Source organism: Mesoplodon bidens (assembly GCF_964165515.1).
Source record: "Mesoplodon bidens genome assembly, chromosome: 13".
Taxonomy (NCBI): Eukaryota; Metazoa; Chordata; class Mammalia; order Artiodactyla; family Ziphiidae; genus Mesoplodon; species Mesoplodon bidens.
The window spans coordinates 36714571-36786659 of NC_138169.1; the positions used below are offsets into that span (position 1 = coordinate 36714571).

A 72089-nucleotide genomic window follows, 5' to 3' on the forward strand; every position below is an offset into this window, starting at 1 on the left:
GTATTGAGTAGAGTCCCCTGTGCTATACAGTAAGTCCTTATTAGTTATCTATTTTATACATAGTAGTTGTATATGTCAATCCTGACTGGTGGGATATTCTTAAATTCATCTGAACCAAATTGGAATCTCAGAAAGAGAGAAAGAGAGAAAGCAATAACCAGAAAAACATTATTGAAAGCATAATTTCATTTTTGTTTGGAAACTGCAAAAATCACCAGCATGCTTTTGCCAGCAATACCTGTCATAATTTTCCTTAATGTACTTAACTATCATGAAAGAATATGTAAATGACAGTTCTCATTTTACATTTTAGTTTCTACCTTAGACCATCATGTCAATTGCCATAATTCCCAAATGGCTGCTTCATAAGATAAATTTAAAATTTTAAAGATGAGTCTTCTGTGCCAAACGTTTAATCATCTTCCAATCCCCCCTGTCTAAGTCATGAACAGTTAACCCTCTGAACGTATAAAAGCAAGGCTCTCCATACCCCTCTCTCCCTTCACCCTCTGTCTGTTGACATTGTCTGATAACCTCTTTTGTGCTAGGGATTAACCACATAGCCCAATGGGTCTCCAGTGGTGGAAAAAGGAATACTTTTTTCCTCATTGACTCCTTTATCTTCCCTCAGGGGGACATTCAGCTGTCGAGGTCTCTACTTTTCCTTTGTTTTCATCCCTCATAATTTAGCTAGTTCTCCCTCAGGCAATCATCTTCTCACACAACAGCATCCTCTTGGACCTGTTCCCCATTTCCATCCCCCTCAAACTTCACTCAGGAGAATAAGCACAGAGTTTCTGATGCCCTGCTGTCTGTCCAGAATCTGCGGAGCCTGCACTTGAGACAGAGAGCCCCCTGGAGACCATAGGTGCCCTCTAGGCCAGTACTGTCCAGAAGAACATTCTGTGATGAAGGATGTGTTCTTTAATATGTGTGTGGCTATTGAGCACTTCAAGTAGGTTCATGTGATGGAATAAATGAATTTTTAATTTTATTCCATTTTTAATTTAAGGAATAACTAAAGGAAAATTTAATTTTTTTGAAATTTAATTTCTATTAAACTTTATTTTAATTAAAGTTAAAATTTAAATTAAATTAAATAGCCACATGTGGCCTCCCTGCTATCGTATTGGACAATGCGGCTTAGACTGTGGTCTAAATCCTGAGGGGCAGAAGGAGCTTGTTGTCAGGACTACTTCACGGTCTCATTCTTTACACTGATGATCCCAGGACTGTAGGAGAGTTAGGGCATCTCCCAGGACAATGCCTTTCCTTTGCACCTCTGAATCTCATCCACCAAATATTAGCATGCCCGCCACTCAATTGAAAAATTGAGTCAATTCTCTTTGGAGATTTATGCTTCTTTATGTAAATCTTTATCTCTTCTGAACTATTTTAGTCAACTTAGTATTAAGGAAACTTTCAGACACTTTGATCTTCAGTTTATCTTAATAGCTTTTTCTTCCCCCCATTGAAATGTCTATTTGTCACAGCTACCTTCCCCTCTGTTGAAGGGCTTTCTAATTCTCTTGACTTTTTTGTGTGTTTTCTGAGGTCTAGATACAACTGGAAATAACATCAGCAGCATTTGGGAGACCAGGCAGCCACAGATGTGGACATGTGACCTTGCCAGCTAGTATATGCTCTTCTCTCGTGTTTCCAACTTAAGCTACCCACACCTGAAGGTGAGACCATTCCTAAAGGGTAAGGTTACTGATTTTTATTGACATTAAAAAATCCAAGTATGGGCTTCCCTGGTGGCGCAGTGGTTGAGAGTCCCCCTGCCGACGCAGGGGACGCGAGTTCGTGCCCCGGTCCGGGAAGATCCCACATGCCACGGAGTGGCTGGGCCCGTGAGCCATGGCTGCTGAGCCTGCGCGTCCGGAGCCTGTGCTCCGCAATGGGAGAGGCCACAACAGTGAGAGGCCCGCGTACTGTAAAAAAAAAAAAATCGAAGTATGCACCTTTTATTCTTAAAGGTAACCAGATATACTGGGAAATGTATATCTGTAGTTCAGACTACAATTAGAGAGTCTACATTCTTCTCAAACACGCGTTAATCAGTTGCCAAAAATGATAATATATTAAGCCGTAGGACAAGTTGCAACATATTTCAGTAAATCAAATATTATACCAACCACGTTATCTCAGTACAATGTTATTAAGTTAGAGATCAACAAGGCAAAGATAACAAAAGAGTCCATATGTTTGGAAATTTATAAATAGGCATCTCAATAACAGATCAAAGAAGAAATCATACTGGGAATTTTTTTTTTTTTTTTTGCTAGCTCCAAATCTATTTTAGTTTCTGTCACATTTCCTCAAGTCTAAGGGCTTGCTTTTAAGCTTGGGAGGGCATTTCTAGCGTGGCCTCAGTGTTGCAAGCACAGCATACATTTAAATATCCTCATGATGATTTCTAGAGCTTTCTTCCTGTGCAGCTGTCTAGATGCTTCAGCCACCAGAACAGCCACTGACCTCTCTTTCCTCAGTTCAGGACGACAGCTCCCTCTGTTTGGGCTCCTGTGCTTGTGCTCCTGCTGGAAAATGCCTCCAGGCAGAAAGCTATTCCTGGCTTAGCCGATTTCTTTCTCTTCTTTTAGGGAACACAGTCCTGTGTTACCTGTGGTAAAGTGTCTGAAAATAGTTGGTTTATATATTTGCATTATTATGTTATAGATTTATTTTTATATAAAAATTATGTATTTTATCCTGTTTTCTAGCAGTTTGTGTATCCAGTTACATCACTGCTGAGGCCTTTCACCTCTGCATGCTGCTCAGGGTCTAGGGCACCTTTCCTCTCACTCCCATCTTGTCCTCCTGTCTTCTTCTCTCCTCCCATCCTGGGCAAGCTAACTAGCCTCCTCAATGTGCTCAGTCTTTTACAAAAGGGAGAAAGAGCACCAAATTATTTCTAACTGTCCCTGCTATCTGTCCAAAAAGTTGCTGAGTAAAGATCTTTCAAAATTGCCTGTGTGTGTGTGTGTGTGTGTGTGTGTGTGTGTGTGTGTGTCTATTTGCAGAGGGCCATATAAAGGGAGAAAAATCTAAATTGAGATTTTAATAAAGTATTCTGGCTAAAAACTCTGTAATTACTGCATTAGTAATTTAATCTCTCTCTCTCAGCACAGAACATTGTTGACTATTATGCGCCTGTCATAATTAATTTTATGTGTCAACTTGACTGTGCCAGAGGATGCCCAGGTATTTGTTTAAACATTATTTTGGGTGTGTCTGTGAGGGACTTTTCTGAATTAGATTAACATTTGAATCAGTAGACAAGAAAGCAAATTGCCCTCCTCAATGTTGGGCACCACAAACAATTCATTGAAGGCCTGATAGAACAGAAAGGCTGAGTCAGGGCGAATTTATTCTCTCTCTGCTTGACTGTCTTCCTGTGGGACATCAGGCATCTCCTGCTTTTGCACTCGGACTTGGAACCATACAATCAACTCTCCTGGGTCTCCAGCGTGTTAACTGCAGGTCTTGGGACTCTCAGCCTCCATAATCATGTGAGCTAGTTCCTTATAAGAAATCTCTAAAACTTTCTATTCCTATAGGTTCTGATTCTCTGGAGAATTCAGACTGATGGTGTGTCTTATTAAGTGATTTCAATTCCATAAAGTCTTTTTGTCAAATTTACTGTATTCTTAATACTTTGCACAATCTTTTGGGGACTGCTCTGATTTCTTTACTTCACAGTAGATCTGCTGTTGGGTATTTGGGGGAAAGGAGAAGAAGGCAGTTATAAAGGGAGGAGAGCAAGGCTTATAGACTGTCATGTAGATGAGGACCAAGTTCTATCAGAATTGGGAATAGGACATATCACTTTTTCCACCAGTATATCCATCACTTCAGATGAAGAATACATTTTACCAATATCCAAAATCATAGTCAATGGAGAGAAAAGGCACATGGTTGGAATTCAAACTTCATTCTAGCTACTCAAGAATTTTTGATAAATCACATTTTCCTTACATGTGAGGTTTTAATACATTCTGTAAATGCATGAGATAACATTTTGTGATCTTCATTCATAAATGTGTTAGCTTTCTGAAACATCTCTTTAATTTCCTGAGATGTTACCTGTCTTCACCTCTGTTTATTGAAATCATCTGAGGCTGATCTTAAGTTGCACTTCCTCTTTGTAGCCAACTTGACTTTGAACTTCTATTTCCATTATAATGGTTGCTTTACTGAGAATCAATTTTCCCTATAGGCATTTCATATGAGAATTTCTGTCGGTATATTGAGAGAATGTGAGACTGGAATGCAGTAGGGAGAAAAGAAAGGAAATTAGGGAAGAGAATACTTCTTGATATATAGGAGGATTGGGGGAAGAACACACTGGGCTTGTATTATGGGTTGAATGGTGTCCCCCAAAGTTCATTTGCTGAAGTCCTAACCCCTAGCACCCCAGAATGTGACCTTATTTGGAAATAGGGTCATTGTCGATGTCATTAGTAAAGATGAGGTCAGACTGGAGTAGGGTGGATCCTCAATCCAATATGAATAGGGGGAAATTTGGACACAGATATGCACACAGAGAGAACACCATGTGAACATGAAGGCAGAAATCAGGATGAGGCATCTAAAAGCCAAGGAACATCAAAGATTGACAGCAAACCATCAGAAGCTAGGAGAGAGGCATTCTCCCTCACAGACCTCCGAAGGAACCCACTCTGCTGACACCTTGATCTCAGACTTCTAGTCTCTGAAATTGTGAAACAATGCATTTCTGTTGTTTAAGCCACCAGTTTTTGGTACTTTGTTAGGACAGCCTCAGGAGACCAATATAATTAGAATTCAGAAAACCTTGATTTTTGTCTCAGCATTTCCACTAATTCTGTGATTTGGATAATGTGTATCATCGTCTCTGTGTTTTTTTATAGTTTCCTCAGTGGAAAATATGAAGGAAGGTGTTGAATCAACATTTCTGTATTTTTTTAATATAGATAACTCTTTACACTCTTAAAAAGTATTGAAAACCCACAAAAGTTTTTATGTGGTTTTACATATATCTATATTTGCTATATTAAAAATTAAACTAGGAAATTTTAAAAAATATTTATTTATGAATTTATTTTAAAATAAGAAACTCTACATTTAGTACAAGTTAAAATGAATAATATATTTACATTATATTTTTATGAGAACTATATTTTACTAAACAAATAAACTTAGAAGAGTAATATTGTTTTACATTTTTGCAGATCTCTACAATGTCTACCTTATAATACATCTGGGTTCTTATATCTGCTTCAGCATTCAATCATTTGCAATATGTTGTTTTCATTTAATTATACAGAGAAAATCCAGACTCACCCACAATTATAGTTGGAAAAGTGAGGAGTATTTTAATGGTTTCTTGGAAAGGGTGTGAATATTCTTGGATTTTACACCAAAACTCATCTTCTTTTTTTCTTTCTTAAAGGAAAGGTGTGCTATGGAATCTGATATCTTATCAATGAAATTTTTGTTCTCTGTTACATTAAAATCCCCTGAGTTTTTTTATATGTTGAATGGCTCTCCTACCTGTGTGAGATTTTGTGTCAAAATGTTTTGGTCATTTGGAAAATATTGGCTCACTAAGTTATGCGGATGTTCTACAAGCTGACATATTTCACTATTTAATATCAAAAACATCACTTTTGTAAATAGGATTTTAAGCTAATGGTAGCCTAGAATACCAAAGGTTTCTAAATCATTCTGAAGAACAGTTGGCTTCCAGCAGCAGTGACATTCAAGGATGGAAAGACAGGGGCATGATTCCTTTGTGGAGAAAAGTTTGAAAACTGGACGCAGAATCACTACTAACATTTTGGGGCCCAGCAGGTAAGAGTACAGAGGCCCAGGCTTCTGATGTTTAAATATTTTAAAAATCATCAGTCATGTTAACAAACTGTATAGATCTGTTCTCATAAGTTGATAAATATACCTTCCCTATGAATTCATAAAAATATTTGTGAAAATCCATGGTTTGAGTATAATTGAAAACCAGGAAATTATAAAAAATTACTGAGTCTATTTACTCTTGCCCATGTCTAAAGTTTCTACAGAAAGGTGATTTAGGATGAGTAGTAAAATAAAAGTATACATAATTCATTAATTATTATACACTTATTTCCTGAAGTGTTTTTCCTTGACTATATTTCAGCAAAATGTGAAGAAACTGACCTGCTAAGATAGTAGCAACTGGAATTGTCAATAAGATTTTTAAAACAATTTTTAGGTTTGGAAATAAACCATTATTTTACATAGTTCAAAACATTGTAACAGGGTCAAACATGACATATCATCCTAACAAAAGAAATTACTACAAATTATTTTAATTTTATTGCATAAATTTCTATTACTTATGTTGTGATTTTTACTATTTTTAAAGCAATATATAGATCCACAAAGCATTCTTTAAGTTTTTATTCTTTAAAAAATTACAATGCTGAGATAATAAAAATAAAACAAAAATAGCATCTTGTAGCTTCACTTGTTCAAATCTTTTTTTTAGTTTAAATCTTTTTTAAAAATTGAAACTATATTTGTCTATATAGCTGGAAAATAATCTTTATTGATTCCAAGTAATTTGCACATAAGTCTTTTACTTTATAGTTGTGAATATTATTTTGTTTTATTTTTCTAATTTATTTAAATTTGATTGGGGTGGCACTTCTGTTGCACAGTTATGTAGTCTCTTTCCAGTTAGGAAATTTTTGTGTCAAACACTTTTAACTAGTATTTTAAAAATCATATTAAAAGTTAGAGTAAAACTTGAATCTGCTTGGCTTTTTTTGGTATGTTTTATAAACATATTAACAGCAAGAAATATTTTATAAAAATAACTCTGGATAACACACATTCAATCATTTCATTTTTTGCCAAACTCCACAACTTTTCTTTTTTCGAGGATCTTCTATTATTTTGTAAAACTATTCTAATATATCTCACACCTTGTCTAAAATCTCACTGGTTTAATAGCACTTAATTGATAATGATTATAAGGTCAATTTGACATGTGTTTTGTCAAGATGTTCTTATTTTTCTAAATTGCATTGGCTATTCTTGAACCTTTTAATTAAAATAAATTTTTGAATCAGAATGTAAATTTCCAACAACAAAATAAAAAGCCTTTAGGAGTATTGATTTTGACTGTGTTAAATCTACAGAAAAACTTGGGAAGAATGAATATCTTTATAATCTATGAATAAAGTATATTTATCCATTAATCTAGGTCGTCTTTACTTTATCTTAGCAACTTTATGTAGTTTTTTCTGTAAAGGTAATTCTCATCTTTTGTTAGATTTATTTCAAGGTATTTGACTTTTTGGATTCAACTGTAAATGGTGTAATTTTAGTATTTATTTTTCTATTTATTTGTAGCTGGTAAATAAGAGTTTGATTTATTTTTGCATATGGAACTAATATCCAAGCATCCTTCCTAAACTCAACCCTTAATTCAGACAGTTTGAATGGAAGTCATGGTAGCAGACATCCTTATGGTCTTATTGATTACAGTGGAATGGTTTCAAAATTTCAATAGGTATGTTTTCCATAGTTTTTTTGGAAGATACTTACTGTCAGATTAGGGCTGTGCCCTTCTAATTTTAGTTTAGTAAAAGATTTTAAAAGATTATTAATGAATGTTGAATTTGTCACATGTTTTCTATAAGCATATTGACATTATCATAAGATATTGATATTTTATTTTGTTAATGGCATAAATCACAGTGATATTTGAATATTACCAGAAGTTTTCAGCCCTAGCCAAGGAAACAAACAAAAACAAACCAAAACCAAACTCGATCATTATATATGATCATTTTTATATTTAACTATATTCCATTTGCTAGTGTTTTATTTAGAGAATTCTGAGTCCATGTTAAGAAGAGTTTGGCATGTGTTTTCCCTTTCTTGTAGTGTCTTTGTCAGACTTTGGCATCTAGGTAATACTGGCTTCATAACATGAGGTGGAAGGTATGTTCTCTTTTTATACAGTGCAGGAGATCTTGTGTTACATTGTGTTTTTTCTTTCTTAAATATTTGGGAGAATTTACCAATATCTGGGCCTGAGGTTTTCTTTTTAAAGGTTGATTACAGATTCAATATCTTTACTAGATATAAGACTCTTCTATTTTTATCTAGAAGATGTAGGTAATATGAAGAAGATGGAAATGTTTTACTATGATTTTTTCATATTTCATCGAAATTTTCAAATTTATTGACATAATTTTTCATAATTTCATATATATATGTATGTAGAATTTTAGAAAATATCTGTACAATCTTTAGTGATATTCTTTTTAAACTTTTGGTGTTGAATATTTGTGCCTTATTTTTTTCCCTTGATCAGTCTTTTGACCAGTTTATTAAGAAGCCAATTAGTGGCTCTGTTGATTTTTTTTTTTTTTTTTTTTTTTTTGCGGTACATGGGCCTCTCACTGCTGTGGCCTCTCCCGTTGAGGAGCACAGACTCTGGACGCGCAGGCTCAGCGGCCATGGCCCACGGGCCCAGCCGCTCCGCGGCATGTGGGATCTTCCCGGACCGGGGCACGAACCCATGTCCCCTGCATCAGCAGGCGGACTCTCAACCACTGTGCCACCAGGGAAGCCCTGTTGATTTATTTTTTATTGATTTCCATTTTATTGATTTATTGTATTTCTTTTATTTTCCTTCTTAACTTTCTTTAGATAGAACTTTCCAATCTCTTTCTAGCTCCTTGAAATTAATCTTCAGATGGTTGATTTTCATTTTTTGTTATTTAATACAATAAATTTTTCTCTAAAGACATTAGCTGCATCCCACACATTTTGACTTGCTATATATTAATTTTCCCTAAGTTCAAACATTTGAAATTTCATTTTGATTTGTTCTCTGACCTATGGGTTATTTTGAAAATATTACATAATTTCCATACATTTGTGGGTTTTCTAGTTTCCTTTATATTATTAATTTTTAGCTTAAATACACTGATCAGAGATATCTGTTTTATTTCACTTCTTTGAAATTTATTGATACTTGCTCTATAGTTTCATATATGAAAAGTTCCTGCAAGTGTTCCATGTGTGCTTGATAGTAATATATATTGTGCAGCTGTTGGATTCTGTATTTTATGTATAAATTATTTAATGTTTAAATATTCTGCCTTCTTTTTTTTTTTTTTTTTTTTTTTTTTTTTTTGCAGTACGTGGGCCTCTCACTCTTGTGGCCTCTCCCATTGTGGAGAATAGGCTCCAGATGCGCAGGCTCAGCAGCCATGGCTCACGGGCCCAACCGCTCTGCGGCATGTGGGATCTTCCCGGACCGGGTCACGAACCTGTGTCTCCTGCATCGGCAGGCAGACTCGCAACCACTGTGCCACCAGGGAAGCCCCTCTATGTCTTTCTTGATAGTTTTGCCTGTTCATTATATCAGTTACTGAGAAATCTGTGCCAAGATTCCCTTCTGTATTTGGCAATTTATCTTTACCTCTTTTAAAATGTTTGCTCTATGCAGTTTGATGCTATACATGTAGATGCACACAAACATTTATCTTCCTACTGAATAGACCTTTTTACAAATTTCCTTTATCTGTCAAGGTCACACTGGTAGTTGTTGGAAGAACTGAGACTAGAAATACAATCATTAAAAAAGAGGAAACAAAACAAAAAACAAAACAAAACAAACATAAAAAAAAGAGAAAACAGGCCCCAACTAGAGTTACTTGTTCTAAGCCCCATGTAAGCAAACAAAGACTTAATACCCAAACTAATTGCATTTCAACCTCTCCCAGGAATGTTTTCTTAAACCAGTTAATCTGAAATTTCCTAGTCAGCCATAGTGAGGCAATCTGCCTGATAGACTCTTTCTATCACCCAAAGGAAAATGAGATAGTCCACTCCTTCCTCATCAATGCCCACTTCTGACTATGAAACTCTCACATTTTGTACAGCTCTTTGGAGCTCCTTTCTATTTTCTACATGGAATGCTTCCCTATTCATGAATCATTGAATAAAGCCAGTTAGATCCTCAGGTTTACTCAGTTGAATTTTATTTTTTTAACATAATCCATAGCAATCATGAAGTATTTATTTAGCACTGTCTGTGGTAGCAATGGGTCTGGGTCTGATCCAAGCTGATTCAAGCCTCTATCAGATAACGTCTTAGCCTTAAGGAAGACCAATACCATCATTATAGGGCATCTTTTTTTGACAGGAATTTTTCCTAATCTTCATATCAAGGGGAAAAGATAGCCAAGATGAACTAACTAACAATTTAGAAGAGATGAATTAGAAAGCTTTAGTTTGAAAGGTGTGCCTTTTCTGCTTATTGAATGAACTACTTACATTTATGTTTTCTCTTACTCTGGAAAAGTCAGAGTAATAAAAAAAATAGAGCTTTGAATTAACAACTGGACAATACTGATGAGTTGTAAATATAGTTTCAAATATTAAATTGTAGATAAATTTTTACCCCAACTATAATTTTCTTTTTCCTATGGAAAGTATTGTAAATGTTTAATTCTTTGATAATTGCAAATTGTTTTGTGATAAAGCATTTAGCCACTCATTCAAATATATTGAACACCTACCTTGGGTGAGATTATCCTATGAGCCCATTCTCTCCAGATATAAACAATCCTATTAACTTTATTTTAAGATCACAGAAAGGTTGCAGACTATATTTTACAGTTGTAAAAGATAAAAACACCCAGATATTATAAAATTGACTCGGCAAAAACTTCCGTCTTATGGAGACAAAAATAGTTAATTTCTCATCTCTGATGGAAAAAAAGTAATAGGTGGCTCCCAATTACATTTAGCCTCTTAGCTACTTGCATGAACATGAGTAGAAAATGAGAAAAGTAGACTCAGCAAAGCTAGTTATAATGAGAACACTACTAGAAATAGAACATTTTTTGGGGGGGTGATAGCAAAAATATATAGAAATATGCAAAAAAAGTCTACAAAAAGTCTATATTTATTCAAAAATATAGAATCTCTAAATCAGCTAATGACATAATAGCAAATATTGAGCAGAAGTAATATAAGTAAAATGGTAATTATTAATTTACAGATGGCCTTATCTCTAGTAGGCTGAGACCACCATGACTTGGGAACAGGAGTGTAACTCCATATGCTGGAACCCATTCCAGATGGCACAGCAAAACTACCAGAGAATACATTTCAATAATTATTGATGCTGTAAGAATACCACTTCAGGAATTTGAGATTCACTTTCATTTCCATGCATCAGCATCATTCTCTCCTGAAGCCTTTAAGGCATATCTAACAGCCAGGATTTAGAGAAACAAATTGCACTATATTCTCTCTTTGAAATTAAATATTCAAGCATGAAGGCCGTAGAGTCATCTATGACCATGACTTAAAATGAACAAATATATACAAGGCACATTTTTAGGCATCTCAGGAGAAAAATAAAGTTAAAATGCATGATACATGTTGCTATATTCTGGTGGCCAAACATTACTAAAGAAAATGACATGGGCTTCCCTGGTGGTGCAGTGGTTAAGAATCCGCCTGCCAATGCAGGGGACATGGGCTCAAGCCCTGGTCCAGGAAGATCCCATATGCCGCGGAGCAACTAAGCCCGTGCGCCACAACTACAGAGCCTCCACTCTAGAGCCCGCGAGCCACAACTACTGAGCCCGTGTGCCACAACTACTGAAGCCTGTGCACCTAGAGCCCATGGTGCTCTGCAACAAGAGAAGCCACTGCAATGAGAAGTCCACACACCACAACAAAGAGTAGCCCTGCTTGCTGCACCTAGAGATAGCCCACACACAGCAACAAAGACCCAATGCAGCCAAAAATAAATTTAAAAAAAAAAGACATGACTGGGAAATTCCTTTAAGAAAAAAAAGAAAGAAAATGACACAAGAGTACAGATATGTGTACAAATTTATGGTTTCCAATCTCGATCTGGTCCACCATGCAACATGGCAGTCTTTTATAGATTTCTATTCCATTTGCTTTCTTTTTCCTACACGGACAATTCCTAATGTATAACAATCCTTCACATGGTCTGCAAATTGTTCCTATTCATCTTACTATCAGGAGGTGACTATACCTTTTACATCATGGAGAAAATAGAGGGTCTGCCCACATTACCAAATTGCAATTTTGTCTTTATATCATTTCCTTCCTTCTTGGTGAAAACATGTACCTTTCTTCCTATCGAGCTATCCTCTGCCCTGGTGTCTTGGATCCTCATACCTCTAATCTCTTATGCAACTTAAAATCATCTTCTCTTTCCTAAGGTATTAACTTCTTCTTCACTGTCTTCTTCCCATTTTCTGTTGTAAAAGTACTCTCCCTCCAGCCACTACTCGTTCATAGCCGTGCTTCCTAAAAGCATCACCTATGTCCATTTTCTTCAGTTCCTTCATCCCACTGATTCCTTAACACAATACGTTCTGTCAACATTATTCTACCAACAACATCCCTGACTGTGTTCATTTTATCTGTCCTCTTTCTCAGCTTTTGTCGTGTTGAGCCATTCTCTGTTCTTCAACCTTTTTAGTCCCTTAGAGTTATGGAGTGTTCTTTCCAGGTTCTTTTCCCACTCCTCTGTTTAAGCCTCCTGTGCAGGTTCCTCTTCTTGCATCTGCCTCTGAGTGATAGTGTTCCTCCAAGTGCCAAGCTTAACCTTGTCCTCCTCCTAATCTTTACTGGATTATCTCTTCTATCTTGATGGTTTTGAGAGCCATAGACATATAACTGTGTACTTTCCTGAGACTCAAATGTCTCCAGCCTCCTAGGGAGCTCCAATGAATATTCTGTAAATTTCAAATTCAGTCTGGGAATTTGTTATCTTGCTTCTGAGCCTCAAAATTGATCCTCTTCTTAATAATATTAATAATGTAAATAGTTAAGATCTCTTGACTATACTGCTTAATATACTTGATGACTATTAACTTCATTTTCTGAGCACAGTGAGACAGAAAAACTTTAAATAGTTTACCAAAGATTGTGTTAGCTATTTATATGAGATCAAGGGTTTTAAATGAGCCCGAACTCATTATGAGTCAACAATGTTGTATGATTGACATATAGAACAATAAAAAATTTAATGTTAGCCTATGTAAACATAAATATAGTGCCTAAGGCAATTTGTGAGACATTTCCTCCCTTACCCTGTTATGTTAGTCAGTCCATAGCTGACATATTATGCTCTTTCATGGATGCCAGAGAAGCAGGGACTGGAAACCATGTCGTGGAGAAACCATTTAAAGATGCAGCATTAATCCCACCCAGAGGCAGACTTTCAGAGGAATTAGCACTGTCTTTTGATTTTGAAAGCATCATTATGTGAAATAAGTACTCACTTTATTCAGTGTGTCTTGAGACTATGAAAGATAGACATCTAACACAGGGAAATTTTTGCTCAATGTAGATTTTAAAACTTTCTTATGTTTGGGAATTTCCAAACATTGAATGACCTATTTTATAACTCAGTGTGTTCTTTGTCACTGTGCCCCCAGGAGTGTTCGGAGATTGGGCAACCATCAGTCAGGCCATCGTGAAAGAGATTATTGCACTGAATTGGAGGTGAAAAGGATGAGCTCTAAGGTCTAACATGTTTGGAGAGCCTGTAAATTTTGTAGTCCTATAGAACCTGCATATTTTTTAAACGTCTTTTGTACATTAATAACAACAACAAAGATGAGTTAGGACATACATCATAAACCTCTAAGAAGTAGTTGTAATACAGAGAAAGGTTTGCCCTGGGTTTATAAGGCTTGGGTTTTATTCCCACCTCTGTCCCTTGCTAGTTGGTGACCTTGGTCAATTTATTAATCTCTCTGAATAGTTTCTCACTTGAAAAGGGAGAAGATATGTAGGGTATCTGGCAAGACTAAATCCAATAGAGTTTTTTTAATGAATATTTCTGGCACGTATTAGTTCTTAATACAGATCTTTGTTTTGCTTAGACCCTGGGTGTTGTTGGTGTATGTGAAAATTACCTTATAACATTGGAGAAAATTTCCTGCCAAATGATTCATTGACAGATGGCAAATCAGTATGAGTCTGTCACATACATTTTAATGACAGGTGGGCTGCTGGAGACAACTTTGTTTTTATGGCTAATATTATTGGCCTGGACAGAGAATCTGAATTCTCGGCTTATTTGGGGCTGGCTTACCACTGACGCGGATTGCATAAATTAGAGTCAATGCCACATTTTCACATATCATCCCAGCCTGGAGAGTGAACACAGAATAAGTCAGTGGAATAAATCAAGGCAAAAGCAGTAGAGGGATTTTTCCAATATTGTTGCTCACATTCAAGGGCAGGTGTTGCTTAGGTAACTGCTGTGCCACTGACATATGCTGTGACAGAGTGCATGGCAGTAGTAACAATACTGCAAGTACCATCTCTGATGGGCTTGAAATGAAGACATCTGTTTTCCTTTGGAAAGTGTGAGACAATGTGGTTGATACAGAGGCACTATTTAAATCTAAGGCATATGCATTCTTACGCTTACTCAAAATGGTACATGATAATTGGGAATTATTTTATTCTCTTCTCATGAGTCTTTTTCTAGACTCTAGAAGAGTGAGTCTGAGCAAGACTGAATGACTGGGGAATAGTTGACCCTTTATTTTTTCTATGATAAAGTGTTAAGAAGCATACGATCTTCAAAAGTTGAGCTATCAGTTAAGAGAGTAAATATAAAGAATTTTGTTAATACAGAGCGTGATCTATAAAAATATCGAATCACTAGGTTGTACACCTGAAATTAATATGATATTGTAAGTCAACTATACTTCAATCAAAAAAAAAAGAATCTTGTGTCATTTTCTTACGAATCAAAAGTTAATGATATCTTCTGAAAGCTCCCAAGGTTCTGCTTAATTCCTGATTGAACTTGAAGAGGCTTTTAGTCTCTCTGAGTCCTCATCTCATCTGTGAACTTCAGCTTACATGCCTAAATCTCAGATTGTGAGATAAATTATGAGTGCATAAGCACTGCCTGGCTCATGTGATTCCTGGCAACCCATGATCTCAGAAAGAGAGAGATTCCTTCTCTCCAGGATTCTAGTTGTGCCTGAAAAAAGGACTTTTGCTCTGGACATGGCCACCCCTGGACCCATCAGTGCATCTCAAGGTTATGGGGACACTTAGATGACTCAGTCTCATTTCAGAAGGCATGTAAACCAGCATGTGATTCCCAGTCTTGCCATGTGGAAGAAGAGCATTTCCAGATACAAAAATGGCCTTTGTTATCAGAGAAAAAGGAAAGTGACACTGAGCAAGCAAAACAGCAGACATCTACTATAAAATTTTTAAAAGAATCTCCTTCTGCTTTTTTTATTATTCTAAACCTCTTACTTTTTATGTGTTTGGCTTTTAGAGTACACATTTTCTAAGAATTTCTTGCATTGAAAATAGGTGGTTAATCTCAGAATTGTACTCTTCCTTGGGGAACTCAAATGATGCTTATTTCTCTTTATTTACAGTATATTTGATAGACTTCATATTTTTCCCCCTGTTTATCCATCGTCAAGTGTTTTCAAGCAGATAGGTTTCTATGTATTGCCTTAGGCCCATTTTTAAATTCAATCGGTTTCTGTTTTATTATTCTTTCCATATTGAGAACTGAACCAAAAGTTGATGTATTCCAGAACAGTCTAGATAATGCATATCTTTGGAATTATCTTCTACTTCTACTTCATCTCTTTCTGAAGTTTTGAGCAGATGAATATATGAAAGAATTGCAATCTCGGAATCTAATATTAATAGAATTGCTAACAGATCTCTTATTCTCTAACTCTTCCCCTACCTCCCCTGAGGATGCTTGCCTTGGAGGAGCTATAGTTCCCAGAATTCAATGTTCCACCAATGCAACTACTTCCTGCACTACACATCCATCACCATCCCCTTCTAAGTCACCTCTGCTGGAGCTGATACTTACCATGAATTGATTTCTGAAGTTCTAATACTTGGGAAGGTGAATAAAGAGAAAAGTCGTGGGATAGAGAGGAGGCAACGTCAAAAGCAGCCCTCCCAGAGAAAAAGAACCAGAATCTCATTTTCTGTTTGCTGATCCAAGAACAGACTGGGGAGATGGATTAAGACCTTACATTTAGTGAGCTGCCTCACAAGCCCAATAAAATAGTCCAAAGTTAGATGTTTTAAATCTGTTTCATTTGCTTTACACATAATCCGTGTTTTGGTTTTTTTTTGTCAAAATGTTGATTCCTGATCTTAGTTTACCTTAATTTTTTATCTTTTGGGTAAGAATTTGGGATAGTTGCATTAAGAGCAACTAATATGACTCTATTTCAAACCAGAAGAATGATCTTCCTGTAATTTCTAATTAAAAAATGATTCAGAATTTCATGATGTTAATGATGTATGTGTGGCTTATTCTGTAGAGTATGAAAAGCCATTGAAGGTTTTTGAAGTTTTCTTCAAATAATTTTAGTTGATGGATTTTACTTTTGGTTGGTTCTTTAATTTTTTGTTGTTGTTGTTCATTCAATTCTCTCTCATCTCTAGATTTTTAAAATTTAATTTTTATTTTATATTGGAGTATAGTTGATTTAATGTTGTGTTAGTTTCAGGTGTATGGCAAAGTGATTCAGTTATATATATATATATATATATATATATATATATATATATATATATATATATATATCCATTATTTTTCAGATTCTTTTCCCATATAGGTTATTACAGAATATTGAGTAGACTTCCCTGTGCTATACAGTAGGTCCTTGTTGATTATATATTTTATATGTAGTAGTATGTATGTTAATCCCAAACTCCTAATTTATCACTCCCTCCCCACCTTTCCCCTTTGGTAACCGTAAGTTTGTTTTCGATGTCTGTTAAGTCATTTCTGTTTTGCAAATACGTTCATTTGTATCATATTTTTAGGTTCCACATATAAGTGATAACATAAGATATTTGTCTTTCTCTGTCTTTGCTCACTTAGTATGATAATCTCCAGTCTATCCATGTTGCTGCAAATGGCTTTATTTCATTCTTTTATGGCTGAGTAACATTCCACTGTATATATGTACCACATCTTCTTTATCCATTTCTCTGTCGATGGACATTTAGGTGACTTCCATGTCTTGGCTATTGTAAATAGTGCTGCAATGAACACTGGGGTTCATGTATCTTTTCAAATTATGGTTTTCTCTGGATATATGCCCAGGAGTGGTATTGCTGGATCATATGGTAGCTCTATTTTTAGTTTTTTTAAGGAACCTCCATACTGTTGTCCACAGTGGTTGTACAAATTTACATTCCCACCAACAGTGTAGGATGGTTCCCTTTTCTCCACACCCTCTCCAGCATTTATTGTTTGTAGACTTTTTGATGATGGCCATTCTGACCAGTGTGAGATGGTACCTCATTGTAGTTTTGATTTGCATTTCTCTAATAATTAGTGATGTTGAGCATCTTTTCATGTGCTTTTTGGCCATCTGTATGTCTTCTTTGGAGAAATGTCTATTTAAATCTCCTGCTCATTTTTTGATTGGGTGTTTTGGCTTTTTAATATTGAGCTGCATGAGGTGTTTGTATATTTTGGAGATCAATCCTTTGTTGGTTGCTTTGTTTGCAGAATTCAAAAACCACTGAAGGTTTTTAAAGTTTTTTCAGATAATATTAGTTGATGGATTTTACTTTTGAGTGGTTCTTTAATTCTTTTATTCATTCAATTCCCTCTCATCTCTAGATATTTAAAATATTTAAATTTTAAAATACTTCATCTACTATTTCCTTTAAAATATTTCCTCTAATCTTTCATTTATATGTAGTATATAAATATACATATATATTATCCACATATATAAATATTTATATATATACATTAACCTTTAAAAATTCTTAATTCCTAGTAATTCCAAACTTTCTCTACTTATACAGTCTTAATATTTCATTTCATAAAGTTAATCTTTAACTTTAATGTCTCATGTTTAAAATTTTTTATACCAATGGAATTTATTTTTTATTCTTTAAAAACGAACTTTATTTGGGGATAATTTTTAAATTTGCAAAGATAGTACAGAGGATTTCCATATTCCCTTCCCCTTGCTTCACCTAATGGAAGACCTTACTTAATGATGGAACCTTATATAACATGGTACATTTGTCAAAACTAAGGTATTACCATTGGTACAATCATATTAACTAAACTGCACACTTTAGTTGAATTATACTAAATTTTAAGTTAATGTCTTTTCTGTTTCAGAATCTAATCTAGGATATCATATTGCATTTAGGTTTTCTGTCTCCTTAGTCTCCTCCAATCTATGACAGGTTTTCAGTCTTTTCTTGTTCTTTGAGACATTGACAATTCTGAAGATTACTGGTCAGGTATTTTGTAGGACATTGCTCAACTTGGGATCGGTTGATGTTTCCTCATGATAGACTGGGCTATGAGTTTCTACAGAGAACACCACATAGATGATGTGCCCCCTCATCTCATTGTATTAGGGGCTGCAATAAGATCCACATGACATCACTAATATTTAACTTGATCACTTAATTAAGGTGGTATGTTCACGTTTCTTTACTGTAAAGTAAAACTCTTTCTCTAAAATCAGTATACAAAATCATGTGCATTTCCATACACTAATAATGAACTACCAGAAAGAGAAATTAAGAAAACAATCTCATTTACAACTGCACCAAAAAAATAAAATACTTAGAAAAAAATTAACCAAAGAGATGAAAGTCCTGGATGTTGAAAACTATAAGAAATGATGAAAGAAATTGAAGAAGACACAAATAAATAGCAAGGTAATCTTTGCTCATTGATTGGAAGAATTAATATTGTTAAAATACCCATACAATCCAAAGCAATCTACAGATTCAATGCAATCTCTTTCAATATTCCAATGGCATTTTTCACAGAAATGGAACAAGCAATCCTAAAATTTGTATGGAACCACCAAAGACAAGTAGACAAAACAATCTTAAGAAAGAAGAACAAAGCTGGAGGCATCATGTTCCCTGATTTCAAACTATATTACAAAGCTATAGTAATCAAAACAGTATTATACTTGCATGACAACAGACACATAGATCAATATAACAGGATAGAGAGCTCAGAAATAAACCCCTGCATATATAGTCAGTTAACTTATTATAAAAGAACCAGTAATATACAATGTAGAAAAGATAGTCTCTTCAATAAATGGTGTTGGGAAAGCTAGACAGCAACATGCAAAATGAATGAAACTGGACCACTATCTTATACCATACACAAAATGGATAAAGACGTAATGTAAGACCTGGAACCACAAAACTAGAAGAAAACATGGATAATAAGTGCCTTGATGTCAGTCTTGGTGATGATGTTTTTGATTTGACACTGAAAGTGAAGGCAGCAAAAGCAAAAATAAATAATTGAGACTATATCAAACCTTAAAAACCATCAACAAAGTGAAAAGACAATGTACCAAATGGGAGAAAATATTTGCAAATCATATATCTGATAAGTGGTTAATATCCAATATATATAAAGACCTTCTACAACTCAATAGCAAAAAAAGCCCCAAGCAATCTGATTCAAAAATGGGCAGAGATTCTGAATAGACATTTTTCCAGAGAAGACATACAGATGGCAAACAGGCACATGAAAAGGTGCTCAGCATTACTAATCACCAGGGAAATGCAAATCAAAACCACAATGAGACATCACTTCACACCTAGAAGTGTGAAGACTTAGAATGACTATTATCAAAAAGACAGGAAATTAGAGGAGACCTTCAAGATGGCAGAGGAGTAAGACGTGGAGATCACCTTCCTCCCCACAAATACATCAAAAATACATCTACATGTGGAACAACTCCTACAGAACACCTACTGAATGCGGGCAGAAGACCACAGACTTCCCAAAAGGCAAGAAACTCCCTACGTACCTGGGTAGGACAAAAGAAAAAAGAAAAAACAGAGACAAAAGAATAGGGACGGGACCTGCACGTCTGGGAGGGAGGAAAAGTTTTCACATACTAGGAAGCCCCTTCACTGGTGGAGACGGGGGGTAGGCGGGTAGGGGGGAAGCTTCGGAGCCATGGAGGAGAGCACAGCAACAGGGGTGCAGAGGGCAAAGTGGAGAGATTCCCGCACAGAGGATTGGTGCCGACCAGAACTCAACAGCCTAAGAGGCTTGTCTGCTCACCTGCCAGAGCGGGTAAGGACTGGGACCTGAGGCTCGGTCTTCAGAGGTCAGATCCCAGGGAGAGGACTGGGGTTGGCTGCGTGAACACAGCCTCAAGAAGGCTAGTGCGCCACAGCTAGCCGGGAGGGAGTCTGGGAAAATGTCTGGAACTACCTAAGAGTCAAGACACCATTGTTTCGGGGTGCATGATGAGAGGGGATTCAGAGCACTGCCTAAACGAGCTCCAGAGATGGGCACGAGCCACAACTATCAGGGCAGACACTAGAGATGGGCATGAAATGCTAACGCTGCTGACGCAGCCACCAAGAATCCTGTGTGCAAGCTCAGGTCACTATACACACTTCCCCTAGTAGGAACCTGTGAAGCCCTCCACTACCAGGGTCCTGTGATCCAGGGACAACTTCCCCAGGAGAACACATGGCATGCCTCAGGCTGTTGCAACATCACGCCATCCTCTACCACCGCAGGATTGCCCCTCATGCTGTACCCCTCTCTCCTCCTGGTCTAAGTGAGCCACAGCCCCCTAATCAGCCACTCCTTTAAACCCCTCCTGTCTGGGCAAAGAACAGATGCCAGAGGGCGACCTCTACATGCAGAGGTGGGGCCAAATCCAAAGCTGAAACCCAAGAGTTGTGCGGAAAAAAAAAGAGAAAGGAAATTTCTCCGTGCGGCCTCAGGAGCAGCGGATTAAATTTCCACAATCAACTAGATGTACCCTGAATATGTGGAATACCTGAATAGACAATGAATCATCCCAAAATTGAGGTGGTGGACTTTGGGACCAACTGTAGACTTGGGGTTTGCTGTATGTGACTGACTAGTTTTGATTTATATGGTTATCTTAGTTTACTTTTTAGCGCTCGTTATCATTGGTGGATTTCTTTATTGGTTTGGTTGCTCTCTTTTTTAAAAATACTTTTTTAATTTTAATAACATTTAAAAATTTTTTTATCATACAGAGTGAAGTAAGCCAGAAAGAGAAAGACAAATACCATATGCTAACACATGTATATGGAATCTAAAAAAACAGAAAGGTTCTGAAGAACCTAGGGGCAGGAGAGGAATAAAGACACAGACATAGAGAATGGACTTGAGGACATGGGGAGGGGGTAGGGTAAGTTGTGACGAAGTGAGAGAGTGGCATAGACATATATACAGTACCAAATCTAAAATAGATAGCTAGTGGGAAGCAGCTGCACAGCACAGGGAAATCAGCTTGGTGCTTTTTTTTTTTTTTTTTTTTTTGCGGTATGCGGGCCTCTCACTGTTGTGGCCTCTCCCGTTGTGGAGCACAGGCTCCGGACGCGCAGGCTCAGCGGCCATGGCTCACGGGCCCAGCTGCTCCGCGGCATGTGGGATCTTCCCGGACCGGGGCACGAACCTGTGTCCCCTGTATAGGCAGGCGGACTCTCTACCACTGCGCCACCAGGGAAGCCCAACTCGGTGCTTTTTGACCACCTAGAGGGGTGGGATAGGGAGTGTGGGAGGGAGATGCAAGAGGGAGGTGATATGGGGATATATGTATACATATAGCTGATTCAGTTTGTTATACATCAGCAACTAACACATAATCCAATAAAGATGTTAAAGAAAAAAAAAGACAAGAAATTAGTGTTAGCAAGGATATGAGAAAAGCGAACCCTTTTGCACTGTTGTTGGAAATGTAAACTGGTGCAGCCATTATTGAGAACAGTATGGAGGTTCCTCAAAAATTAAAAATAGAACTATTACATTATCTAGCAATTCCATTTCTGAGTATTTATTTGAATGAAATAAGAACACGTTTGAAAAGATACCTACACTCCCATGGTCACTGCAGCATTACTTACAAGAGTCAAGACATGGAAACAACCTACATGTCCACTGATGCATGAATGGATGAAGAACATGTGATATAGATACACAATGGAATATTATTTAGCCATAAAAAAGGAAACTCTTGTCACTTGTGACAATATGGATGAACAGTGAGGCATTATCCTAAGCGAAATGTCAGACAGAAAAAAACAAATACCATATGATCTCACTGATTTGTGGAATCTTAAAAAATAAACAAACCAAACAGAACTCATAGATGCAGAGAACAGATTGGTTGTTGCCCGAGGCGTGGGATGGGAGCAGGGGTGAGCAAAATGTGTGAAGGTGGTCAAAAGATACAAACCTCCATTATAAATAAATAAGTCCTGTGGATGTAATGTACAGCATAGTGACTGTAGTTAATAACACTTATTGTATATTTAAAAGTTGCTAAGAGAGTAGATCTTAAAAGTTCTCATCATAAAAAAAATTACAACTATGTGTAATGGATGATGGACGTTGACTAGGCTTATTGTGGTGATCATTTTCCAGTATATACATGCATCAAATCATTATGTTGTACACCTGAAACTAATATACTATATATATGTAAGTCAGTTATATCTCAATAAAAAATTTTTTTAAAGTCACTTGATCATTTAGTTAAGGTGGTGTCTGCCAGGTTTCTCCACTGTAAAGTTAAACTGTTTTTCCCTTTCCATACTTTACTCCTTTTTTTTTTTTTTTTTTTTTTTTTTTTTTGCAATATGCAGGCCTCTCACTGTTGTGGCCTCTCCCGTTGTGGAGCACAGGCTCCGGACGCTCAGGCTCAGCGGCCACGGATCACGGGCCTAGCGACTCCGCGGCATGTGGCATCTTCCTGGACCAGGACATGAACCCGTGTCCCCTGAATCAGCAGGCGGACTCTCAACCACTGCGCCACCAGGGAAGCCCCTTTACTCTTTTTTAAAAATAGACTTCATAGAGTAGTGATAGGTTCACAGCAGTGCTGAGCAGAAGGCACAGAGATTTCCTGTATACCCTTTGCTCCCTCACGTGCATCGCCTCCCCCATCATCAACATCCCCTGTGTTGTTAGTGGCAGCCATACCAGTAGTAGAGGAAGTGGCATTTTCACCAGATTCATCAGATGGCATGATTTCAACTGAAGTTTCAGTTACTTGGCTTCCATTGCTTTTGGTCCATTTTCAAACTTGCTTCTTCAGCCTTGGTATTGAGTCTATGAGATTTCTGGTATTCTTTAGTTACCAAAGTAACTTAAGCAGAACTCTGACAAGAACAGATGGAAACAGAATGTAAAAATAAAATCTCATCCGATGAAATTTTCAAAACAGGGAGAAAAACAGTTTCAGGTATACACTGGTCATTTCTAATTGAGTTATCCTATATTGATTTTTAAAAGAACTCCTTCAGTTAATTGCCCCATACTCATTTTTGAGCTTAAACAGTACAACATTAAATCTTCCCAAATCTTGTCTGCCCAGACCAGGAACAATGGTGCTCATTCAGCATCTACAAGTCTGTGTTTGTAGACTTGGAATGGGCAAAAGTTGATAGAATATATCTCTGAGCAAAAATAAAATACAAGATGATGCCCAATAAAGTTCCAAGTACAAGAGGATCTTAATAAGTGTTGTTGGTTGTCAAGATCTGTGGGCTAAGGAAAAAGAAAATCAAAACTTTAGAATACTTAAGGCATTTAATGGTGGGAAATATTCTAGTATATTTTTAAATGTCAAAAAAACACTGTTTTTTTAAAAGTATGTCTTCTTCTACTCTTAAAGATTTATTTCAAACTTCCCTTCAGTTTTCTCCAGCGAGTACTAATGGTGCTCTTGTTGTCAACCCATTCTTAGTCCTTGTCATTACAGGTTCAGTGACTGCAGAGGTGAAATGTTTTGACAAATATTGGACGTCATACGGTTTACACTGTGGATCAGCATGGATGTTTTTTAGCTTCTTCAGATGACTCTATAATGGAGTTATATTTGGAAGTTTCCCAGTATGGTGCAAAGGCCTCAGAGAGAGAGGAAGTTTATAAACTGCAATTCTACGAGAAGAAGAAAGGCCAGCTGCTCATCCTGCATGATTCCTCCTTGAGCTTTTGTATTTTCCCAGCTAGACCTTTCAAGCTTGCTATTTATAAATTTATTTTCAGTATGCTGAGTGGCAACAAAGATTCGAACTGGCCGGCATATTTTCATTCAGTATGCAGAGAAGCCATTTAAAGACTGAGATTACATATCAAGGGAAAAAGATAAAACCTGACAATAAGGGAAGATGAGGGAAAAGGAGTATCCTTGACCGTGGTTTTGACAATTACAATGTTTTAACCTACTTACTTTACTGAAAAGAGGTTCTCATGTATCTGTTTGGTTTATACAAAAATTTATACACTAAAAGAACTGTTGAAAAGTTTCCATATCTGTAACATTTTTAACCTTCTGTGAAAGTTCCACAGAAAATTGCAATTTTTCCTCTTGCAGGAAATTAAAAATAATGCATGAAGATTTTAAAATATTTAGTCTATTACTTCCAGACTTATTCTATGACCTAGTTATATATCAAAAATAGATAGAAAAATTATATCAGATAATTACTAAGAGTTATTCCTTATTTAACTAGAGCTGTCAGCATGGGGAGGCAAGAAAATTAATGGAAATAAAGACACTTCAGTATACTTCAGGTTATTTCTTTAAATATATTACAGAGTTTTCCATTTCATTGACAGTTGTAGTGACCTTTGCAAACCCTAAAATTGAATTATGCCAGTTCTGCCTACACATTTGGAATGGTCCATGGGAAGGATAGCTCTTGGGTGATAAATTCTCTTTCCATTACTGTATGGAGTAATATCAAGTGCCATCTCCTATTAACTTTGTTCTCCTCATCAAAGAGTGCATTCTATTGTCTAATCTTAAATTTAGCTATTCATGGAAATGAAATATTTTTTTAAGTTAGGTAGATTGGTTAACACAATTTAGTATCTGCCAGGCGTTACTCTAAGCATCTCACAAATATTAAGTCATTTGGTTCTCACAACAGCCCTAGAGAAGAGGTTCTGTAATTATTCTCATTTTACAGATGTGGAAACTGAGGCAAAAAGAAGGAAAGTAATTTGGCCCCATTTACACGGTAGGTGGCAGAGAAAGGATTTGATTTCCAGAATGTGCACTTTTTTTTTTTTTTTTTTTTTTTTTTGCGGTATGCGGGCCTGTCACTGTTGTGGCCTCTCCCGTTGCGGAGCACAGGATCTGGACGCGCAGGCTCAGCGGCCATGGCTCACGGGCCCAGTCACTCCGCGGCATGTGGGATTCCCCCGGACCGGCGCACGAACCCGTGTCCCCTGCATCGGCAGGTGGGCTCTCAACCACTGCAACACCAGGGAAGCCCCAGAATGTGCACTCTTGACCACTATACTTCATTGACTCCAATTAAAAAAAATTAGCCTCATGACAGTTTTATTCAATCTTCATGTGTTTTAAATATAGTGCCATGTTTTTGTCCAAGAATATTATTTTATTATGTTTTCATCTCAAATTGCCTCTGTAACCAATGCACAGTTTTGTGACATGGCATCTTAGTGGGGGGCACAATATAACAAAGCCAATGTCCAATCCTAGGGCTTTGCTATTAAAGCCAAGGACCAATGTGTCATCTAGGATTGCATGGGGCTGTGAGTGACAAAGAGCCACAAATGACAGTGGATTAAATAAGATGCTTATTTCTCACTCATTGAAAAATGATTGGCAGACCAGCTCTGGTATGATGGCTTCACAGAATCATCAGGGCTCCTTCTAGTTTGCTGACTTGCCTTCCTCGGCACATGACTTCTACTTCATGGTCCAGGATGTGGCTCAGGTTCCAGCCATCACAGGCAAAAATATTGAAAAAAATGGCCCCAAACGGGCATTTCCTAGAAGCTCTACAGTCTACTTCCGCTTGTGTCCTTTTGTCCATCTATTAGTCACGTGGACACATCTAGCTTCAAGGGAGGCTGGGAAATGTAATATTTATTTATACAACCTTGTGCCCAGCTGAAATTGAAGGTTCTATTACAGGAGAGAAAGGGTGAGTGGAGAGCAAGTGTTAAGAGACATCTAGTGGTTTCCGTCACATCCAGGGCATAACTCTTGAGTTTCCATTTGTAACTTGGGAAATGGTGAATTCTACAAACTTCTCTAGTAACTAAATTTCATTACCTTAGCAATCTCTCCTCTTACATGCAATTGTTTCCCCTGGTTACATCTCTAACATCCTAAGTCTTAAACCCTTGTACAGTTGAAAGATAATCCAAGGCACAAACCCTCACCGCCATTACTCTCATTTTCCCTCCCAAAGCCTACTGGACTCCTGTTATTTTTCCTGCCAGTTTTTTTTCTGCTATGTGTTTTTTTTTTTTTTTTCATTTTCACCAAGAACTTTATTGAACAATGTATTCACCATTTTTTCCACTACTTTCTGCCATTTTTCAGGCAACTTCATAATTCCATCTTCTCATGAGCAAAGAACTGCTCCAGGTGCCTTTTCCAGTCTTCCAGGGAATTGAAATTTTTTCCATTAGGAGAATTTTGTAAATGAGGAAAACTTTCATCTTCTTTTTCAGTGTTTTCTGCCTTTGCTTTTTACCTGAAGCTAACATTGCCTTGGCACCAAAACATCCCTTAAAGAACGTTCCAATGAAGGACCATTCCTTCTTCTCTTCCCACTAATTCACAGAGAGAAGGGAAGTCAGCATATTCCTTCTTTGCATTTTTTCCTTTTGTCCTATCAGATGACTATCTGCTATACCATCGGTTCCCAGTCCTCCCGAGCCCATTGCTGGGCACTGCTCCCCCCTGCCACCCCCCAGGGAACCTCCTACCTCCCTCAGTGACTCCCTTTCCTGCTCTCCACTCCACATCCTGCCTGGAGTGTCCCTTTGCTTGTCATGGGATCTCAGACATTGAGGCCATGGCAAAGGTGTTAAACTAGGAAGGTGCTGGGAAATGATGCAGTTTGGAGAAGAGATGTGACTTATCTTGAGAGATATGCATTTTTTTAACTAGTCTTGAAAAGTTGCCTGCTCAACCCTGTAAACCTGTAAAAACTTCATTTTATTCTTTAACAGGACAGGACTTAGTTTTGTGAAGAGAAACTGTTTCCCTCAGAAACTTTGCTGCTTGATACCATTTCACTAAGAACAGAACAGCCTACTCTTACGTGAATTGTCTGAGACTCAGATGCATAGAAGCAGTCCTGCAGATTCCAGAGAAGGGATTTCCAGACAAGGCATTCCTTATTTACCTTAACATTGTATCTTCCAAGGAAACATAGCCCTAAATCTATTTTGTTGCCCAGGACTGGTATTTACACAGAGATCTGCTTTACCTTGAGCTAAACATTGCATAATAAAATTATCTAAACTTCTCACTTCCCTACCCCCATGCCCAAATTCTATAATAACCTTATCTAGTTCTTTGTTTGGGGAGAGGCATTCCAGGTTTTTCTTAGAGTGTCCTCCCTTATGGCAAGAAGCCAATAATCTCTAATTTTTAAAACTACAGGTTGGTCTCAGGTGTTATTATCAGACAGGCTGTTATAAGCCCTACCATGGTGCTAAAATCCTGAGGTCAATGAGATGTCGTAGATTTTGTGAGCTAATTTTACTTAGTTAGCCTAAGGCCCCAAGGGGTCAAAGCTAATAATCTAGCAAGTCCCAGTGTGAGTAGAAGTTTCCAGGCAAGAATTGTAAATACAGAGCAAGGAGACTGCAGTGATAAATACTTAGAGTTTGGATACACAGATATGGATTTTTATCTTGGCTCTAGCTATTGAAATTCTGTGCCCTTGGTTGCTACTTAATCTCTTAAAGAGTGTTTTTCTTCTCTATAAAAGTGGGAAATAAGAACACTTACAGTATTGTTATAAGGATACAATGCAACTGATTTACTGTAGGCTCGGCACATGATACTCGCAATGAGTGACAGCTGTTGTGTTTATACAGCGCACTTCATTTATAGTCAAAGAGGAATGGACTCAAATCTCTACATTTCTATTTATAGCTTTAAAAAAACCTTAGGCAATTTATCTCACTTTGCCCTGTATGTAAAATGGGAATAAGGATACAAATCTGACACTAGTGTGTTATTAAGTGTGATGACACAATAAATATATCCAAAATAGTATCTGGTAAGCAGTAAGCATTGTATTAATGTTAATTGTCTTTTTTCTGCCTACCCTTGGTTTTTAGCTGTGCTTTGAGAAATATGATAATTGAAAAGAGTACAATTTGAAGAGGATAATATTTCAGTTGACATGCATATGTTCTATGTGAGTATGGCCGTTTTCCATGCTCCTCTCCACAGAGTATGTTTCTTGCTGTGGAGTGGGGCAGGGACTATTCCTATAGCTGAGCATATGTGGCCTCTTCCTGACCCAGTGTCCACCAGAAAAGTGTTTCTGAGTCTTCTGATAACCACACATACCTTTCAACTCCAGCTATCACCTTGATATCTCTTCTCCAAAGTCTGGACAGAGAAATTAGCATTAGAAATGTACAACCAGCTTTTTACTCAGGGGTTCTGGTAATATAATTGACAGAGTCACAGACAGAAGACTGGACACGCTGCTCTAGTTCAACTGCCATTTGTTCTTTACATCAGCTAGGATTGCAGGCTTCTACCTCGGCTGTCTCATGTGGAGACTCTTCTTCTTTTTTTTTTTTTTCACTTAAGATCCTTTGTTTCATATATCCTGGCTTCCCCAAGACCCATCACTCAGTATATGTGAAGTTCCAAGTGTTTTCTTCTGTCTTATGCATACTCTGGCACCTTCTGCGAATCAAAGGTGTGTGTGTGCGTGCGCGCACGCATGTATAAAGCCATTACAGTTAGCTTGAAATTAAAATTCATTATTATAAGGCATCCTTTATTGGACTTTAAACTTGAAGCAAAGGTGTCAACATCCTTCTTGCATCTGGAAATATTACGTACTTTTATGCCTGAATGTTTCTTTTCCATCCTTAGGTTTCTTGTTTTGCTTTGTTTCTGAAACTAGTGAGCTCTTTAAAAATAAGAAAACAAGTAAATACATAGGCCTCTGAAGTGTTCGGTCCTTCATTCTTAATTTTTAGAGGCGGTTCTGATTCCAAGGTATCTTTCAGAGACCAAAGAAATTAAGAATAGCATAAGAAGGAAATGGGTCATATCACTATATAAAACAGCCACTCTGGTTCAGAACAATAGATGAGGTCTTCAAGTGAGCCGCTGTGTGATTATTTTACAAAGTAGGGAGCATTTAGCTTAAGAAATGTCTCTATTTTAGACTCTAGTTTTTGTGACATTTTCTAAAGAGTCATTCTTCATAAATCCATAGATTCTGGGAATATATCTATAAGCAATTCTTATCCAGGAACATACTACAGACACTCTCAGTCTAGGATCACTTAGTTTTAAAAATTTTATAAACAGACGTTTCAAAATTCAAATTGCACAAGGGGCCAATCTTAGAAATTCTCTGTCCAATCCATGTTTCCCAGTGTGAGCACCGTTACTAGATCAGAACCTTGTATATCCTTGGAGGCCACTTTACACTTAGTTCCTGGCCTGAAATTTTTCAGAAAATCCAAGTAAATTTGAAGTTTGGCTGCAAACCCACGTGAGACCTACTGAAAGTTTTCATTCTCAGGGAAGGTGTTTTTATTCTAGAATCAACACCAAGACTTGAGTTTTCCTGGTGGGGTAGTGGTCTTTCCTCCCTCCTCTCCTGCAAACTCACACAAATCCCCTTTGTGTTTCTGGCTTTAAGGGGAAGGGGGGCCAAGAGGGAAGAGTTGCTTCTATTATTTCCCAGGCAGAGGGTGTCTCTGTTTTGTCTTCTGTACTTTCAAGACCCACAAGAGGAGAAAAAAACTAAATGTGACTTTCTCTGGTTCAACAAAATGCTTCAAGTGTGCAGGACTCTACTCTTCCACTTAATTGTGTGTTCCCACCATTATTATATACTTGTTTTTAGTTTAAGCTCATTACTTCTTTCAGCTCACAAATGCAATCAAAAAGACTTATTTACAAATGTTTCTCTAGTATTTTATATCTGTATCGATATTGATATTGCTATCAATATGGATATATGTAATTAAAAGGAGATGTCTGGATTTCTGGGTTGCTGAAAATGGATATTTTGCCTATTAATTCTTGATGTCCCTTGTATTTATTCACAGAGGACATTTTTTGCAGATGCAGGTTTTGGAAACAAACAACTCATTTGATTCAATGAGTAGAATTAAGGGAAGTTTTATGGTACACTTATTAACAACATCGCCATTATGGGTGTAAAAGGAAGGAAAATAAGATCTTTACCCTTTCTATATCACCTTATCCTTTCTATTTTCTCTCTTGTTCTTTTCTTTTACTAAAGGTTGAGTTTTAGCCCATAGTATATCCCTCCACTTTCGAAGAATATTATTCAGTGAATTTGACTTCTGTTTTAAAATACTTAAAGATCATTATTGGATCATTATCGGTCTATTACTCTTGCCTTACTTTTCAGCAGCGAATCCATAACAACTCACACAATTTTAATTCACATTACTTTTGGTTTATGTCATAGTTTATGAATAGCCTATAAGAGCAAACAGACTATGACAAATCTTACAACCACATTTTTTGCTTTGAAACATATTGTAATATGTTTAGAGGCAACTCATTACCAAGTTATATTCATTTTTATTTAAGTCATGGAAAATAAGTGTACTTGATGCAAATTTATAGAATCAAGATTAACATTAAGAAAGAATAAAAATATCCCATAAGACTCAGAGTATTACTGATTTTTTGTTTTATGTGTTTATTTTTAAACAAGTTTGCATTTTGAAAGTTGAGATCATTTTATACACACTGTTTTTTGTTTGCCTTTTTTTTTAAACCTAACTATACAATGTTATTGAATATTCTTTCCAGTCGTGGTTTAATGGTTGCATAGTCTTCTATTACATGTATGCAATACTTTGATTCTTTTAACTAAGTTCCTCTTGTTGGAGATGTATATAGTTTCCAATTATTCAGTGTTTCAGATATTACTGATGCAATACTCACTTTTGTATTTAAATAATTTATGCATCTCTATTTCCTTAGGGTAAATACTCAGACGTGGAATTCCTGGGTCAAAGAGAATTTTAAGGTTTTGAAATGTTGTACCTGTTAATATTCCCCATAAGTGTAGAATTCACATTTCCTTACATACTAATAGCAATGGATATTAGGGCTAAAAATTTCCTCTCTAGTAAACCAACTGTGGATATTATTATTATTACTTTTGAATCTCTTTATTTGTGTATTGAAAGAACAAATACCTCTGTGGGAACGCTATGCCCAGGCAGTTTAATGATTTATCAAGTTTACTTTGGGCCAGTATTGATCACTCTTTTGTGAAAAGAGGTTCTTAAACTAAAAACAAACAACAAACCCCCTCTTCACATAGCATGGCTGCATTTTCCCTTAGTAACAAGGTTCAGTGGACCCACCACGGTCCAGCTGCTGCTTTGTCTCCTCGACGTGAGGCTTTAACTATTGTCCAACCAGAAGAGGAGAGGATCAAAGAGTGGGGTGTGAACCAGAGAAACTCGCAGGAATCCTTCCAGAGCCGCTGTGTGACCCTCCCCTGGACGCTGGGAGGTTTGTGAGGACCAGCTCCGTTCCTGCCGATGCTCTTTGGTCGGAGTTTCCAGGGTTCAGGACCTCACCCACCGGGGCCAGGCTCCTGCCAGGCAGTGGCTGTTTCCCGCTGACTTTGGGGGCAAAGGGAGGGGACCCCTCGAGGTCCGGCCCTGCCCCGCGCAGCTATGGCTCAGCCGCATAACGGCCCCTCAACTTCCTCAAGCCCGATCCAGGCGAGCGTGGGAATTATTATCGAGGTACATTATTTTCGTAATTTACCAGAACAACAAACTGTGGCCGAAGTTTCAAACTTATTTCATAATATTGCCTCCAAAGGTTCAAAGAACCCTTCATGAGGCACATTTACCTTTTAAAGGTAAATAGCACTTGAAAGTACAGTGCTCATCTTTTTAACTCTCCCCAGATTCCTTCATGCTTTCCTGTGGGTATTCTTCAAATGTATTAACCATTGTTTTAAAGCCTTCATCCATTCTATGCATTTGCCTGGACTTCAGCAATGTTTGAAATGAAAAGTCTGAAATGTTTGGCGTATACTGTGATTTTTATATAAGGTTCACCATCTCCATATATTTTATTTTTTTTTATGGAGATGGTAGATTCTGATTCTGGCTTTGTTTTTATTTTTTATTTATTTGTTTATTTGGCTGCATTGGGTCTTAGATGAGGCATGCAGGATCTTCGTTGCGGCTTGCAGGCTTCTCTCTAGTTGTGGCTCATGGGCTCCAGAGCACCCGGGCTCAATAGTTGTGGTGCGTGGGCTTAGTTGCTCCAGGGCATGTGGAATCTTAGTTCTCTGACCAGGGATTGAACCCACATCATTGGAAGGCAGATTCTTAACCACTGGACCACCAGGGAAGTCCCCATATATTTTAGTTTACTCATGCTGTAGTATTTGAAGAGATACAATAGTATTGTATTTGAAAACTCAGGCTCTTGGGTCCTGCCTGGGTTTACACTCCTGACTTAGACACTTACTTGTTGTGGATCTTGGGCGAGTTACTGGGCTTTTCTGTGCTTCAATGTCTGTGTAGTTAGAGTGGCTCTAATAATAGCAATTTGCTACATAGGATTGTTTGGAGGAGTGGATTACTTAATATGTGTAAAGTGCTGAAAGGAATACCTGGCGTATTAGCTGTTATTGCTATTGTCGTATACTGGATCAATAATTTTAATTTTAAACAGAAAATATAGATATTACACTCACCCCTCCCACAAGAAGCATGAACTGCTCATTTTATTAATATAAGTATCATATACGACAATGGAACGTACTGGCAAAAGCTGACTAAAAAAATTATTGGCTTAGGTTTAAAGATGAAATGAAACCTGGAATAGATTTGTCTTTGTCCTCACATTTTAAGGAGGATGTGAAGACAAACAGGGAGAGAAAACTGGCCCTTTTCAGAGCAGAGTCAAGGCCATCAATACAGTAGTGAGGATGGCACACAAGCAGTCACAAGTGCAATGTCCATGATGACAGAGACAGAAAGTTCAGGAGGAAACTGCACATGAGAGATGTCTTTTGGAGAATGGTATCACAACTAGTAATAATGTGGCCCAATGAGTATGTCAAATTCTGCCCAATAAGATCGGCCACTCTAACCTGGGCAAGGTGCAAAGAAGTGTACTGAGAGTCTAGACATCCTCTCTCCAGTACGGCTTCAAGGAGTCCAGAAAAGTTCTCCCCTCTTGGACTGAGGCTAAAACTTGAGAAGGGACTATGAGCCTCACCATCCTCTACTCCAAGAATTTGTAACTTAGCTTTGAAAGACTGTAATCCCCTGAGAGCCACGGCCTGGCCACCAGAGATTTACTGCTCACAGCACAGACATATTGAAAATTCTCAGTCTCTTCTTTGTGCCAAGACAGTACAGAAAGTCATGAATGATGCAAGGTTCTGAGCGATGTCCCATGACTTTTGTGTAGCTTCGAGTTTTCTGGTGTTTAATTTCTGCTGTCATGGAAACTGTCCTGAAGAGCACAGACTGTCGGTGATTTCCTGCAGGCAGAGTGACAACATATCTAAGAAGAGTGGTACTGTCTCTATTACCGTCAATCAATATTTATTGGATTCCAGCGGCCACATTAAGCGCTTGCACTGAGATTTGCCCCGAGTTTACACATGGTTGAACTCAGACACAGGAGGTCAGATGGGTGAAGCAAGGAAGCTCCAGAATACAGCCAAGAATTAAGGCTATACATTCCGTAGAATTAGGGCTTTCATGACTGAATCACTAGGGTCTTGGTGAAAATTTTAAAGCAGTCTAAATGTCAAAGAGCGAACCAAAGGAATTTAGGTTCCATCAGAAATAGTAACATTGGAATTATGTAATTTTAGAATATACATGTTTGACAGACTCATTTTTCTTGATGTTCCTTATAGTCTTTTCTATATGATATTTAGATTCCTATTCCAGTCCTATTCCTATATCCTTTTGCATTTCTGGAGTCTTTGTTATTTACCTAGTGTTTTGCAGAACCACTCAGCTTGAAGCATCTGTAAGTTAGGATAAAGTTTCTGGATCAACTCATTCTGTTGGGATTCATGTCTTAATTATTTTGCCTCTGTCATAAGTAGTTTCCCCACCTCCTCACCCTCTATTTCTGTATATGGCCAGTTTGCTGGAACAAAGTTTCCCTAGGCAGCCTCAGATGTGCCTTTTAGTCTTTCCTTAAGTTACTCCCTTTCTGAACTTATATCTTAGCTCCCGTAGTTCACATCTCTTGGCTCTACTGCTTTTTCTGTTTCTTCTCCTATGAGCAAAGAAAAATTAAAACAGCATCAAAACTCAGTATCAGGCTCTTCCCACACACTCCCTGCTCCTCTTGTCTAGAATTTTCTCCCCTTTACTAACTTTACCTTCTTGGTCCTGACTATTTTGATTCTGGAAGAGTTAAAATGCCTCATCTTCAGTGAAGCTTTACTTCATGTCCTAACGTCTAGTTATGAACTCCCTCTCTGTTTTCACTACACTTAAAACAATGATTCAGTTACAGTGTTTAACTCCTTATATTGTACCTACTTTTTTAAATGTCTGTCTCTGCACTTCCCTGAGAGTTCCTTGATTGAAGTGGCTACATCTCATTTATCCTGGCATCTTCTGCTTTAAGCTCAGAAGTTGGTATCAATGCAGATAAGTTTATTAAAATGAATGAACAATAAGGCATAAGATTTAACAAAGAAACCACTCTTTATAACCTTACTGTTTTGTTCCTTTAGAGTAATGTACTACTTTATGTCTATAATCTACTAGAGGGCAGGAGCTAGAGTTAAAAATCTCCCTCTTGTTGACTCTATACATCAGCATAAGATACATACTGAACCGACTTTAGTTTATATTGTCAGTTTACATAACATTGAGTTAAAATTGTTACACACTCACTAGATAATGCCGAGATCCACCAAATGGTTCAATGACTCCAATTATTGGCAGCCAATAGTGACATTTGCAGAAGCTGTGAAATACCACTGTTGCATCAAGAAAGCTTGACGACAAACATCATACCACTGCATTCCAGTTTTTATGGAAAAATGGAAGTTTTGGAGGTGGAGTACAACAGTTAATGTTTGGGGGCATTCTGCTAGCATCTGAATGACAATACCCTTGGTTATTCTCCACAATTAGCTCATAGGTAGGTTTTTTAACCTCGTTATCTTTTTCATTTTTCAAATGGGGAAACTGAAGAAACATGTGCATGTGTTCATCTGTAACAACTGTTATTGTTATTGATAACAACTGTTATTAACATTTTTAAAAACATCTTTGTTGGAGTATAAATGCTTTACAATGGTGTGTTAGTTTCTGCTGTATAACAAAGTGAATCAGCTATACATAAACATACATACCCATATCTCCTCCCTCTTGCATCCCCCTCTCACCCTCCCTATCCCATATTCTCTATTATAAGTATTTTGCTGGTACCACCATTTCAGTCCTTAGGGAAAACACTTAAAAACTTAAAAGAATAAATTTAAAAATTAAGGACTTCCCTGGTGGTCCAGAGGTTAGGACTCCACGATTTCACTGCCGAGGGTCTGGGTTCAATCCGTGGTCGGGGAACTGAGATCCCACAATCCACGTGGTGCAGTCAAAAGTAAATAAATAAAAAATAAAGGAAAACACTTAATGGAGGCATGATTGACATGTAAAGGGCCGTATGTATCTGTATGTATTTAACATATACAACTTGATGAGTCTGGGGGTAAGTATACGCCCATAAAACTGTCACCACCAGGGTTATAGACATATCAGTCACCTCCCAAAATTTCCTCCCACCTCCTTTCTTCTTCTTCTTATTATTATTATCATGATTTGTGTGTGTGGGTGGTAAGAATATGACATAAGATCTACCTTCTTAGAAAATTTTAAGCATACAAAACAGAATCATTAGCTAAGGACACTATGCTGTATAGTAGATCTTTACAACTTATTTTGCGTAGCTGAAACTTGTGCCCTTTGACCATCACCTCCTTATTTCCCATCCCCCTGGTCCCTGGCACCCATCCACCACTGTAGTCTCCGCTACTATGGGTTTAACTGTTTCATATTCCCATGTAAGTGAGATCATCCAGTGTTTGTCTTTCTGTGTCTGGATTGTTTCAATCAGCGTGGCTTCCAGGTCCATTCATGTTGTTAAAAACGGCAGTATTTCCTTCTTTTTTTAAAAGGCTAAATAATATTCCATTGCATGTATGTAACACATTTTTAAAATTTGTTTATCTGTCTGTGGACATTTAAGTTGTTCCCACATCTTGGCTGTAGTGAATAATGCTGCAGTGAACATGGGGGCCAGCTGTCTCTGTGAGACCCTGATTTTAATTCCTTTATCACCATTTTATTCTGACTAGAATATGAAAGGTAGAAAGTTTGAAATATTTTCTCAGTTTAAAATTATGTTTTCTTTCAACCTGGGGGTGTTTGAACCAAACAGCCAGACAACACAGAAAAAGGCAGCTTCTTCCATGTAGGTTGGCACTTAGTTGGACAGGTGGTGCTGTTGCAGAGATGAGTTGAACTGGGTAGTAGAAAGAGAAAAACAGCTTTTCAAATGTCTTATGCGTAATTTCATCATGTATTTGTGAGGTGTTGCAATACTCTAAGATAGCAACTATATTCAACTTATTCTGATGTAAAATTGAACAGTTTACAATTTAAAAATTAAATATAATGAGAAGTTATTTGCTATTTTGGCTTGTTTGCACCATTTTTACTCTTCACCTGGATAAATTAATGTGATGTTATATAGTTTGCTGATAAGAAATAAAGCTAGCGCCCAGAAAAAAATTCAGAATTAAATGGTAAATCTGTTTCTAATCTGTGGCTTAGTTACTGAGCCATGCTGTTTCCACAGTATATTTGTATCACAATCATTAGCTCTGGCATTTACATTTGTAACCCTACCCTTGTTTTGGTCATTATTTATAATACTGCTGAAATGTTCAAATCATAGCATTAAGTGAAATGGTATCAAGCTCCTAAAAATTTTACCCTTTACTTAAAAAAATTCTAAAGTCATTAGAAAAAAAAAGGTTTGAGCAAAATTTACAAGTACAGAAACAACTCTCCTTATTTCTTAAATCCTATGAAAGATAGTATTTAAAATATAGCTATTATTGTTGACTCATAAATGTAGTCTTTCAGATCATCATATTCTCCAGTTAAACATCTTCAAGAACTTTGAAATATATGTTTGTTGAATGACCATATTTTTTAACATATTGAAAGCACTCGTCACCATATTTTATTAATAGGTTCCACTATGTTTAATTGCCATGAAGACCCAACTGCTCTTTCTCTGAAACCTGCCAGAAGATTCATTATGGAGCCCTTTCTCTTAATGCCTTTGTCCCCTTTCTTTCAATTATATAATTCTTTAGATAATAATTCTTTATATAATTCTTTAGCATGTACCATCTTCCTGTTGACACGAGGTGGTTTTAAGAATTTGATAATTTGAACAAAGGACTGTTTTCTTTTCTTTTTTCTTCCCCTCCCATCTCCCTGTTTTCTCAAGTGACTGCCAAGCAAGAATAGCTATGTCTTAGGAAGAAAGGAAAATTGATAAAAAATTATTATTAATCACATAGGCCAAAGGGCCTATGAAAAACATATGAGAGTTGCACACAGAGGATACTCAGAAGTACAGCATCATCCAGCTGTAACTGGTAAGCAATTGGTGTGATTGACAGAGGAGAAAACTCTATCATATGAAATGGAAATTTTCCTATGGTTAGTCTTCAACTATAAAAATAAGAAAAATTCATACTATATATGTCACTAAAATCATGATAAATGACACTGAAACTTATCATAAGCTTATCAAAGTATCATAAAAATAATTGCAACCTAAGTAACATGCATTCATAATCCTTCCTTCATTCAATTAACAACTGCCTAAGAATGCCTGCTATGTGTCAGAAATTGTCTTAGGTATTGAGAATAGAGTGCTGAGTTAGATGGACAAAGTCCCTGACTTTACAGAGCTTAGAGTACCGCTGTGTTTGAGATTATATGTTGATTTCCATGCCTTTGTCAGTATTTAGGTTTCCACAGTTGTATGTCTAAAGATACCTGGAATCTAAGATTTAAAGGGAACATTGACCTGCATCTAATTTAATTATCTAAGATTTTTCGATGATCTCTTGTGTTGATGAAAAATTAATCAGTTGATGTAAGAAAGAAATGGACAATTTTATTCGAGCCAAATTTGAGGATTACAACCTAGGAAGAGCATTTCAGAAAGCTCTGAGTCTTTCGTGTTTCCATACAAATGGTGAAAAATTTTTTTCTACTTCTGTGAAAAATGCCAGTGGTAGTTTGATAGGGATTGCATTGAATCTGTAGATTGCTTTGGGTAGTAGAGTCATTCTCACAATGCTGATTCTTCCAATCCAAGAACATGGTATATCTCTCCATCTATTTGCATCATCTTTAATTTCTTTCCTCAGTGCCTTATAGTTTTTTGCATACAGGTCTTTTGTCTCCTTAGGTAGGTTTATTCCTAGATATTTTATTCTTTCTGCTGCAGTGGTAAATGGGAGTGTTTTCTTAATTTCACTTTCAGATTTTTCATCATTAGTGTATAGGAATGCAAGAGATTTCTGTGCATTAATTTTGTATCCTGCTCCTTTACCAAATTCATTGATTAGCTCTAGTAGTTTTCTGGTAGCATCTTTAGGATTCTCTATGTATAGTGTCATGTCATCTGCAAACAATGACAGCTTTACTTCTTCTTTTCTGATTTGGATTCCTTTTATTTCTTTTTCTTCTCTGATTGCTGTGGCTAAAACTTCCAAAACTATGTTGAATAATAGCGGTGAGAGTGGGCAAACTTGTCTTATTCCTGATCTTAGTGGAAATGGTTTCAGTTTTTCACCATTGAGGACGATGTTGGCTGTGGGTTTGTCATATCTGGCCTTTATTATGTTGAGGAAAGTTCCCTCTATGCCTACTTTCTGGAGGGTTTTTATCATAAATGGGTGTTGAATTTTGTCAAAAGCTTTCTCTGCATCTATTGAGATGATCATATGGTTTTTCTCCTTCAATTTGTTAATATGGCATATCACATTGATTGATTTGCATACATTGAAGAATTCTTGCATTCCTGGGATAAACCCCACTTGATCATGCTGTATGATCCTTTTAGTGTGCTGTTGGATTCTGTTTGCTAGTATTTTGTTGAGGATTTTTGCATCTATGTTCATCAGTGATATTGGCCTCTAGTTTTCTTTCTTTGTGACATCTTTGTCTGGTTTTGGTATCAGGGTGATGGTGGCCTCATAGAATGAGTTTGGGAGTGTTCCTCCCTCTGCTATATATTGGAAGAGTTTGAGAAGGATAGGTGTTACCTGTAGTATAGTCTGAAGTCAGGGAGGAATCAGGCTCCCTGACTTCAGACTATACTACAAAGTACAGTAATCAAGACAGTATGGTACTGGCACAAAAACAGAAATATAGATCAATGGAACAGGATATAAAGCCCAGTGATAAACCCATGCACATATGGTCACCTTTGATAAAGGAGGCAAGAATATACATGGGAGAAAAGACAGCCTCTTCAATAAGTGGTGCTGGGAAAACTGGACAGCTACATGTAAAAGAATGAAATTAGAACACTCCCTAACACCATACACAAAAAATAAACTCAAAATGGATTAAAGACCTAAATTTAAGGCCAGACACTATCAAATTCTTAGAGGAAAACATAGGCAGAACACTCTGTGACATAAAGCACAGCAAGATCCTTTTTGACCCACCTCCTAGAGAAATGGAAATAAAAACAAAAATAAACAAATGGGACCTAATGAAACTTAAAAGCTTTTTCACAGCAAAGGAAACCATAAACAAGACGAAAAGACAACCCTCAGAATGGGAGAAAATATTTTCAAATGGAGCAATGGACAAAGGATTAATCTCCAAAATTTACAAGTAGCTCATGCAGCTCAATAGCAAAAAAACAAACAACCCAATCCAAAAATGGACAGAAGACCTAAATAGACATTTCTCCAAAGAAGATATACAGATTGCCAACAAACACATGAAAGAATGGTCAACATCATTAATCATTAGAGAAATGCAAATCAAAACTACTATGATATATCATTTCACACCGGTCAGAATGGCCATCATAAAAAAATCTACAAACAATAAATGCTGGAGAGGGTGTGGAGAAAAGGGAACCCTCTTGCACTGTTGGCGGGAATGTAAATTGATACCCCCACTATGGAGAACAGTATGGAGGTTCCCTAAAAAACTAAAAATAGAACGACCATACGACCCAGCAATCCCACTACTGGGCATATACCCTGAGAAAACTATAATTCAAAAAGAGTCATGTACCAAAATGTTCATTGCAGCTCTATTTACCATAGCCAGGACCTGGAAGCAACCTAAGTGTCCATCAACAGATGAATGGATAAAGAAGATGTGGCACATATATACAATGGAATATTAGCCATAAAAACAAATGAAATTGAGTTATTTGTAGTGAGGTGGATAGACCTAGAATCTGTCATACAAAGTGAAGTAAGTCAGAAAGAGAAAAACAAATATCGTATGCTAACACATATATATGGAATCTCAAAAAAAAAAAAAAAGAAAGAAAAGAAAGCTCTGAGAACTGTTCCACCCATTAGAAGTCAAGGCACAGTTAGAGAAGTTTTTTTGAGACAGAGGGCTGTACATCAAATAGTTTACATAATCCAGATCTAATCACCATGTGACCCCTTACACGATCAAGGAAGACCGTTATCTTTAAGGTGTTGTCTTATGGATGCAAGGAGAATGTTGTTCTTTATGGTTGGACCAGTATTTCTGCCCATGGGGGAGGTTTGGTCGATGCCTAATGCACATACCCCATGCAGAGTGGGGACAGAGGAGGCCAAAGGGCAGAGAAAATTTTTTGTTTAAATTTTTCTTGTCTTGCCATAAAATATGAATTTTATTTCACACTTGTAATCCCCCTCCACACCAAGAGGGGTTTCCCTTTTTATTGTTCAGAAGAGTATTTCTTCTGGATCTGAGAAATTAAAAAAAGTCTGCAGAAAAGAAGGAATAAGAAAAACCCAGTCATATTTACATTGAACTTAATAGCAAGGTATGCTAATGATGAGTGTGTTTTCATTGGCTTCTGCTTTAAATTCCTGATAATCAGGGCTACTGTTAAGACCTTTCTGAGAAAAAAGACCCTCCCTCCTTCTAATTATTGAGGATATGATTCTTTATCTTAGAGGGAACTTTGAGGGTGAGTCTAACACCAGTGCAGGATATCTGACAAAAGTCCATTCATGTTGAGTTTTTAAGTATCTCATGTGATGAAAGATTCATTACTTTCCTCTTTTAGAACACTTTTTGAGTCTATATTTTTGAACAATGTTCCTGCTGCTGTGTAAATTATTAAGGGAGTTTTTTAGGCAAATAAGCTAATAAATAACAAAAAATGATAATAATATCACACAGTTATCAATTAGTCTCATGATGTTCGTTTCAATTACTCAGTAGAATGACAGAAGACATACCTGTCCTCAAGACATCCTTACTCTACTGAGAGAACTGAGATAGGGATGCTGTAAAGATATAAGACCTCAGATGTTCTGTGATAGTAGAAAAGATGATTAGTGCCAATTACATTGGGTTACTGTGGTCACACGATAGCTCACTGAAGACATGAAATGTAACCTGACCTTTAAGGCCTGGGTAAGAACTAACCTGGTAGATTTTGAGGATGGTCAAGTTAGGGTAGAAATAGGGGAGTGAGAATGCACAGTAAGAATGGTCTGGCATACGATGGAGTGGCAGGGCTTAGCAAGTAGTTTATAGACATCAATTTATAGGTGCTCTTGAACATAAACCTATAGATAATAGAGAACTGGTGAAAGTTGTTGAAAACAGAAGATGGATGATGAATGAAAGTGACTTTAGGTCTATAAGATAAATTGTTATAGAGCTACACAAAAGGCTGGGTTGGAGGTAATCCGGGGGAGCTGGAGTGCTGCTGAGAGAAATAGCAGACAGGTTTGAGAGACATTAGGAAGGAAGCAAAAAGGATGTGGTGACTAAGCTGATGGATGTGGTGACTGAGCTGGTGAAGAATGAGATTTGAGACTGGTCAGCTGAGCACAGTCAAGGAGTTTACTCAGTCAACTAGAGGGAAATAGAAAAACTGCAATGAACCATTATTTCCTCTTAATAGGATTTTAAGAATGGAATAATAGGAATAATATCATGGGACAAGAAGCATGTTAATTAACATCTCTTCAACCTTTCCTGTTTTCTTTACACATTAGCTTTCTTTACCACTTGCTTCTTAACACAATTAGTAGGAATTGGGAAGCTCTGCTAAGATTAAGATTGTTCTTCTGACCTTAAACTGAACGTCATATTAGAAGTGTCTGTTCCAGCCCGTACAATGAGGCAGGTAGACAAACAAATGATTCTTGATGCTATTGTTCAAATGGCATACTCCATGGTTGTAAAGAATCATTAATTATCCATTCTGGAGACAGTCCTAACATTGTCTTCAAATAAGCCACTCATATTTTAATTAATGTGCAAAATGGTTTCTGACATTTGGCCAAAGCTCTATTTAAGTGGACCACACTCGGTTGCAACTCAGCCATGTGGGGAAGGACACGGTCTCGTCTAATCAACATTTTAAACCATACATAAGCAGTGAAGACTCAAATGAGGCTTTAAATGGCTGTCATTTTATTTCGATCCCAAAATTTATTTGAAAACTCACTGTATACTCTCACTTATCCTGCCAGGATGGTGAGTGGAGAATACACTTTCTAAAATGCATAGCTAAGTCATATGGACAGCTTATGCAAAGACACTAGAAAACAGTGCCTTTATAGAATTGTGAAATAAGCAGTGTTAATTTTTTTAAAGTTGAGCAACATTTTGGTGTTTGAGTTGCCTCTGAAAAACAGTTCTGACATATTGCATATGCTGTAACTGATAGCATATTATTTTATTTATTAAATTTTTTTTTAATTTTATTTATTTGGCTGTGCTGCACGGCATGTGGGATCTTAGTCCCCTGAGCAGGGATCGAACCCATGCCCCCTGCAGTGGAAGTACAGAGTCTTAGCCACTGGACTGCCAGGAAGTCCCCTTTTTTAAATAAAAGGGAAAGAATCATGTATAAACCTCTTAGAAAGTAAACCCATAATAAATTGTAGATTAAACTGTGAATAATGATAACATATATGATAGGCTTTTTAATATTGTAAAAATTTCATTTGTTTAGGAAAAAATCACCCTTTTGCTGATAATTTAAACAACAAAGCACTTCAATTGCAGAAATACTGGAAGATAATTTTTGATGACTGTTAATAAAATGTTCTCTCTTATGGTTCTTCCTTATTAAATTCTGATATATTAAAAACATCCACACATTACCAATCCCCACTTATAAAATGAATGCTTACCTTTTATCAGTATAAAAGCCACACAGATTTTATGTGGTATAAATATTAAACCTTAATTATATTTTACTTTATATAATAACAATGACCATTTCTAGTGTATTTACTATGTGTTAGATACTTTACATGCATTCTTTTTTTTAATCTTTACTATGATCCTGCGAGGCAGGTACCAACATTACCTCTATTTTATAGTTTAGGGAATTGATGTTGACAGAAACTAAGAAAACTGCCAAAGGACACACACAAAATCGGAGAAGCAGATGTAGAATCAAACTTCACTAGTCTGACTCTGCAGTTAATGCATTTAATACACTGAACTGTCCCCCTCATGCTAGTGATACTTTTCTCAAATTCACATTCCACACTAATAAAGGAGTTAGCCTTAATATTCCCTTTGAAAAAAATAGTTAAGGCATTTTTAAACCTTGTCCACACTAATATTCCCTTTGAAAAAAAATAGTTAAGGCATTTTTAACCTTGTAAAGATCAGAGATGTATGAAGGCAAATGTAAAGGGCATGAGTGTGTGTATGTGTGTGTGTGCGTGGGTGTGTGTGTTTGTTGTGGTGAGTAGGTGGCTACTAAGTGTTAGAAGTTGTGCAGATTTTTGCAAACTGTATCCAGTAACTCCACCACCCAGTCTTCAAATGCTCTCACTTCCTTTTCAGACTGTATTTAAAATTTCTTCCTTTGTATGAGCCAGCACATTATAGACTAACTCTGAGGCTTTTAAAATCTACTATTTATGAGAATGTAATCCCAAAAGAACGTATGTATTTTAAAGAATCAATTGTAACATTTAAAATGGCAAAGGGAAATGTATATTTTTTTAGTGACTTTTGAAATGACATTTAGAGCAAATTTAATTCAGAACACCATCTCTAAACTAGAATGAAGAATGATTTTGTTTGGTCATGTTCCCATGGAATTGGAATTTCCCCAGGCGAATTATTTTATAAAACAAATCCACGAGGAGAGAGGAATTATTCTGTCTTATAGTATTAAAAAAACAAAACAAAACATAGCCATCTGAGAGGTATAAATAGAAATTCAGGTATGTGCTTTCATTTGTATTTCTTACATGGCCAAATTTTAGGGATTGAAATGTCCTTGGTTCTTTGTTTAAAACAAACAAACAAATATATTGATTGTGTATATAGATTTCCAACAATAAACAGAAAACTATGGTAGTAAAAAATTAAATCAACTTGGATTTTCTCTCTCTTTTCTGTGAGTTCACTCCCTTTTTTTCCTGGAATGTTATCATAGAATTAAATTTGAATGTTCCTTCTAGATATGTCGGAAAATAAGAACTTGATGAAGAAGAAACTCTCAGGACTGGTGTAACAGATGCACGTATATTCTAGGAGAAATGGTAGGCTGTAATCCACCTGGAAGGGTTAAAGGGTTGTGGAAAGGCCTCATGTCTTTTTGCAAAGCTAATGAACATGAGGGCTTTAAGGTTTTCTGCAAAAGTGGAATTAGCAGGACAGAGGGCTTAGGTTATGTGCTTTTGGTGCATGGCATTAAGTGAAGATATATGTGGCTGGAGAAGATTGGAACTTGTGCTCTGGCTGGCTTTTTGAGTTGGTTTTGGGCCCCACTGAGGAGAGTTGGTGTGGCCCAAAAGCTAGAGAAACTGTTTCAGCGGAAAGTTAGTGCTCCCCTGGGGCCAGATGACAATGTGGGCACAGACTTGACTCCACCCACTTCCCACTGGAACCTGGAGCTGTTCTCCACCCCCAAGGCTGTTCTCTCATGGAGGGTCTGGAAATAATGTCCCCTAAGGAGCTTGTGCTGGCAACAGGGAAGTCTCTCAAGGAGCTTCCTGAGAACAGAATAGCATCCAGGTGAATCTGTAGCAGAAAAAACAAAAGGTGGATAGTGAGGTCACTTGAAATGACAGACTGAATTGATGGGCTGTGATCACATATAAGGCCCCCGTGGGGTCTACATGTGAGAGGGGGTCTCTTCACAGGAGGCTGAGGATTCCACATAAGCTGGTGGGAACTAGAACAGAAAAAGGATGTGCTAATTGTAATGTAAACTAATTGGGATAACGTATTCAGCTGTGAGTGCTGGGGAAGTTTGTGACACCTCTGGACTCCATAGATATGTGTGTTTCAAATTAAAATTTGACCATTTTGCATGCTATTTTTATTATTGGCATTTCCCATTATCATTATCTGTTTTCCAAAAGCATGATTTTTGCTGGTTACATAATATTCAATCGTATGGATGTACAGTTCTCTTAATCTTGGTTATTAGATTTGATTTTGATTTCACTGTTTCCAGTTATGTAAGTAACATTTATATATTTAATGACTTAAAAAGTGCTTTTTTGTTTATATCTATGTTATTTAAATGTTAATGTCATTCTGCCAAATACAGACATTTATTTTTTCCCTCTGACAAAACTGTGTCCAAAGCTTGCTGAAATCTCACGACTTGGCGAGCAGAGTTGATGCCTGAACCTATCTCTGGGCTGTGACTTGAGAGCTAACCACGTGCCTTCTCTTATGCAAATGAACTAAAAGCACATCTTTCCAAATGTGAGGAAACCATACTGGATGCCTTCAAGGTCAGACAAATGATGGGTATAAAGCTATAAGGGTGTTAATACTCCTAAAGGCATGGGAACGCAACTGAAAACACACACAGGTACACACATATACACACACTCCACACACAATCCTGAAATACAACTTTAGTGTGATGACCTTGTCTTAATGCATAAACTTAAAATATACTCTTATATTTCTCCCTTTATTTGGACTATTAAATTAACATAAAGAAATCAACAGTTTAATTACATGATTTTCCTCCAATTTTATAACAGGTATAGTTTAAGATTGTAGAATTTTGTAAAGATACATTTGAAAATGTGTTTCCTGTGTTTTACAAATTACTTTTTATGAATTACTATGTAATAAACATTTCTATAGTTATCAAAAATCTGTTCTACAAATCAAGTTGTATATTCTTTATTGTTAAAAAGTTATATAAGAAAAATTAGTTATATAATTCTTTCTGTGTTCACTCTTAGGAATATTAGCTAGTTTAGGATGCAGTTGTGGTAATCATTTTATCTCAAATGTCTAGAGGTATTTTCTCCCTCCAAGTTTAATATATCTGTCTGTTCTCTTATAGATATATTTTTTTTAATTTTGGTGTTTTAAATTTTATTGAGACTTGTTTTTGGGCCTGTGTATAGTCTAACTTGATGAATATTTTACTCAAAAAGAATGCATACTCTGCAGTCGTTGCATTTACTGTATCAACCAAGACAACTGGGGCAAGTTGGTTGATATGTTGCTTCAGTCTTTTACGTACTCACTGATTTTGTTTCCTTGTTTTATCAGTTACTGAGAGAGAGTTGTTAAAGTCCCTAACTACCATTGTGGTTTTGTCTGTGTCTCCGTTTAATTCTACCAATTTTTGTTTCATGTATTTTGAAGCTCTTTTTTTAAAAAAATTTTTTGCCCACACTGAGTTGCACCATGGAGTCCTAACTACAGGATGGCCAGGGAAGTCCTGAAGCTCTGTTTTTCATGCAAAAGCATTTGGGATTGTTACATCTTCTCGATGAATTGACCCCTCTACCATGATGAAATGTTCCTCTTTATTTCTTTGTTGTCTTTTTATTCCCTTTATTTCTAACAATTCTGGTACATCTACTTGGTCTGATACTAATATAGCCACACCAAATTCTTACGTGTAGTGTTTAAGCGGAAAATTTTTTTCCACCCTTTTATTTTCAACTTGTCGGTGCCTTATATTTATAGTGTTTTTTTTTAAAAAAAAACAGTGTATAGCTGAATATAGCTCTTTTATATCTAGTGTGAAAACTCTTCCTTAAATTGGAGCATTTAGTCTATTAACATTTAATATAATTATTTGTATATCTCAGTTTGTCACTGTTTTTATTTGTATCTCCTTTCCTGTCTTCTTTTATTTACTCTGCTGAAATTTTAGCTATTATGCTTTGTGTTATTTTTTGGTGGTTGTCATAGAGATTACTATGTGTATATCTATAGCTTATCTGCAAATAGTATTAGTTGAACAATGTAGCAAACTTCACAATATAATTCTCTTTACCCTCTACCTTCCTCTGTGTTCTTATTGTTATATATTTCACTTCTACTTATGTCATAAACCCAGAATATATTATTATTATTGATTTACACAGTCAGGAGTCCTTTAAGGAAATTCAAGTGTGTGTGCATAGATAGATACTTTTAAAAAATGTTTTTTATGCTCAACTACTCTGCCCGCCCAAGAGAGCCAAGCATCTCACAAGACAGTGGTTGTCAACTCTGGTTGTACCTTATAATTACCTCTGTGGGTGGGACACTGACTTTGCCGTTTTTAAAAGCTCCTTTGGTCTTTCTGTTGTGTGTCCAGAATTAACAACCATCAGGGATTTTTAAGGGTACCATCTTTGCTCTCTGAGTTTCCAGCAATCATTGACAAATTGTTCTCACAAGACTTGTCTAAAACTTTATACTTCAAAACTTCTCATAGTAAAATAAATACTTATGATGGAAGGAATGGTTCTAAACACCTGATGATGCTTACCTTATAAACACCTAGAATTTTATTATTTCCTTCCCACTTTACTTCTCCTTCCCTTTTCTTCTACAGATCCTGTGAGCCTTGCCGATTGCCCCTGCCTTCAGGTTGGAGCAGCAACCCTGATTAGAGAAAGAAGTGTTAGCAGGAGATGCAGAGACACCTTCTGATGACTAAGAGTTGCTGCAAATCTGTCAGGTCTGACAAAGACGGGTTCTTGGAGGTGTTTGAATTGACTCTGAGTTTCAAGATTCTCAAATTCAGAATCCTCTCAAGCTCACATATTCAAATCCACAGGTTTGCAATAAACATGAATTTCCTCTCACTAGCTTCCTGATGCCCTGCTTAGTAATGGAATCTTGACTTGAAGTCTAGCCTTCCTGAGAACCAATCCTACCAAGATCTTGACCACCTACTGAGGGAATAAGGCCCAATTCTGCTCTTCTTAGCCTCCGCTCAACCCCTATCCCTAACCCTGACTCCCTCAGGCCTTAGGGGGCAGGCGTCCTACTGCCATCAGCCAATCAGAATGGCTGCCTGGCTTCCAGGATTACTGTCACCCTTTACACCTCTTCCTTCACTGCATTCTGCCCACTGGATCTCCTCTCTACATGGTATTCTCTCTAAAACCAAGTATAAGCTTGCCCAGTTCTTTGAATACCATGAACTATTGCATATCAAACTTCAGTGTACATGAAGATCAATGGGAATTATGTTTGTTAAAATGAAGATTATAATTCCCTAAGGCCTGCGGGGGGCGGCAGTGGATGAGATTTTGCATGTCTAACACACACTCAGTTAATAACTCTGCTGCTTGTCTATGGACCAGACTAGTAACCGTAACACATTAGCTTGCCTGATTGTCCTCTCCAGCCTGGTATCTAGCACCTGTCTCAGGTGCCTCTACCCTCCCAACCCCTTGGAGATGTGGAGCTGAGGACCTGGCCTCAACAATGACAAAACCTAGGTATTAATGAATGCACAGCTTTATCTCATTGCTCCAAGATGGCCACTACATTTGGCAGGAATTGGTGTTACTCATCTTTTCATTTGGCTAAGGGAAAATTTCTGCTAGATAGGAATTTCAAAAGTCACCTTATTTATCCCTTTCTTCCCACCAACAGCTACCTCCAAACTGGCAGACTCTCATAGGAACAGGCTGTCACCTGTGATAGCATTGGTGACAAGAACTGGGGGTTCCCTCTTCTTGTCCTGCTGCTTCTTCATTTGTGAAAATTGTAGAGAGGCATTTCTCCATCTTCAGCACCTCACACCACCTGCACTCAGAGAAAGAAATTGTCACTTGCACATAAGACAAGCCCAGTACTCTCCCTGTGGTTACAGAAAAGTGTTATATTGGGTCAATGAACCACTCTGTGGGGCTAGGGGTCAGGGTCAAGGAATTTTTGCACCCCATGAGACCGTCAGTGTCCCCAAAATCTATAGTTAAGGAACACAGTGCTTGCTTGCTTGCCAGCCACTGGTTACTTTAAAATCTCCAATGTTGTAAAAAGAAAGTTAGATAACTTGTGGGTTTATTCCCAGCTGACTTTTTTTTCTCTTTTGAAAGGAAAAGTAGCAGACCCTAGTGGATTAAGAAAACACTGGAGAACAGCAAGCCATGCAACAGCTCAGCTGCCTTTCTCTGTGTGTACACATTTCTCTTTTCCCAACAGCAGTGAGAGAACCATGCCATCTGAAATAAAGGCTTAGCTGAAATGGAGGATTAGAGTCCAGGTTTGAGAGAGGCCCCTGAGGCCTCCAAGAATTTGCCCAGTTAACAGCTCTGCATTTGCAAGGGACTGTGACAAGACTGATAGAATCTGTGACTGCTTTAGAAAAAATTCTCCAAGGAAAAATTATATTTCTGCTTTTATTCATGTTTGGTTTAAAAAAGTAAAAATGCTATTAACCATTTTTCTCCATACTGACCTTGACTAAATTCTTCCTCCTAGCATTAACCTTACTGTTCAGACTAGTTTAAATACTTAAACTAGTTCTTGTTCTATTGCCTCCTGCAAGCATATATATTTATATATAGGTGTTCTTTTACATTCTCTGATATTTCAGATGTTCAAGAACTTCAAATCCTTCCTAGGCATCCTAGACTATATTGAATAAGCCCCGGCTAGTGACATTTTTCTACCACCTGATAGCCATCCTTCACCTCTGGGCGTGTGTTTACAGTTAGACAGTGGAGGTCTGACAGAGCCCATCCTACTTTAGATAGATAAATCTAAATTACTTGGTTCACATCAACCAATTATGCATTAAGCATTTATCAGGTGCCTTTTTGTCAGTCACTGTGCTAAGGGTGAAGATGGGGGAAGAGGGGCACAAAATAAAAAAGACTTTATTTCATTCGTGACTCCCATGAACTCACAATCTATTGTTGAAATCAAAAGGCCAATAACAGCCTAGTATAAAGTTTAGGTCTTTCACATTTCTTGGCTGTTCTTTTTTATGTTGCTAACACTCATTTTCTTCATAGTTTATATCACTGTTGCATTTTACCACGCTTTTCCAGCTTTATTGTGGTATAATTGATAAATAAAATTGTAAGGTATTGTAAGTGTACAACAGGTGATCATTTGAACACTATGGACACAGTTAGTTTTAACTTTTTTCTTAAATATCAATGAGATCTACTCATGACCCTGTATGTGCTACAATTTCATTTATCCCTCATACATATATACATATATGTATATGTACACACTTACACATGTCTTTCAACATAAAAAAATCACTGTATCTCAAGATAGCATATATCATTAGAGTTATGCAAATATTTTATCTAACTTCTATCTGGCATTTAACATTAACTTGTATCTGGCATGATTTTTTTTTTTTTTTTTTGCGGTACGTGGGCCTCTCACTGTTGTGGCCTCTCCCGTTGCGGAGCACAGGCTCCAGACGCGCAGGCTCAGCGGCCATGGCTCAAAGGCCCAGCCGCTCCGCGGCATGTGGGATCCTCCCGGACCGGGGCACAAACCCGTGTCCCTGCATCAGCAAGCGGACTCCCAACCACTGCACCACCAGGGAAGCCCTGGCATGAATTTTTGACGTTCAGTTCCACTGTGTGACTTATAAGCTGTATCAACAACCACAGTGAAGAAAGTCGTGTGTGTAGGGGGTTGCGCAGTTGGTTGTTTTAAGAAATCAGCCGTACGTAGAATAAGGTGAATAAATACGTTCATGAAATGTCTTTCTCTTTGAAACTGAATTCCTCTTCCAGGTGAGAAAGCATCCGAGAGTCCCTGCCACCAGCTTCAGAAGCACTAGCAGCGTCGTCAAGGGGCCGCACAGTGTGGGGAAGCTATCCATCCTGGACTCGCATCAGTCCTGGTTTGTGCTGCACTTCTCTGGAGCCTCAGTTTCTTCTCTCATTAAACGTGGACAGTAGGTATAACTTGCAAGGTTTTTGTACTGATTAAGATGTTGAGCTGAATAAGAGTCTGGGAAGGCCTCCCTAGAAGTTTGAAAAGTGCTGAGCCGTCAGGATCTCCTAAAACTCATGAGATGTGCTTATAACTGGGTGTGGGTTGTGCTGCCCTGGTCCTCAGGGTGCTGGGAGCCTGGAGAGAGTTTGACATGTGAACCATGAACGAGAACCTGGACTCTCCATCCACCACGCAGATGGGGCTTCCGGGCAGTCCCTTCCCTCCCAGGGTGTGCCCGCCCTTCCCCTCTGCACCCTGTACTTCTGTGTTTGGATCATTTCCCCCCTGAGCTTTATTTCAGTCCCCAGTTTTGCTCAAGTTGTTTGGTTAACCTGTAGCTCATTCACTAATACAGCTATTTTCTAATTAATAGTTTTCATACCCATCAACCCATACTTAAAAACAGGATAATCACAGCCCTCGTCAAACATAAAAGGAATCATTGCAAATTGATAGAAAGAAAGCACATTGGTAGAAAAAGAGGGCTTGGCCGGGCTGAGAATTTTCTCTTTGGTGCTGGCCTCTTGAATCACTGCTGAAATCGCTTGCTGTAGGACGGTCCCTCCGATTCCCACACTCTGATGGCCTCAGGTCCCTGACGGCCACAAGGTAACCAGGGACACTGACCTAAGGCTGGGATGAGTTTGACGTGGGTGGAGTGCAGGAGAGGATTCCTCCACATGCTCGCTCTCTATTAGGCTACCTGAGGGTAGAGAACACGTTCTCTCCCCGCCTCCCTCCTTCACGCTCTTCATTCCTTTCTCTGAAATTCTCATTAAAAAAACCATAATCGAGGTGATATTAAGTCATTTCCTATCGCAAGAAACTAAAACATACACATAATGAGAAGGAAGCTAGTTAGAAGGTTGTACAAGCCGTGGCTTTACAGACAAAAATTTTAAACGCTGTTTTGCCCCTGCATAGAAAAATTAACCACATGGATGTGAAAACATGCTTTTCCCTCTCTCTCCCCAATCTTCTGCAGCCCTCCTCCTCACCCAGACCTTTAGAAAGAAAACATAATGGCGAGGTAGATAAGGAGGCAGTCAGCACTGGAATACAAGAATTTGTGGGGGTGCTGCAAGTGGGGCTCTGACATCACCAAATTCTCAAGAAAAACACTGCTGATGAGATTTTCCTCTAAGAAGGTGAGGGGGAGGAACCCAGCATATTCCAGCACCCGGATGTCCTTATGTGCCCCTGTGTGCTCATAAGTGGACAGGATCTGAAAGACAGAAAGGAGAAACCAGCATGTGTTACCGGCATCACGATGGATAACATTTTCAGTAACTAAGTACTATCATTTGAGAAATGTGATTTTCAAAACAAGACTATTAAAATTGAAGAAAATATTCTAAGCTGGGGTTTGTAAGTAAGTACTAAAGGCTAATTGGCAGTAGCATTTAAATTACATTTTTGTGGTGTACTTTTTTTTTTTTTTTTTTTTGGGGTACGTGGGCCTCTCACTGTTGTGGCCTCTCCCATTGCGGAGCACAGGCTCCGGACGTGCAGGCCCAGCAGCCATGGCTCACGGGCCCAGCCGCTCCGCGGCATGTGGGATCCTCCCAGACTGGGGCATGAACCCGCATCCCCTGCATCGGCAGGCGGACTCTCAACCACTACGCCACCAGGGAAGCCCTGTGGTGTACTTTTAATCTACATAAGAACCAGTGAAACTAATTGATGTCAGAAATGGAATCCACATTCATGTTTTAAAAGTCAAACACAATCATGCATATCTGAAATTAACTAAACAAAATTTGAGGTAGGATGAAGTGAATTTTTTTATAAAGGAAAAACACTTTTACTCAAAAATCCTAAAAATAATATATACATATATATATATATATATATATATATATATATATATATATAGAGAGAGAGAGAGAGAGAGAGAGAGAGAGAGAGAGAGAGAGAGCCAACCCAAAACCAACCTTAAGATATTGAACCACTTTCATATTGACGTAGAGGCATATGTGTATTTATTTGTTTATATGACTTTTTTTAATCTGGATGAATGAAATCGGTAAACCTGGAGAGTTTATAACAATGCAATGCATTTGCAGTACCTGTTGCCATGGATACAATCATTGTCCCTGATGGGAACTATAAAAATGGCCCAATCATGCTGAGAGACTATACACTGTTACCGACCACTACCTACTTATACAGTGTTTGTAATTTATACTGTTTCACATACATGATTTGGCTTTATGTAAAAATACTTTAAATTAAATAGCTACGGGTTTCTATCACTCTGGCTTTTGTAATGTAGAATAAAAAAATCTACCAAAAGCAGCCTTCTACGCGTGTAATATTTGCTGAACTATTCTTCATTTTGTTTGAATTTTGCTCATAGAATGGTGGTTTCAATGTATTTGTTTTATAAATGGCATTTCTTCTCAAGGAGATGACATCCTCTTAATGTTTGAAATGCTAAGTGTGTGATTTAGCCCAGTTATTACTGTGAATCAATATAGTTTTACCTGTAGAGTCTTAGACAAGTTACTTAGTCTCTGAGCCTACTTTACACAATATGTAAGGCAGGGATAATAACATTCCCAGCTCATACATGTTTTGTGAGCATTAAATGAGATAATCCATGTGAGTGCTGAACACAGTTCCTGGCTCAGGGCAAAATTCAATAACTGCTAGCGATTAGTATGAAACGAACTGTTGATAATCAACTCTGTAACACTTTCAGGCAAGCCAAGGAAATTCATCAGTGACTGTGCATATGAAATAGTAAGTCAGCCCTTGAAATAGTCAGAGATGTCTATGTTTATGGCCTTAAATATTAGTCATCTGACTTCAATATTTCTCCTGTCACTAATTAGTTAATTTTGGCTAATTAGACATTCATTCTCAACAAAATGTTTGAGGAAATTTTAGTAGTAGCACAATCTAAGTACACAGACTCCACTTTCATTTCCTGTGGTGTCTGTGACCAAGACTAAAGTCATGATACCTGAAGGTTAGGGGCCCCTTCTGTCTTAGCATGAATTTAGTTAGTGCTATAAAAAACACAGAGTGAAAGGCGAAGAGCAGAAATGGACCTGGGTCTGCATCATGGCTCTGCTTCTCTCTGTGTGACCTTGGCCTGGAGAGTCACCCTTCCTAAAGTTCAGTTCACTTATCCATACAATGAAAATCATACCTCCCTTGCTTGTTGTGAAAATAAAGCTCCAAGTAAGTAGCAGATACTTTATAAACTCCATTGATTATTTTTAACATTTGAGAAAGCTGGGCTTAGTGTGCTCCTTATTCTTCTCTATATAATATTCACACTTCACACTAATATTTGTAACTCAGATTGAATACTCTCTGTGATCCAATTACATAAGAAGACCTGTAGACCTGACCTCAACCTTTCTGTGGCTGATGAGTGGCCACATCAGTTCTGATTCACTTCTCATTTTTTTTCCTAAAGAGTCATTCCTTTTTTCCCAAGTACTGTATATATCTGTACCTCCTCTCATAATACATCTCTAATAGTTACTAGGGACCACATCTTCCCCAGGAGAAGGGAAAAACAGAGATGTATCAACATAAGGATTGCATTTGGTAGGTAGTGGGTTAGCAACTATTGATATGTCTACCCTTGAAAAATACCATCTTATATACTCCCTCCATCTCTCTGGGCCATTGAGAACCATTGCCCTTACACAGAAGGAAGCTTCACAGATAGATATGTGCTGTTGGGAAGTTGGGTGGGAGGAAAGCACTTGATTGAATAGGCTTCTACAGCTGTGTGGAACCAAGACTTGAAGATCTCTTATGTCCAGGATGCTGTGCATTTCACAATAAGGAAAATGGTGTCTGGGAGAGGAAGTACTACAGAGGAGGGTTGCTAGATGGAGAGAAGTGGGAGATGGTGGAGACCTCAGAGAATCAGAATTCTCGTAAAGGAACCAGAGTACTAACTAGAGAACAGAATGATTTGGTGGAAAATTTGTGAATTATTAAACAAGGCTGAAACCATGAATGAAGGAGAAGAAAGTATGTGACCATGTACACTGTAGAATGTTTACCTAATTTAATAAGAAATTAGAGATGAGAAATGGACAGAAGATTATTGTATAAACAGGTGATAGTAAACTGTAAGTAGGTAGCCAGTCCTTAGTGGAAAAGTATATGCCATGTTTTACATTCATCCACTCATTCACGTATCATTATTTTTATTGTTATTATTATTTATTATTTAATTCCATAGGGTATGAAGGAATAAGACATTCCTTACTCTGCATAAGCTATATGGTTGAGAAGAAATACACAATTAACCTTTAGTCTGTGCTATGTTTTAGAAGTTGGAAACAGAAAATAGCTTCACAAAGAAGACATTTTAGTTTGGCTTAGACTTTCATGTTGGTTTATTTTATTTTTTTCAAGTGAGGATGGTGAGAAATGTTTTTGATGCCAAGAGAACAATATGATTAAAGTCACAAAGGTACGAAAGTATATGACATGCTCAGGAAACCACAAAATCCCAGCATGGCTGTGGAATAGAATTTATTGGAAAAGATAATGAGAGCTCGGTCTGGACATACAGGTTGGAGCCAAATGGTGAAGGGCATTACAGGACATCCAAGAAGTTCAGACGTTACCTTATGTAATAAGGGAGGCCTCTGAAGTTTATTTGCTTGTTTTATTTTTATTTTGTTTTAACCCAAATCAAAATTGTTTTTTTCTAATGAATACGAGAGCAACTTACATGCATTATATCCCAGAAAGATAGCCACTGCTGATACAGTTTATACCCTTCCAGTATTTATATTAATTTATATAGAAAAATAGATAATGGTAGGTCCCAAGTTCCCCTCACTGAGAAGTGCAGGCTTGGTAGAACCACGTGGCCTCACTGCTTGCTATTTGTAATTGAGTAGATGGGGGTAAACACACACACAAAGTCATATAACATGTAAGGTATATATATAAAGTACACTTGTAGTTTTGAGGGAGGGAGATACTGCTTCGGGCTGGAGGAATCAGGGTAAGCTTTGTGGGGAAGGTAACATGAAATATGGACTGATTCATAAAATTCTTTATGTCGAGCTCATGCCAATATCTTTAGTGTTGCTCCAGTTTCAGTACATGTGCTGAGGAAGTGAAGCCTTAATATCCAATGAATGGTCATGTCTGTCCTCTGCAATGGATGTTCTAAAATTTAAGTAAGAAATAGGTCTCAACTCGTACCTACTTATCACTCACTCTTTAGAATTCACACTTATATGCCAATCAGTACAATCTCTCATCATTTATGAATGAGGAGTTAATGAGTTACTCAGGGTTACACAAGTAGTCAGAGATAGGACTAGGCTTGTATTATAGAATTCATGCCATCCTATCCATCTAGAGCCTCTTAAAAAAGGATTGCAAGACCCACTGAAATAGAAAGGGTAGTAAGTAAAATGTAACTATTGTTAAAGCAAAATTTTTCAAAAGATTGAAAAACAATTTTCATACAAATATAACATGAGCGTATGTCCAAGATTGTATTGAATTCATTACATTAATGAGCTATTAAGATGGTTAAACTAGTCTAAAGAGCATTTGAGAAGCTATTTAAAGGCGGGGAGGGGGAAGGGTAAGCTGTGACAAAGCGAGAGATTGGCATGGACATATATACACTACCAAACGTAAGGTAGATAGCTAGTGGAAAGCAGCTGCATAGCACAGGGAGATCAGCTCGGTGCTTTGTGACCACCTAGAGGGGTGGGATAGGGAGTGTGGGAGGGAGGGAGACGCAAGAGGGAAGAGATATGGGAACATATGTATATGTATAACTGATTCACTTTGTTATAAAGCAGAAACTAACACACCATTGTAAAGCAATTATACTCCAATAAAGATGTAAAAAAAAAAAGAAGTAAAGGCAGATTAGGAAGGGAATGTTAAAATAAGATAGCTGAGTTTGATAGAACAAAGGTTACAATAAACTATAATTTGGGGGTTTATCTGTCATACCAAAGTGAAAATATTTGCCTTGCCACCAGAAAGAAATCTTCAAATTAACCTCTACTCCAGTGAAGTTGTAAAATAGTCCAGATAGTATAAAGTTAATCGAAGGTACAAGCCCCTCACTGAGAGAATACCTAGTAAACTTGCCCTATTTTCAAGTTCCAGATAATTTTTCTCACAGTGATTTATAAAGCTTCATAACTTTGACCTCAGATATCGTTTCTGAAAATTATATTAATATGTTCATTTATCTCTAGTACAGAACCTTTCAAATATAAATAGTCATCCTTCTGGAAACAAATACTATTGAAAGGCCACAGACTCATGTTTTATTTTCTTGGATCTTAATGCTGCTATAAGAATCACAGCTCTAGCAAAATGTGTTTGAGAACTTGTTAGAATAAATTCTGTATTCTGCATTTATATTTAGTCAGAAGGCTGAAGACAGATCTCTAACAAACAACATAATGAATAAGTTAGAACTAGTTGAGCTTCCTATCGACAAGAATTATTTGACTGTTTCTCAATGGACCAAAGAAGTGAGTATGAGTTCCTTGCAATATACACTTTTGAAACCTGGGGTCTCCTCCACCTCATTCATTCACCAGTATTTCTCTATCAAACATTTTTTTTTAATTCCTAAGAGCTACTTGCTGTGGAAGATATTAACATTTATAAGAGATTTTATCATTCCTTAATGAGAATGTTTTAAAATTGTTGCAGGGGCTTACCTGGTGGCGCAGTGGTTGAGAGTCCACCTGCCGATGCAGGGGACGCAGGTTCGTGCCCCGGTCTGGGAAGATCCCACATGCCGCGGAGCGGCTAGGCCCGTGAGCCATGACCGCTGAGCCTGCGCATCTGGAGCCTGTGCTCCGCAATGGGAGAGGCCACAACAGTGAGAGGCCCACATACAGCAAAAAAAAAAAAAAAAACTTGCAAATGGTATTACTGTGTGTTTGACACCTTCAGTTACCTACTTGGTGGCATTTCCATATTTTCATTCTCTCAGCTTTCCTCAGAGGAAGATGAAGCTATAGTTTCCTCTCAGATGTGGAACCACATCAAAAGGGATAAGGAAATAGCTGGAGATGAGTTTTTTTGAACAGTAGTGTTGTTCCTGTGTAACTGATGTTCTAAAATTTAAGTAAGATATTAGTCTTAAATTCTACCTATAGGAAGCTACTTAGGACTTACACTTCAGAACATACTCTTATATAGCAATGAGTAGAATCTCACCATCTATGGATGGGGAGTTATGACTTACTTAGGGTCACATAAGAGATCACAGAAGAAACTATAAAAGGATACCGTTCAAGCAAAAGTATAAATGACTATAGTGTAAGCTCCATGAGGGCATGGATTTTTGTCTTTTTTGTTCCCTGTCGTATCCTTAACACCTAAACAAGAATTATTTTATTGCTTCTCAAATGCACAGCACATAGTTAACACTCCAAAAATATTTTCACAAATACATTACATCACATCAAGACTAAGATTCATCCAACATGTGAAAATCAAAGTTAATATATACTAGGTCAATATGCAAAATATAGAATGGTAAATGTCCATTCAGCCCCTGAAATCAAGCAATAGGCATCTAATTTCGGAATAGTATATACATATTATGACATTTTATTTTAATGTAGTTAAATTAATATATTTAGTACCATTTTAATGATTAGTGGCTCCATTGTATTAATCATAGTAAATATATTTTGCTTGGGTTATTTCACAGTGAAACTGAATGAATTGTTAGATCGCCAATCAATGCAGTTGACTGCAATTTCTTCATGACACAGGATGCTCTGACAGAATATTTTCTTTTTTAATTTGCCAGAATGAAATATGCTAAAAAAAAAATCACCTTGGAATCCCCCTGAGTAATGAACGTGAGTTTTTCCAGAGACATTGAGTTTGCTTTCTTTCAGAGAGTCCTTTGGAAGCCTCACCTTCCAAGTAAAGGGGAAGTAATCAGAACCTTAATAGGTGATGCTTTAAAAGAGAAATGTCCTTGACCCCTAGTGGTGGATGTCTCAACAGGGAATCACATCTGAAACCAGCCCTGACTGGTAAGCTGCTAGAGGGCCACCCTGCAAGATGGCAGCACATAAGGACTAGAGTTCAAGCATGGAGCCCTGTGGCCAAAATTAGCATCCAGAGTATGTAGGTTTGCTTTTACAGAGACATATTGTCATTAGTGCCAAGATTTGGATCGAAGAATGCCAGCCTTAGGAAAGGACAGTATGGGAAGGTGGGTGAACCAGTTCTTAGCAAATGCAGCTGGGTACCCACCTGTGTTCTCTTAGCTCAGACATGGAAGCTGAACACACGTTGAGAGAACACCTTAGTCCTCAGACTTCTTAAAAACTCAGGACCATGGAGTCATCAAAGGAGAATGTTAGAGACATTTTGGTTAATGAGGTAGGTGAAGTCTTGAGTCAATAATTGGAACTATTTTTCAAAAATTTAAGCATTTGCATCTTGAGTTTGTAGATTAGTACATCCAGATTACACTTAGCCATAGTAGATATAGATTACAAAATACAAGATGCTATCAAGAGCAAATGATAGAATAATACTTGAAAATACAAGACACAATAAATAACCAAGTTTATAATTTTCTAAATTGAAAGCATTTAGGTCAACTGAAATTCCATTTGATCACAAAGACTTTCATTGAACTCACATATGTGTTAAAATATTTTCTTTAAATATTTTTTATTAGCAAATATTCTACCTGCTACTGTTCTCCACAGTACTGAAAAAGGGGTAGTCGTTCTATGGACTTACATGAAAGTCAAATGACAATGGACAAGACAAAGGAGAAGGAATTTTAATTAAAACTGCTTTTTTGGATTTCCTCCCCATTTAGGTCACCACAGAGCAGTGAGTAAAAAGAGTGGATATATGTATATGTATAACTGATTCACTTTGCTGAAACTTACACAACATTGTAAAGCAACTATACTCCAATAAAAATGAATAAAAAAATTAAAAAATGCTTTACTTTAGAAGATTTTGAGCTATGCTAATTTGAATGAGGAATTCATGACTATTTAGTACCAACCCGCCAACAGATATCTGACTTTGATTTGCTAGGTGAAATGGCTAGAACTATACAAGGCATGAATTACTGAGGGTAACACAAGAACCCACAGTAAGTTAGCTTTCTATAATATATCAATTTTCATGAGCTTGTTGGTCTAAATAATGCTTATTTCTAAGACTAATGTGAGTCATTCATCCCTGCTTAATTTAGCTCTAGTTTCCCATTTTATTTTGAACAGAACTTCTGTACCTTTTTTCTTTTTGACATATCCTTCTAATATCGCCAAACTCCAGAAATCCCAGCTGAGTACTGGCAGCTTTTTACTGCTGTCATTTAACTAAGAACGATGGAGACTTGGACTCATCAGGCTGCTAGCAGTCAGGCACTCTTCCTTTCCCAGCTATTGTATTGTGATCTCCATGAGGTCTGTGACTCTGTCTCAGTGCTTCAGTTTATCATTAACACTTAGCCGGACAAAGAACAACACTTAATAATGATGTGTTGAGAAAATAGATTTATATTATACAAGAACTTGTGAACCTTTGCAAAGTCTTTCTCACTCTAAAAATTATCTTAATTATTTTTACTTGGAAAAGAGCAAAAAAATAAAATAAAATCCATGATTCATTTATTTATTCATTCTCTCTCTCTCTCTCTCTCTCTCTCTCTCTTTGGTTTCCTTTGTAACTAATTTCCATTTTGATATTATTTCTTTTCTTTTTTGCTTAATTTGGGTTTAACTTTTCTCTTCTTTTTCTAATTTACTAAGTTAGAAGCTGAGATCTATGATTTGAGACCTTCCTTCTTCTCTAATATAGATGATTAAAATTATAAATTTCTTTCTAAATTCTGACTTTAGTGGCATTCCACAAATTTTGATAAAAGAATGTTCATTTTCATTCAAGTCAAAATGAAATAACCCATGGGTCAAAGAAGAAGTCAATAGAAGTAAAATATTTTACATATTTCCCATATAGTTGGAGATTTTCCAGGGACATCTTTCTTATTTATTTTTAATTTAATTTCATTTTGGTCAGAGAACATATTATATATGACTTGAATCCTTTTAACTTTAATGAGACCTGTTTTCTGGCCTATATTGTGGCATATCTTGGTAAATATTCTATTATTTGTTCATTTTTTCTTCAAACTTTTTTGTTCCCTCATCTCTCTCCTTTTCTTTGCAAAATCCAATTACATTCACATTAGGCCACTTCATGTTTTCCCACAGTTCACTGATGTAATTTTGTTTCATTCTTTTGTTTTTTTTGTCCTCTGTATTCATTTTGGATAGTTTCTAGAGTGATGTATTCAAGTTTACTAATCTTTTCTTCTACCGTGTCTAATTTTTGTTAATTCCTCTCAATGTGCTTTTCATTTCATTGTAGTTTAAATTTCTAGACATTTTATTTGAGTCTTTGTTATATTTTACATGTCTATATTCAACTTTTTAAACATCTTGAACAGGTATAATACTTTTTTTAATGTTTGTTAACTCTAATATTGGTGTCAATACTGGGTTAGTTTTGATTGGTTGATTTTCCTCCTCATTGTGGGTCTTTAGATGCCTGGCATATTTAATTGGATGCCAGACATTGCAAATTTTACTTTTTTGGTTACTAGATATTTTTGAATTTCTCTAAATATTCTTAAGCTTTTCAGATTAAACTTTTTCTAAGTGTACTTACTTAGAAAGCAATTCCTGTCTTGCTTTTAAGGTTTGTTAGTGTGCCTCAGAGCAGCATATAGTTTAGGGCTAATTTTTCCCTCTGGCTAAGGCAAGATCTTTCTGAATTATCTACTCAATACCTTGTGAATTATGAGGTTTTCCATTCTGTCTGGTGGGACTTGGTACTTTTTGAGGCACTGTGTGGGTGCTGGGTACTTCCACCTCTAATAGCCTTAGATGGTTCTTTCCTTAGCCTTAGTTTGTTTCTACACATGCATAGGCCCATCAGTACTCTGCTGAATACCAACGAGTACCTTCTGAAGAGCTCCAGAGTCACCTCTTTGTACAGGTCTTTCCTCTTCATTATTGTGGGTTGTAAACCATAGATGCCTTGGCCCCCTGTACTGTCGGGTTCACCTCCTTTAATCAGGGAGTCCGCTGGGTTCTGCCTGGGTTCTTCCTCACTCTGCCATGGTCTACAGACTCCAGGCATTAAGCAGTAGCAATCATGCGGCTTACTTCCTTTGTTTCCCATCTTTCAGGGTTCACTGCCCTTTGTTGCCTAATGTTCAATATCTTGAAAACCATTGGTTTGTATGTTTCTCTCCATCTCTCTATCTCTATCTCTTTCTCAATCTCTCCCTACCTCTCTCTCTGGTTTGTCTTTAATAGGAGGAAAAATTCAGACTCTGTTATTCCATCTTGGCCACAGTAGAAGTTTCTTTCTAAGCAAGCAGGACTTTTAAATAATATAAGGAAAGAAGATGGGTTAAACACTCCAAGGCAAATGAGATCTTATGTAGCATTTTATTGTAAACAATAAATGTGGTCAGGCAATGGCCTCTTAAAGAGTCAGGAGGTTTACTGCTAATGTACTAGACAGAGTACTGCTGCTTCTGTAGACCATGAAAAAGTGGCGTAAATAGAGTTACTTAACATCAGTGGATGGATTATTTTATCAGCAAAGTGAAGGAATTAGGCCAATTGACCACTGAGTAGTTTTTAATGTTTGCATCAATAAACAGTGTTCTTTATTGTGAGTCCATTTTGCCCAATTTCTTAGTATCACATAATTTCACAAAATATTTATATTAAAATGTTAGAGGATATAACAACTATTTCTTCACTGAACTTTGCCATCATATACTAAACAAAACTGGTATTAACTAATGATTGCTCAGTAATCTTCTATCTTTTGTTGTCTATGTGTTGAACACACAAAATACTTAAAATTGAAATCAGATCATTTCAAATATAGAATTCTACAAACATGAACTATCTTGAGGCTGGCAGAAAAATAAATGCAAAAACCTCTCTCGGAGCCCAACTGACCTTGGCTGTTACTGATTTAACAAAATATTTCAATGAAATTCAAGACTGACCTTTCTGTACCACATCTTATGACCATTTTTCTGCTTAATGAGTTAATCAGCTCAAGTCTCATTGTGCTGGGAACCTTGGAGAGGAAGAAAAGAAGAAAAGTTTTGTAGAGCAAAGATTGAGGGACAGCACAGAATAAGAAAAAGAAGTGTCAGTATCCGGCAAATAGCTAACTGAAAACAGATATTCTTATTAGAACCTTTTAAACATTCATCCCACCCAAACCTTTCTAATTTTTTTCTCATCTAAAAGTGTGAGCATAGTGCTGGGGAAGTTACTTTGGTATGCTTTTGAAGTCAGAAGAGAATGAAATGATCAAACTTGACAAAAAGGAAGTTGCAGAAAAGTTAATATTAAATAGCAGTGCAGGAAAGTTTTCGGTTAAAAAGTGAACATAGGGCTTCCCTGGTGGCGCAGTGGTTGAGGGCCCGCCTGTTAATTCAGGGGACACAGGTCCGTGCCCCGGTCCAGGAAGACCCCACGTGCCACGGAGTGGCTGGGCCCGTGGGCCATGGCCACTGAGCCTGCGTGTCTGGAGCCCGTGCTCCACAATGGGAGAGGCCATGGCAGTGAGAGGCCCGTGTACCGCAAAGGAAAAAAAAAAAAAGTGAACATAAATAACAGTTTTTGGAAGCAGAGAAATTGAATCATTTTAAACTATTCCTATGTAGCTCTCATTTCATTCTATTCTAATGATTCATGAATAATAAACAAACAGAATAATTCATTATTTACCATAAGTAATGAATACAATTATTCTTTTTTTTCTCCTCGTCGTCCTTGAGCACAACAGAACAGTGACCATATCGGATCCATCATGTGAGCTGGTATGAGGATTAGTTACCTAATAATTCTCACAAATCATCAGACTTCCTGGGAGCACAGAAGTCCCATTGTTTTCCTACTTAGCCTTTCTTTGCTTCAAAACATTCACCAGCAACTACTCTGTCTTTTTTGTTTGAAATTATGTTTATTTATGTTGACGTTTCACACTTCTATCACTCCATATTTCCTGATTTTAAATATTAAATGCTTGGATACATGATGAAACAGAAAAATGGTTTACTCTATGCAATCACTTTAGATCACAAACAATTTCACCTGAAAATTCCACAAACATCCATATAACTACTTCCTTTTTTTTTTTTTTTTTAGAATACAGAAATTTTCTTCTAATTGTAACCTCTTACTATCATTGCTTAGCCAGGATGGAAATTTGGAAGCTTACATGTATATGCTTTCCTGGTTTTATTGGTGTTCTCTGTGCTAAAGTGAATAATCAGTTAAATTTTTAATATACAAATGTGTCAGACCTCACCCTAGGTGCTGGAATATGCAAAAAGAGCAATATACATTTCTTATCCATTAGGAAATGTTAGTCTAGTATTCAGTAATAATGATTAACATGAGTCTTAATTATTGAGTTACTTTTGCCTAATCATAACAGGATGGAGAGATGGGGAGGGGAGGGGCAGATCCACAGAAGGAAAGGATCTTTAATAACACACTAAAGAGTTAGGATTCTTGCCAGGTGATAGAGAAGGGTCAGGGATAGAAGGAAATCAATTAGAATGAAGTCTAAAAATATTAATCCAATATATTTGCTGATTGGATAGTGGACGCAGGGAGAGGGAGAGGTATGGGACAATCCCCAGCTATATGGTACAGAGGATCGAGACGATGATGTCACTGATGGAATTATGAAATAAAAGAAGAAAACCTCATTTTAAAGGCAGATGACTTCCGTTTTGTTTATGTTCAACCTGAGTTTTCCGCAGAACTACAAGCAAAAATGTCCCACAGATATTTGATTTAAAAAATTATGCTCCTGGGCTTCCCTGGTGGCGCAGTGGTTGAGAGTCCGCCTGCCGATGCAGGGGACACGGGTTCGTGCCCCAGTCCGGGAAGATCCCACATGCCGTGGAGCGGCTGGGCCCATGAGCCATGGCCGCTGAGCCTGCGTGTCCGGAGCCTGTGCTCTGCAACGGGAGAGGCCACAGCAGTGAGAGGCCCGCATACCGCAAAAAAAAAAAAAAAAAAAAAAAAAAAAAAATTATGCTCCTGAGTGAAGTTCAGCAACTCTTGGATTCAGAGCAGCAGCTTTGGAGGGACGAATTATCGTGTTTGAGATGCCTACTTGTTACACAAATAGAAATGTGGTAGAGAGTTGGGTATGTGGGTCTGGAATTTGGGGAGATCAGCTTGGTGCTTTGCGATGACCTAGAGAGGTAGGATAGGGAGGGTGGGAGCGAGGCTCAAGAGGGAGGAGATATGGGGATATATGTATGTATATAGCTGATTCACTTTGTTGTACAACAGAAACTAAGACAGTATTGTGAAGCAATTATACTCCAATAAAGATCTATTAAAAAATATGAGGGAGGAAATGGCATTTCAGACATGGAAAAGCTAAAGCTAAACTAAACTAAATTTCTTCCAAAGACATTGGCTTAATTATTTAATTGAGAATAAACTCTTGGAAAAAAGAAGGAATAAATCAAGAAAGAAGACAGTCATGATATCCAAAAAAACCACTAGATGAAACAGAGAGGGTAATTAGTTCCTACTGTGGTGAGACAGGTGGGCAGTAGAAGTAGGAGCACCCAATTTAAGCTAGCAGTGGAGGGCGGACGACTCTGGGTGGAAAGTATTCGGTACAGAAAAGGAGGCGCTAGAATATACAAAACTATTGAAAACATGACGGAGTGTTGAACACATTAGTTGGAGGGTTAGTAAATATATGACTGTTTTCCAACTTGACATTGTGTGACATTGAATCTTTAGAAAAGGTTGTAATAATTGTATACAAAGCTTGACTCTGTGGTAAATTCATCATAAAAATGTAAACACTATTTATTGTTTTTATTCTTAGAATCAACCTATAGTTAAATCACAAAATGCAGTGTTATCAACCATGTCAAATCAAAGTAAATGTACAGATGATGAGTTGGAAGTGCAAGAGATGGTGGAAGACAGGGAAGGAAGACTAGCAAATGGAAGATGCTCTCCAGAGGTGATGGGAAAATATATTGAGGTTTAATATTTGTTTTTAAAACTGCAGGTTTCACTGGTGTTGAAAATAATAATTGTGATGGAATTTTACTAGTTAAAGATGGGGTTCAAAGAGCAAAGGTATAATGGTGTAAGAGACCTAGATCTTTATCTATCTCAGAAGCAAATCAGTAAATAATTTTGAAGTCTCACCCATATATACCAGTGCAAGCATAATATGGAAGATATGAAAATACCTACTGGAAAAATTAAAAACAGAAATGCTGAAAATCATTGTCTTTGGGACTTGGGACTAGGAGAGGAGAGGAGTAAGGCAGAGGACTATTTCTTATTATAAAATCTGCTGGTTTTTAATCAAGTGCATCTATTACTTTAATTTTAAAAGCTGTAAAATGTATATGTTAGTTGACAACAGCCCCAAAGGGATCAATTTTTGAAATTGTGTTAAATCTAATTTATTTAGTTGTTCCTTTACTATTCCACCATTTATTCAACAGTTGCTATGTAGTATTTTAGGGGCTGAGAATATAGCAAAAATAAGACAGGTAAGGTTCCTGCTCCTGCAGGGCTTACATTCTAGATGCTATAAGCAAGAAGGCGGGGGGAGGGGGGAGAGGGAGAGACAGAGAGAGAGAGAAGGAAAAAGAAAATTTCAAATAATACATGCTATCAAGGAAACTAATTAAGATTAGCATGGTGAGGGTTTATTTTGGATTTGGTGATCAGAAAAGAACTCACTAAGGTAAGGATACGGCTTCGGTGTTGAGATCTGAGAACCCAGTGAAATGAAGACCAAGGAGCAGAACCCTATAGGAGTATATGCATTTTCTTTTAACAAGAGATGAATATATACTCTCTTTTCATGTGATATGTTTTTGTTATATAATCACTAAAGGAAGTGTGTTGTTTACCTCATAGTAATTCCTAATACACATAAATATATCTCTTTACATTTAGGTAGGTGATGATGTTCTTAACTGATAAAAAAATCAATAAATGAAGTGATTGAATATGACATTGAAGAAAACCTAACCTACCTTTACAAAAAGAAAACAAAAAACAAAAACCCCACACACATTATGATGCAGCCTCATGGTCATACATAAAATGGGGCAAATGATTCTATTAATGGTTATTGATGTGTGAATGAGATGTAACATCTTTAAGTATGAGTCTTATGAAAATTTGCCCATTCTGTAAATATTCTTCCAGTGCTTTGAATTCCAGAATATTTTTTTCTTAAAGTAAAAAGATATCTGCTTTACTATGACTGTCAGCCTGCCAAGAAACTGCAAGATGGTTTGGCAAGTTAACTAAATTAAAGGCAGATGTCAATATTTTATTTTGATCACTTAAAAAATGATCAAAAGCAAATTTTGCCTGAGTGTAGAATGAATGTAAAACATTTTAGATTGTTCTTTTCCTTTTTTCATATGATTATATTATTTTGGATTTGGATGATTTATTTGTTAGTTTTAACACTCAGATGTGTATTGTTGTGTTTATCAGCTCCTCGGTTTGTAGTACACTGTCATTAGTCTGTGTATCTTCTCTCGTTCTTATTTTGTGCATGTGTGCATGTATATTTGCTTATGAGTATGTGTATATTCACAAATGTGTGAATGCATGGAAGTGTGCACAAATGTATTCCCTTTTATACCCTTCGCCAAGTCCATTCTTTTGCCTTCTATAAGCAACCACTGTAATATATTTGATATGTATTATTTTTATGTATTATTGTGAAATTTGCATTGAACTTTTAAATGATTCTAATTCATGTGAATATAATTGTGCTATAGAGTTCATTGTTTTTCTTACTTAACTCAGGAATGTATCTGAAGATTTATATATATTGTATGTTTAGTACATTGCCTATAAAACCTACCCAGTTCTCCACAATGGCATCCACTAAGATGTACTTTTCTCCATTCACTAGTGATGGTAACCAGATTGCCTCCAACCCCTCACTGTCACAAACAACCCTTATCCCTTTCAACTGGTGTGAGAATATCTTGAGGATGTAAATTCAGGAGTGGAAAGTTACATCATAGAGTCTATGCATATTTAATATTCTTTTGGACTGTCAATGTTTGTTTGGCTTTATAAAATTTCTTTTTCCCTATCAGATGAGCGCAAACTAGTATCTCATTATTGTTTCAATTTACATTTCTCTAATTACTGTGTTTAAATATCATGTTTGTTCACCTTTTGGGGTTCACATTTATGAATTGCCTATTGATATCATTTGCTTCTTTTGGGGGGGTTCTTATCTTTACTTCTTGATTTCTAGGTATTTCTTCTATATCCTAAGTATTATTTCCTGTTTGTTTTATTGATGATAAATATCTTTTCTATCATTTCTATTAAAATTTTGCCCATTGTATCACTTATTGAAAAGAAACTCCTAAATATTATGATTTTTAACCTTAGTCATTTTTGCCATATGATTTGTACTTTGGTGTTTTTTTTGGTGGGGGGGGGAACTCCTGTGTTGAAAGCTATTCCTCTATATGAGTCAATTAGGTCTTTAATCTGTCTGGATACACTTTTCTGTGCAGTGTAGTTAGGATGAAGTTTTATTTTTCTCCATGCAGGGAACCCATATCCCTAGCAACTTATACTCAAAATTATTTATTTCCCTACTGATTCAGATGTTATGCTTTGTATATATTAGATTCACATATACTTTTGTGGAATTTATTATGTTCCATTGGAATATGTGTCTGGTTTTCCCCAAGTATACAGTTTCATATTTACTGTGGCTTTGTTATTTGAGTTTTCTTCCATATAAATTTGTAGCATGAGTTTCAAAAATTGCTGAAAAAATTGACATATTTTTATTTGGGGTTACATTTAATTTTCAGTTAATTTGGGGAGATCCAATATTTTATTTATTAAATGGTTCCCATTCCAAAACATGTAATTTCTCTCAGTGTATTCAGATATTTTTTTATCCATTAATAGAATTTAAATATTTTTTCACAGAAAGCTGAAGTGATTTTTGTTAAGTACATTCTTAGATATGCTATGGGTTTTGTTGCCATTATAAATGGTATGTTTATTATCTAGATAGTTATTGTGATTATTGAGAAACAATATTCATTTTTGTACATTGATTTTATATCCTGTAAACTTACCTAATTTTTTGTGAGTTCTAATAATATTTATTATTTCTATACAAGTAGAAATAATAATTTTTGAAGATAATATAGTACTTATAAATACTGGTAGTTTCTTCTTTTTTTCCCTCATCCTTACATCTTTCATTTTTTCCCTTTCTTTCCTTATAGCATTGGATAGAAGCTCCAGCATTAGTGTTAGGGTAGACCTTCATCTTGCTCCAAAACTTAAAGCGAATATTTCAAAAGCTTCTTCATTAAAGATATGATTTGCTATAGATTTTTATTGTACAAGTAAAACTTGCTGTGAGGTATTTTCTTTATATGTAGATTAGGCTTTATCAAATATTTTCTTTATTGAGGAAAATATGTGCAAATATTATCATTTTATATGTTGAAAAAATGTGTCTAGTTAGGCTTTCAAATATTAGCCTACTGTTACTTATAATACTTCTGTATTATTTATCAGTTCACTGTTGTGAATTATTCCTCTTTCATTCTGTATTTTGTTTATTTGGAAACTTTCTTTTAGTTTATGCTTACCCTTTGTTTAATAGCAAGTTTTAAAATTTCCAGATGGAAATGTCTTTTATATTACTGTTTTAAAATAATTTGTAGCTTTATTGCATTGTGATCTGAGGGACCACAATATTTGCAATATCGGTATGTTATGGAAGTTACTGATGGTTTCTTTGTAATCTTACATAAAATCAATTTTTGAAAATATTCCCTTAGCACATGAGAAGATGTTAAATGCTCTACTACTACAGTATAAATTTTGATACATGTCTGTCTTTTTGATTACAGAAGTGTTTTCCTCAACTTTCTTTTTTTTGTCCATTTGCTGTCTTGTATATTAGTGTTCTATTATCTCCTTGTCTTTCTTGTAGTTTTTGCTTCGTGGAGGTGGTTGATGTGTTATTTTATGAATAGGTACTCATATATGTTGTATTTAATTTGAATTATGACTTTTAGCTTAAAAGCATATTTCTTTGTAACATTTCATGCATTTTACTTAAATTTTAATTTGTCTGATATCAAGATCACTACCCTAGATTTCTTGTTTTCATTTGACTGCTATACTTTGCCCATCTCTTTATTTATAGTCTTTAGGATTCACTTGTTTTTGAATATCTCTTTTGCAGAGCAAAGATTTTGGTCTTGCTTTGTGAGCCAAATTAAAAATCAATTTCTTTAAATAGGTGAGTTAAGATCATTCATTTATTAATATGACTGATATGTTTGGTCATAGCTCCATCATATCGTTTTATAATTATATTTATTCTGTTATATTTGCCATAGGATTTTCCTACAAGTGTTTATTCTTTTTGCTTTATTTATCTATTTTGGTATTTGAAAAGATTAGTAGTATTATTCCTTTGTACTTATACTTTTAAAAAACTTTTAGTCCCTGATTTCTTATTCAGTATTTAGCTGTCTTGTTTGTCATTGTTGAATGGTATCCTTTAGCCTCCACTATTGGCTATAAAACAGTGAAGTTAGAGATTCTCATCTTTCTCCCTGAACTCTCTCCTCATTTTAGTTCCATTATTTCTGCTGCATCCTATCATCTATAATTTTACACTTTAGTCTTCCACTCTTGTCCCCACCCCCATTTGATTCTTGGTTTTCCATCTATATACATTAAAATGCTCATAATTAGTTTATTTGCTTAAGTTCTCCCAGTCAACTACTGGTTGGGTGAAGCTTATGCTCTAATAGATTCCTCAAGAAAGACACAAGTCCTTGTATGTTTAATAATGTTTTCTACAGCCTTGGTACTTAAAGGATAACTTGCCTGGATATAACATCTCTGCCTTGGTTCACATTTTCTTTCACTGAGTATTTTTTTAAAGCTGCTCTAATGTCACCTTTAGCCTTTGTAAGTTATTACATTTTTTTTTCTTTTTTAGCTTGGAGGCCTTGAGTATCTTTTCTTTATCTTTGAAGTCTAATAATTTTACTAGGTTATGTCTTGGAGTTGATCTTTCCCAGTTCATTTTCCTAAGTTTCAGGCATATCCTTTCAATACGTAGATACAGGTCTTTTTTAATTTCTAGAAATGTTTCTTGATTTATAATTTTGGATATTAGTTCTGTGGCTTTCTTTGTTTTCCTTCTTCTGGGACAGCAATTATGAATGTTATTCCTCCTTTGCTGTCTTCAGTTTCACCATATTTTCCCTGACTATTTTGACTTCTATTTTTGTTGTTGTTGTTGTTATTGTTCTCTTGCTTATTTCCTTTCCTTTCTTTAATGTCCAATGTAACTTAATAGTTGAGTATATTTTCCCAAGGGCAACTCACAGTCTTCGTTACTGAAACAATTTTGTTTTTCTTCC

At 36.8% G+C, this 72089-nt stretch overlaps 1 long non-coding RNA gene across 1 annotated transcript; it reads left to right on the forward strand.

Moving 5' to 3' along the window:
* Positions 1–31485: 31485 nt before the first annotated feature.
* Positions 31486–52980, forward strand: LOC308626990. Its single transcript, XR_014017335.1, has 3 exons — positions 31486–31852; positions 48192–48317; positions 51358–52980. It is a non-coding gene; the product is annotated as an uncharacterized lncRNA (long non-coding RNA).
* Positions 52981–72089: the final 19109 nt, after the last annotated feature.